Below are 71400 nucleotides of genomic sequence, written 5' to 3'. Positions count from 1 at the left end.
TACTATTAAGATATATTAGATGTAACACTCAACAAAAATAGTGTCACACCTTCACGAAATATAGAAGACTTTTTTGCTGATGATAGGAGATTCCTTGCATCACCATCCTTGTCTCACTTTCTTTGGTTTACATGATTCATAATTGATTTTGGTGAGCAAAGGAATCAAGGTGAAAATAAAAGTATGCAACAAAAACACTTATAGTGATGGTGAAAAGTACTTCTTCAAATCTTTTTTGGCTTATTTCATGTTTCCATATTATTTGAATATGAAATATATGTTGTGATGTAACATACATCTCATAGTGAAGCATGGTTTATTATGTAGTCTGGATGTTGCAAGCCTCCCACTTCATGCGGCTACGTCTACATGAACGAGACGTATTGGGCGCCTGGAGCAGCGCTCGTGGGGACTGATCCGGATTGTTTGAAGTGGAACTACAACGACCAAGAGCAGCTCTGCTATGACTGCGACTCCTGCAAGGCCGGTGTGCTTGCAAGCTTGAAGAAGAGCTGGAGGAAGGTCTCAGTGATCAACATCGTCATACTCATCATCCTCGTCATAGTGTACTGCGTCGCGTGTGCGGCCTTCAGGCACAACAAACGGATCGACAACGACGAGCCCTATGGGGAGACCCGGATGGAGAAGTCGCGGCCGAGCAGGATACACTTCTGAGAACAAGAACAGTGTGAATAACAGAGATTTTCAAGAAATTAAAACAGTGTGGGAATTTCAGTTTCTTTGTCATTGTTTAGTAGATGATGGGAAGGTTGCTTTTGCTTGGTTAGTTTTGTTTTGAAAGAAAATATCTTGTGTAATATTTTATTATCAAACTCTCTTGCGTCTTCATGATAGGGATCGGGAGAGAGTGTGCACATGGAGAAGTAGTGTATAATACATATGGGGTGTTTTTGCTACTCCAAGAAATTAAAAATGTTGGCATGTTTACGCAACTAAATTGAATTTCAGTGTTGTTTTGGTAATTAAGTTAGGTAATTATGTTGCAGAGAGAGAAAGCAATTGCATGTGCAGGAGAATGCTTCAGACATGGATCCGAGGAATCGGGAATGTGGGTGGGGCCAATTTCAACTAAATCCGTTGAATTAGGCATTAATTCAAACTGTAATAAGTTGTTGCTATTTTCCGACATCACATTCCAAGTCCGTGTGTTTCGTGAATCAATATCATGTTATCACTAAATGAGTAACTTTTTATTTATTCATCATTAAAGAATTCGTTCATCCTTAACTAAATGGTCACAACTTTAAATTCTTGGTTATCTATCTCATCGTTCGAGATACTTATAAATCAACACGAGAAATAGTCACTAGATTCGCTGATGAATACACTTGGTCTAATAAAAAACAAAAATTACTAACACATTTTCCTTTTGTAATTTTGATCTCGTTTCCAAAAGTTTTTTAATTTTCCGAATTTTGCAAATGTAAGTAATGCTACCACATATTTTTAGTTTTTCAAATTGAGGTTTCTCTGAAGTATTAAAATGAGAGATAAATAGTGTAATCTTGTTCGAAAATTCATGGGCATTCATCCGAAAATCAACAAATCGGTTATGTATCAACTATTGTAAGTTGGCATCTTACTTTTCGTTTTAGCTATCTTAAAAGGTTAGTTTGACATATGAACACTTGTATTCAATTATACGTATATTTATGTTTGATTCTATTCTCCATAGTATTTTCTTTACTGTAATATCTCATTTTCTTATCAAAGTATACTGTATTTTCTTTTTCATATTAGACTTTTCTTTGATAATAAGTTATTAGCATACTAGTACTGCAAAATTAGGTTTAGATGTGAAAATTTGAGAAAAGATTTAAAATAGAATAGAAAATTAGTACACGTCTAATTAAAATCATGAAGACAATGGGATATTTGACCAAATTTAATTTCTAGAATTTATAGCCTTAATTAATTTATATCTTAACAAATGCTTGATTTGGAACTGGAATTGGTAATTTGCCTTTAAATTTTTTAAACTTTAGTCAACTTCAAGTTTTGCATCTTGATTCAAAATTTGTTTGAAGTTGTTCAATGAAGAGACAGACACCCTGTTGGGCCTTCTTAATTCAAAAGATGAGCCCTAAATAAATTTGAAATATTGGGCCTATCTTTATAGTACAGTAGTAAATTATAAGCGAAATTAATTCAGATATTTACATTAGTCCCTTTAATGAATGTACTATTTTATCTTAACAGAACCAATATTTTTCCAATAATTTGTTTAGCTGCAATTCAAATCAAAATGAAGTTCAGTAGCCAATCATTTTTCGTCATACACAAAGTTACATAAATACAGTACATTGTTAAGATTTTTTAATGAGCTAGTAATTCACACTAATAATTAGTAAGCCCATTGGGGACTCAGTTAATTTATACAAACAATTAAAAAGATCACTAGCTGTATTCCTCATTTTTTTAACGCGTATTTCCCAACCATAACAAAAATTATCAGCATTTTTTCGTCGACATTGTTAGTATCATTCTATCAATCAACCAATAAATTGATTTAAATACTACTCCCTTTCTTGAAGAAGAATATGCATTTAAAATTAGTCTTGATGGCTAAACTAATTTCTTGGCCGCGTGGGCCCCTTAAACGAAAAAGGGGACAACTAAATTCTTACGTTGACCCCAAAAATATCGATTTGGCAGTTCTATCCTTTCATGTTTCTTAATTTCATTACTATTTTATTGCACTAATACATAATACTCATACTACTATAAGATTTAATGATTAGCAAAACCTCACATGTCAAAAGGAGCTCCCCATGGTCATTTGTTTAGAAAAATAGTACTGCCTAATAAATATCATTTGTGTACTTATGTTTCTTGATTTTTTTTTGTATTTAGCCATCTTCCACTCCTACAACATAACAATGTCCGGCCAAAGCGATGACCCCCCGCCCTCCCACGGTTGGAATCCCGAATGGTTCGGTTCACAATCGTTTCCTAGTCCGGAAACGGAATATTCAGCTCCTCCTCAAATCCAAAGTTCGGGCGTTCCGAGTGACTACCGGCCATACCCAATCGACGACCAAGGTGCCCCCGAAGGGCGATACGGGTGGACACCGGAGTCTAGGCCGACTGCCCCCTCCCAAACTCCGACTCCTCCTACTCGCGGTGTCCGTACACCGTAAACTCCGGCGGAGATGAATAAATTATTCACGGCGTACTTGGATATCTCCGAAGATCCGGTGGTTGGCACGAACCAATCCGGCGATCACTTTTGGTGGCGCATCGCTCGCCGGTACAATGAAAACCGACCGCCGGGAACAATCGAGCTCAACAAGAGTATGGTGTGCAATGCCATCTACCGAGCCAACGATGAAATTGGCAAGTTCAATGGCTATTTCCTCCAGGAAGAGCGGAATACGGGGAGCGGCCGGAGCGAGGTCGACATCATCATTGCCGCGTTGAGCACCTACCAATCCATGAACTACAAGTCGTTCAAATACCTCAACGTTTGGCAGGAGACGCGGACGCACCCGAAGTATATGAGAAGCGTAACATACTCCTCTAGCGGCTCCTCCAAAAGGTCAAGGTCGGTATCCCTATCCGACGCCGGCTCCGAAGAAGTGGCTAGCCAACTCGCCGGAGCTAACTTGGGTAGCCCCGACGCCGGCCCGAGCGGTTCCCAACGCCGACCGCAAGGAAGGAAGAAGGCGGCGGCCAACCGCCGTCGAGCCGCGGCTGCAACCGCCGATGCTCCAGTTTCCGCTCCCGTTCCCGTTCCATATGCGCCACCTCCATCCCCCACCAACTCGTTGTGGCAGCTTTTGGTCCAACTCAATATGGCCGATAGGTCCACTATGACCTCCTCACAACTTCGATCGCACGAGGCCATGATATTGGGCCTCCAAAGACAATTGGGGGTAGTGCCGCCGGATGAGTAGTCGTCCACGGGGTATTTTTAGCTTTTAATTATGTAATTTTTAATTTTTAGGAGTTTAATTATGTAATTTTTTATTTTTAGGTATTTTTAGTATTTTAATTATGTAATTTTTAATTTTTAGGATTTTAATTATGTCTTTTTTAAAAAAAATTATTTGTAATTTGTAATATTTATTGTGGTTTTTTAATGAATTTTAATTTTATGGAAATGTTTTTGTTTAATTGAATTTTAAATTAAATTGTGCTCGTCCTTGCGGAAGAGCACAACTGTGGGTGTTGTGCTCTTGCCAGAGAGCAGACAGAAAAAGTGGGGTCGGGCCCACAACCGTGCTCGCTGGCAAGAGCACGGTTGTGGGTGCTCTAAATGACATAGTTGAACACTAATGTGAAATCAGCTAGCCACAATGACAATAATTCGACGGAAATTGATAATCGTATTAAAAAATTAGAAAAACTGAAAGTCCATGTGTTCGGAGAAAAAAAAAAAATAGTTTACATGCAAAATAGAATCGAATCAAGGTTCTAGTATCTAAGCATTACTTTTATAAATAATTTCAAATTTTGGTTAGTGAATCTCATCAACACTTGGAAAATGTATTCGGACAAATGCCATGTTAATTGAGATTAATTAACAGTGTGCAATCACTGCAATGTGATAAAGTATAAATTAGTTACATAGCAGGTTTTGATGAACTATAATAGCCCTAGTTGTGGATTGGGCAAGGGTTCATGATTAAAGATGCACAATGAAATATGAATATTATTATGTCAGTTAACATGGATGGGACGTTCAGTCTATGTTCATTAAGCTTTAATCCCACTTTGGCGATGTTATGTTTCACCTGCAGTTTATAGAAACTATGATTGTTGGTCCATCAATTTAATAAAATGAGATATATTGCTGGTATGAGGCAATTATCCACAACAGAAATTGAGTTATCTTCTACTGTGGGTCCTTAATCAAGGATGATTACAAGAATCTGTTTAGTTTATAGTGAAATTTTAAGCTGTCGGCAAATGGAATAAATGATATGGGACATGCTTATAGTTCCTAGCTACACCTAATGTTGCCTAACTACATTAATATATCATTTCTCTTTAGTAAGTAAGCATCATGGCAATCGCCTCCATCTTGGTGTTTAATTTGTACTCACCACTTTTCTTCTACTTTAGGGGTACAATTGCGTCTTCACACCTATCTTAATTCAATCATTATAAATTAGGATATTGGTCTTTAAGAATAATACATTTTGGACAAAATTCTAGTATTTTCAACTAATTTTTAAATTGGTCTTAAAGCAATTTTTTCAACTCGATCCAAATAGAAATTTTTTTGCGGATTTCCATTCTTCATGGCTAGTCATGAAATGTATGTAGTTAATCTTAATACATGAAATGACATTGTTTCGACGCCCTAATTCTTAAGTTTAAACTTTGAATAATAGAGTAGTATGTTACTAATAGAACAAATAATGTCTTGTGGATCTTTATGGTTTGAAGAATGATCCCACTGTGGGAAATTGGCACTAATCTTGAAATTGGCACTAGAATTCATCCAAAAGTTTACAGTCTTTAAAACCAATATTCCGTATAAATTTCATTTCCCAAAAGTAAAGCGAGCAATGTGTGTGTCAGTGTGTAGATATGATTAAGTATTTATTTTTCTATATAGACAAGTATTATTATTAAGCCATAATACTTGTGGTATGTGTGAATGTGAGCCATTTCATCCTTCAAAGTTCAGATTTAAAGAGATGATAGAATTTGTGAATTTCCTACAGTGTATTCTATTGGTTTACAAAACCGATTATTTCCCCTTAGAAAACCGATTACTCAACTAGGCCGTTTAAAATAATTTTGACCGAGACGATTGAAAGAATTACTAATTCCTAAACCAACACTAATTTTTTGTTCATTTATCACTACTCTTCCAAAAAATAAAAAGAAATTACAGTGGAGTTCGGTTAAGTGCATTTGAATCTTGATAGGCCGTAGTTTATGTTAAGAGCCTATCTAGATATTAGTAGTAATAAAACTGAGGTAACAGCCAATCCAGATAGCAGGCCTGCAATAAATATGATTGGCCTAAAATTGAATGGTCCACTAACAACCCTAAATCTGAAAAAACATCAAATTGGAGTAATATTTTTAATTAAATAGTCAAATAAGATTTAAATTTATACATCTATTTATCACTTTATTTGATATTAAAAATAAAATTTAAAATTTTATAAATACTATAAATATTTAATAATTTTTTTTTATTTATATAAAAAATTGGTTAGATATATCTGATTTTGTTTCTATATAAATGTATACTCCGATTATTTTAGTTTTTGAGCATCCAAAATAAAATAAATATAAAATGAATACGAATACGTACTTAAAAAATTCTCATAATTAATTAAAGAATAAAACAAAATTAATTTTTAAATTAAAATCAAAACTTATTACAAATTTTAATCTAAAATAAATAAAGAATAAAAATATCTAGGTCCATGAATCTTAATGGATCCCGGCCTTAATAAAGGACAAATTTTCAAAAAACTAATTACGTCCAATTAAATTGAGTCGTATTTCTTTTAGGAATGTCCCAATTAAGTTTAATCATTTTCTCTTTAGACAAAAAAGTAAAATAACTAATCACTATTACTTTATCTATCACATATTGTAGTCTTGTCTTTATCTTTCCTACTTTATTTATCTCTCCTATTTTTCAACATATTTTTTTAATCTTTGTGTTTAAAAGTTTTAACTAAATTAGTTGGAATGGAGGAAGTACTTTATAAAATCATGACAACTTTGAAATTAGTTAAAAAAAACACATAGGTTGGATTGGTTCTCAGATATCACACAATGAAAAATTATAGTCCTCAGAGCATCCACACCGCGTCCCGCGCGCGGCTCGCGTTCCGTCTCGGAGGGACGGTTCCGCCGCGGGACGCGTTGCAACCCTCGTCCCGTCCCGTAGCCCGTCCCGTAGCCCGCATCCGCGAGACAAGGGACGCGCCCGGGCGACGTAGCGCGCCACCGATGCATGCGTGACGCCCACTCGCTGGCCCGCGAGTGGGCGTCGTCACGGATGACGCAATAATTCTTTTTTTAAAAAAAATCGATTTTTTTTAAAAAAATCGAATTTTAATAAAAAAAAATTTCAAACGGTAATGTGACATCCGTGACCCAAATCATACATCATATTGCATAATTACATATTTTATTATATATATATTAGTTATGTAAATGTGTATGTGTGCTTAATACTAAGTGTCTTGTGCATGGAAAATGTGTGCATGAGATTTAAAGTAATATGTAGTGAGAATAGGGAAAGAAAAGAAAGTAACTCATTGTATTAATTTAGCTTATGAGGTAAGCTTCATATTTAGCTTACGAGGTAAGCTTCGTATTTAGCTTACGAGGTAAGCTTCGTACTTAGCTTATGAAGTAAGCTTCGGTAAATATATATATAAAGGAGTTGAAAGAGGTTTAAAAAAAGGAGGGGGGAAGAGAGAAATCCTACACTTATGAATTTTTTAGAAGATCAAGGAACGTAGATCAAGAAACAGGGACAAGGGCACGGCTTGATTATCTGTCCTAATCAGGTGTGTATAAATCACACTTTTAATTTTATATGTTTTATTTGCTTCCTTGCTAGGTGTTAAATAAAATGAATGATTTGATTATATGATGCGATCCAATATGATTATGAACTATTTGATATAGGTGGTGGAATATGATATGGATATGTGATTGGTGTGATGTTGTAAATGAATTATATGATAAAAATATGAAATTGATGTTTTACATATGGTATTGAAAGTACATGAATCATGTGATTAAAGAGGATCTGTGACAGCCTTGTACTGGATCTGAAATTTTAGAGGGACCTACGAGTCCAAATACAGAGGGACCTTCGGGTCAAATACAGAGGGACCTATGAGTCCAAATACAGATGGACCTTCGGGTCAAATACAGAGGGATCTATGAGTCCAATTACAGAGAGACCTTCGGGTCATAGAGGAATCCCGGGCAGATACCAGGCTTGACTGTTACAGAATAATAAACTGAATAGAGTGGCATATGCATATGAACATGAAATGGTTAGTTTTTTTTATAATTATGTTACATATTGTTTTTGATTATATGTATTGATGAAAGAATATGCTTGATGTTTGTATCATGTGAGATTAAAGGTGGAAATTTATATATACTGAGTTGTGGCTCATATAAACCACTAAATTTTTCAGGAATAAGATAGCAGTAAAGTTTTGATTGACGTGGGTCATAGGAACTCCACGTGTTATCAGGTTCGGCGGCTGACGCATATTGGCAACCTTCTCCTCCTCATCATTTTGCATGTAGATAAATGTATAGTATATAGAGTGGTGTGAGGGTTCCACTACTCTACAGGATATTTTTGAAATATGTATCGGATAAGTGTTGGTTTGAACTTATATAATATGAATGTTCTATGAATTAGACACGGGTATTAATTGCTTTTATGATAAGGGATTTATTTATTATAAGAGCATACGTCAGAGGGGTTGAGGTGTGACAGTTTAGGTGGTATCAGAGCAGGGATAAGGATCCCGCTGGGACATTGCATCCATGCATTGCATATGATACGTATTAGTTATAAGTATTATTTGCATTTGTATTGTCATGAACATATCTCACTGAGGAGAGAATGGTCAGCCGCCCTGCATCATCAATTAATAGTAGAAACATTTCGTATACATGTTGCATCATATGGGGATTACCTAGGCTTTTGGAACAAAAAGTACATGGACCAATGATGGGGCACAAAGGTAGAAATTTTAGAGAACTCCGAAAAATGGAATTGTTGACTTTATGAGACTACTGATCCGGCCGAGGCTGAGATATGGTTGAAAAGGATAGAGAACATGTGTTCAATCAGATGAGTTGTATGTCAGAAGAATGTTTTGATTATACAGTGTCTCTTCTTTGAAGCAATATTTACTATTGGGCAGAAACAGTCCCACAAGCTATTATACAACCTTTGGTACTAAGTTCAGACGATTTTCCTAGAGAATTTAATGATAAATATATGCAAGAAGTGTATTGTGACGATGAAGTAAAGAGAGATTCTGTCTTTAAACCAGAACTATGTTTGTTGTTGATTATGAGCTGGCATTGTTTCAGTATACACGGTTTATCTAGACTGCGTGGTGCGAGTTAATTCAGTTGAGCTGCCAGCGAATATTGATTCCCTTGTTCATATACAAATTTGATATTATCACGGGTATAAATTGGTTGTCACTTCATCGAACTAAGTCAACTTGTCATGTTAAAGAAATGGTAAATAATCATCGAGACGAGATCGAGTGATAGTTAATGGTATCGACCAACTGCAACTTGTCTTATATTAGCTACATCGACTTTTCAATTCGGTCGAAGTGGAAATCTCTCTGGATTATCACCTGATCAAAAGACAAACTTCACTATTGAGTTACTACCAGGTACTACATTTATTTCTATTCATCATTATCAAATGTCTTGATTAGAGTTTCAAGAGTTAAATAATAGTTACAAGAGTTGTCAGACAAGAGATGTGTATGACTCAATGTTTTACTTTGGAGAGCACCAATATTATTTTTGAAGAAGAAAGACGACACACTGCGACATTATATACACTATTGGAAGTCGAATCAAGTGACTGTGAAGAATAAATATCTATTACCGAGAATAGAAGACTTATTTGATCAATTTCAAGATGAGCATGTTAATCACTTGCAGTCAGTATTACAAGTTTTGCGAGATAAACATCTTATTGCAAGGTTGGGTACATGATATTATGTTATTTACAGTAATGCACTGCAACATGGATTTGGTTTTCTTCTATTAAAAATGGAAAGTTTATTGCTTATGCGTCAAGGACAATCACGAGTACATGAAGCTTCTTATTCTATTTCTGATCTAGATTTAGCAGTGTGGTTTTCCTTCGAAGATTTGGCATTATTATTTGTATGGAGGACTTCGTTGAATTCTGGTTGATCACGAGAGTTTGAAATATTTGAAGAGTAAGAAGGAGTTGAATATGAGACTAAGACATTGGATGGAGTTTCTTAAAGAATATGATTGCACCATCGAATACCATCTTAAGAGGTGAATGTTGTTACAGATACTTTGAGTTACAAGTCTAGCAGAGTGAGCACACCTATGCGAATAACATCGTTATTAAAGTATTATTAGTGGTTGAAGATGAAGAAGAGAGTCGTAAAGTTTGTTTCAAGGTGTTGATATATCAACAGGTTAAAGCAGAACAGTGTGTACCTACAGGTTTGTTGAAGCCTTTAACTATTATAGTCTCAAAATGAGAACACATTACCATAAATTTTGGTACAGAGTCACCGATAGTACATTTCTCACCTATAAGATGGCGTTGTTCGTTATATCACTTAGCTGAAAGGTATGCGAAAGATGCAACACAATTATATGGTATTCTATCTTTTATGTCTAGAGGTCGGCAATTCACTATGTATGGAGACATGATTACATTTTAGTAATATTTTTTTCACCAACAGAAAGATGGTAAGACAGAGAGAATTATACAAATGTTAGAAAGAAATGAATTTTGCGGACAAAATTCTTAAAGAGGGAAAGATTTGTGACATCCGTGACCCAAATCATACATCATATTGCATAATTACATATTTTATTATATATATATTAGTTATGTAAATGTGTATGTGTGCTTAATACTAAGTGTCTTGTGCATGGAAAATGTGTGCATGAGATTTAAAGTAATACGTAGTGAGAATAGGGAAAGAAAAGAAAGTAACTCATTGTATTAATTTAGCTTATGAGGTAAGCTTCGTATTTAGCTTACGAGGTAAGCTTCGTATTTAGCTTACGAGGTAAGCTTCGTACTTAGCTTACGAGGTAAGCTTCGGTAAATATATATATAAAGGAGTTGAAAGAGGTTTAAAAAAAGGAGGGGGGAAGAGAGAAATCCTACACTTATGAATTTTTTAGAAGATCAAGGAACGTAGATCAAGAAACAGGGACAAGGGCACGGCTTGATTATCTGTCCTAATCAGGTGTGTATAAATCACACTTTTAATTTTACATGTTTTATTTGCTTCCTTGCTAGGTGTTAAATAAAATGAATGATTTGATTATATGATGCGATCCAATATGATTATGAATTATTTGATATAGGTGGTGGAATATGATATGGATATGTGATTGGTGTGATGTTGTAAATGAATTATATGATAAAAATATGAAATTGATGTTTTACATATGGTATTGAAAGTACATGAATCATGTGATTAAAGAGGATCTGTGACAGCCTTGTACTGGATCTGAAATTTTAGAGGGACCTACGAGTCCAAATACAGAGGGACCTTCGGGTCAAATACAGAGGGACCTATGAGTCCAAATACAGAGGGACCTTCGGGTCAAATACAGAGGGATCTATGAGTCCAAGTACAGAGAGACCTTCGGGTCATAGAGGAATCCCGGGCAGATACCAGGCTTGACTGTTACAGAATAATAAACTGAATAGAGTGGCATATGCATATGAACATGAAATGGTTTGTTTTTTTATAATTATGTTACATATTGTTTTTGATTATATGTATTGATGAAAGAATATGCTTGATGTTTGTATCATGTGAGATTAAAGGTGGAAATTTATATATACTGAGTTGTGGCTCATATAAACCACTAAATTTTTCAGGAATAAGATAGCAGTAAAGTTTTTAGTGACGTGGGTCATAGGAACTCCACGTGTTATCAGGTTCGGCGGCTGACGCATATTGGCAACCTTCTCCTCCTCATCATTTTGCATGTAGATAAATGTATAGTATATAGAGTGGTGTGAGGGTTCCACTACTCTACAGGATATTTTTGAAATATGTATCGGATAAGTGTTGGTTTGAACTTATATAATATGAATGTTCTATGAATTAGACACGGGTATTAATTGCTTTTATGATAAGGGATTTATTTATTATAAGAGCATACGTCAGAGGGGTTGAGGTGTGACAGTAATGTTACCGTTAATTTTTTATTTTATTTTATTTTATTTTATTTATTTATTTACTCTATAAATAATCCTATTTCATACTCATTTCACACACAAACACACATCTATTCCTCTCAAATCCTCTCTTTCACTCCAATTTCCATCTTAAATCAACTCAAACAAATGGATCCTTTTGAGCAAATGCGTCAATTAATGGAACAATCACTTGAAGAAGATCGACGACGAGAGGCGGAGGAAGCCGCGCCACCCCCACGACGCTCCCGGAAGTACATCAATCGGAACCGGGAGGAAGCCGCCGCACGGTTAGTACGCGACTACTTATGCGATAACCCGATTTGGGGAGATACCTACTTCCGTCGCCGTTTCCGCATGAGTAAACCGCTATTTCTCCACATAGCGAATACTTCGGCGGCCCGGGAAGAGTTCTTCCGAGAAGGGTTCGACGCGGTCGGCCGTCCCAGCCACACGACGCTGCAGAAATGTACTGCAGCCATCCGTCAGCTTGCGAGTTGCGACTGGACAAACGGCCGACATATTCGACGAATACCTCCACATCGGAGACACCACTGGGCGCATGTGCTTGCTCAACTTCTGCAGAGGCGTCCGAGCAGCCTTCAGTGACGAATTTCTCGGGAGGCCAAGCACGGACGATTGTCAGTTCCTCCTCAACCTGCACGAACAAGTGCACGGATTCCCCGGGATGCTTGGCAGTGTCGATTGCATGTACTGGCAATGGAAGAATTGCCCGGTGGCTTTGAGGGGGTCCTACACGAGCGGCCACAAAGACACCCACCCAACCGTTGTACTCGAGGCCGTTGCCGACTACCGACTTTGGATCTGGCACGCGTACTTCGGGGTCCATGGCTCGAACAACGACGTAAACGTGCTCCACCAGTCCGATCTCTTTACCGAAGTTTTGGATGGTAAAGCGCCGGCCATCAACTTCGTCGCCAACAACCGGCTGTATAAAATGGGGTACTATCTCACCGACGGCATCTACCCGAAGTGGCCGACCTTCATGAAGACGTGCGGCAGGCCTGCGAACCCAAAGCAGGCTCTTTTTGCGCAGAAGCAGGAGGCTGCGCGCAAGGATGTGGAGAGGGCGTTTGGGGTTCTCCAAGCGCGCTTCAACATCATCAAAGCCCCGGCTCGTTCCTGGTTCATGGAGAACATGGTCGACATCATTTATACGTGCATAATCTTGCACAACATGATTGTCCGAGACGAAGGACCCGATGCGGGAAATTGGTTCGACCCCGAATCTCCCGGAAGCTCAACCGCAAGTAGTCCGCCGCGAAGTGGAGCGCATCCGTCTATACAAGAACGGTTGGCTATTCGGGCAAAGACACGCGACTCTAGCGCCCACACCCAACTCCAATTAAATTATGTCATTTTTTATTTTTTTAGAATTTTAATTATGTCTTTTTTTCTTTTCTTTTTTTAAGTTTAAGTTGTAATGTTGTTTTAATTTTAATGAATTGTGTTTGTTTAAATTTAATTGGGTTGTAAAAAAAATTTAAAAATGAAATTGAATGAATAGTAATTAAGGGACGGAATAAGGGACGGTTAAGGGACGGAGCGTTGCAGGTTCCGTCCCTTAGTTAAGGGATGGAGGAAAAAAGAACAGTGTGACCCTCAAATAGTGGTCAAATAGTAATTAAGGGACGGTTTAATGGACGGTATAGAGACAGCGTTGTGGATAGTCTCAATGTTACGATTTCATATTCTTTATGAATAGACAAGATTATTCAATTCTAGTGACATCCACTTATGTTTTTTCGACTAGCCTTTAAGAACAAATAACATTGTTCAAGATTTTTCGACTACCATATCATAGTACATAATTTCTCCGAAATTTCTCTATGGTCCAAATTCATGATTATTTTGTCTAATTTAATAGTAGATGTCGAACGGATCGAAATTTAACCAAATTTATAACCTTTTCGATAATTTACCATAGAATAAGAGATGAAAACTTGTAATAATATATTTAAATTTCTAAAGACTTTAAAATATATTTAAATTTAAAAAATCTGAAAAATACAAAGTGAGGAACTGAATTTGAAATTTCCCCCATATAGTAATCGATATATTCTCAAGCTATTAACCTAATTTCCAGTTAAGAATCGTAGAATAACTATCTTGGGTCAAATAAGAGGGCTTCAAATTTAACGGCCGATTCCAAACAGCAAAGAATCGGCGATGGATTGCGCAGCCGTTCCGTCTCTCATCACCGAATTCGTGAACACATTCGTCGATTTCTCCGTCAGCGGCGGCATTTTCTTGCCTCCGGAACCGGAATCGGTTAAAAACTCCACCGGTCCGCTGCGAACCGTGTTTCCTCATGGCTAAATCGGCCCTGCGACTCGCCGGCTTGATCGGAGCGGATGACCGATGGTCTGGCGCCACCGCCACCGTTGTCCAAGTAGGCGAAATATTCGACCGCGGCGGCGACGAGATTAAGCTGCTCTATTTCTTCGAGAGATTACGGAGGGAGGCGGCCAAGGCCGGCGGCACGGTCATCACGATGAACGGGAACCACGAAATCATGAACGTCGACGCGGATTTCCGGTTCGTGGCGCGCCAGGGGGTTAAGGAGTTCGAAGATTGGGGGTTTTGGCAATGTGTTGGTAATGGTATGAAGAGAATGTGTATAGGAATTGGTAGAGATCTCGTGTTTAGGGATTTGATTGACGGCGTTCCGGATGAGATCCCGGGGATTCCGCCGGAGTATTTGAATGGATTGATCTCGAGTAGATTTCTGTCGAAGAATCAGACTGTGGTGGTGGTGGGGGACTCGGTGTTTGCTCACGGCGGCTTGTTGGAGAAGCACGTGGAGTACGGACTGGAGCGGCTGAACGAGGAGCTGAGGGATTGGATTCGTGGATTGAGCGAGAAGGTGGAGAACCGGTTGGTGAGGGGGTCGGACTCGGTTGTTTGGTTGAGGAGCTTCTCGAACAAGCTGGTTAAGGACGGGGATTATTCGATTCTGGAGCATGTGCTGGAGACTATCCCGGGGGCGAGGAGGATGATCATGGGGCACACAATTCAGGAAGACGGGATTAGCTCTGCCTGTGGCGGCCGCGCCATAAGAGTTGATGTGGGAATGTCTAAGCTGTGTGGTGATCGTTTTCCTGAGGTTTTGGAGATTGATGAGAAGTCAGAGCTCAAGGTTTTGACCTCCAATCCTTTGTATACCAAACGGCAGTATTATGCGATTCCGAAAGATGGTTTAGGTTCTTTGATCCCTGATCAAAGGCCAAGGCAGGTTGAGGTGAATGCTTGAGCATTTGTTGGTTTCTTGATTTGCTACTGCATTATGCTTGCTAGCAAATGTAGGTGATTATGACAGTTGCTGATTCAAAACCCTTCAAGAAATATAGTAGAATCCTTGAAGCTGCAGATTGTTTGACTGTACTGTTCTTGCCCAATTGCTATTAAGTAGTAAATGAATTGCTCTGAAACTTTTCATTAAATAACATGTATCTGTAGCACCTAGTTTTTGTGTTAAAATGGTAGCAGAAGACATGAATGGTGTGTTCTTGTGTTTGCATTTCACTGCTAGCTGCATTGATTCCTATCGTTCTTGTGGTATTTTGATTATACATTTTGGTAATCTGATACGGGCCTCCCATCGCCGATCCATCACCGTGCAGCCCTACATCGTCACCATCCGTCAAGCAGCCCACCTTCATCGCAAGGTTCATGCCATGAAGCGCCTGTTCGTCGAACATTATCGGAATGAATCCACAAGACCGTGCTGCAAGGTGACAAGGCCAACAAAAAATCAAGACTTTATCTAATGGATTTGGTTAGAATCATTCGTATTTTTAATTTCAGTTAAGGATATAGCGTTTAATTTCAGTTAAGGATATAGCGTTTCAGGATAAAAGCATCTCCAATGGTAATAGGCCAGCCATAGGCTAGCTACAAACTCTTCCTGTCACATCAACAACACTAAAAACTCCTCATGCCACATCATCAGGACAAGCAACTGGACAAGCAATAGGCTAGCCACAATAAACAAAATTATAAAAAACAAATAATTAACAATCACACAAAATACGGAATTAAATTTACGATACATATACGGAAAAATTCAATAATAATAGTAAAATTAAAAAAGTACATTAATTAAAAAAAATTACATTCATTTAAAAAAAACATCTTCCACACACGAGCCCTTGCCTCCGCCTCACTCCTCGTGGCTGTCGCCGTCGCCGCCGCCACTATCCGGGACCCCCAAATCTGCGGCATCTAAGCCCGCGTCTGAGCCCCCCAACTGTGCCGAGACGACATCCAAATCGACCTGCATACTCTCGAGCATTGAGTGAAGAAACCTCTTCTCCACGGGGTCAGTTGCCGCCCTCCATTAAGCTAAGATCTTGTGCATCTGAGCCCGCATTTGTTGACGCGCGAAGAAGGCAAGCTCGGTTGGCGACTTGCCAACAGGGGGGATGCCGACTGGACCTCCTAGGACCCCTGGGCGACCCCCCTCGCTACCCGTTGCGCCCGCCTTTGACCAACCGGGCGAGTGCGGCGAGTAAACGATGGAGGGGACGGGAACTCCTGAACATCATCGGGGAGGTCGTGGGAACCGCCGCTGCTGCCGCTGTAATCACCGGCATAGTTCAGTCGCTGCTTCTTCGGCCAGCCAACATCGACACCTGCCCGAAACTTCTCGGAGTCCATCAGCACCTCATAGCAGTTCCAGTAGGTGAACTCCTTATAAAGCCCGGGCACGGGAAAGGCTTTCTCCGCTATCCTCCTGCAGTCCTCGTTAGTTTGGCCACTGGTCTGCATGCGGATGGCGTTGGTGTACAAGCCCGAAAATCTGGAGACCTCAGCCCTGATTCGGTCCCACCCCTTCCGGCACTCCTCCCCGCTGTGTGGCCTCCCCTCCGAGCAAAATGCCTTGTAGGCTGCTGATATTTTAGCCCACAAGTTGACGATCCTCTGAATGTTCGAATGGAGGGGATCATCGCAAACACTCACCCAAGCCTTGGACAACGCGACGTTCTCCGCATCCGGCCACTTCCTCCTTGCCGGGCTGTCGTCATCAGCCGACTGCGACGACTCGCCGACCACCCTTTTGCCCTTCCCCTTGCCCTTCTTCTTCTTTGGTGCGCCCCGACCCCGCCCTACTCCCCCCGTTTGAACGGGAGTGTCCGCATCCTCGAAATCTATCCTCAACTCCTCTAAGGAGAAAGTCTCACACCCAGTGACCTGTGTCTCCGATGGGGTCGATGTGTGCGAAGAAGCAGTCAAAAAATCAAGACTGGGGCGATAGACATTGTCCTCCCCCGGCGTCCCTTGCATCCCGGGCTGCATCCACGGCTGCCACCCCGGCATCATCTGCATCCCGACTGCCCACCCCAGTATCATCTGCATCCCGAGTTGCATCCCCGGTACCCCCTGCCCGCCCTGCATCCCCTGCCATCCCGGCATACTACCCCCGGCTGCCATCCCGGGCATCATCTGTTGCCAAGGGTACATGTTGTAGTACCCGGTCATCGGACCCCATCCACCTCCCACGGGTACCGTGGGAGTTTGAGACCCGCTCATCACTGGAGTGGACTCGTTGTTGTTCTCCATTTTGCTTTATTGCTCTTGTACAGAAATTAAGTGAGAGAGAAAACTCGTTAAAACAAGCGGTGCGAATGAAAATGACGTGCAAATCGCGTATATATAGTGTTTCGAAAATAAAAAAAATGTGTTGGCCGATCGCCCGCTTACAATGGCGGCCAGCCGATCGGCGAGCGCATCGACCAGCGCTCAAAAATCGGTGTGCACTCGCCTAAATTCTCGCCGTTTTTCCGCTTGCTGTCTACAATGGTTCGGCTAGCAGACCGACCTGCCTCCATTGGAGATGCTCTAAATTGATAGAGTCATTATTAGTTTAATTCATTAGAGAAATAATATTTCATTATTTTTCTCCGAACCCTACTTCAGTTATGTTGCCTCTTTTCTCCCTATTCTATCAGTTCGTTGGTTTGCAGGTGTTCTTTGTGGCGCTAATATCTAGTTAGCGCCTATCATCAAAGTAAATAGCACTCTTTTGATAAACTTACGAAATACACAATCCGAATATAAGTAGAAACTAGGGAGGTCAATTAATAGATCCTACTTGGATTACGAGTTAATCGCACTGCAATTTTATCGATTAAATTTTAATCCCTAGCCCTCAACGTTCAGATTTCGGGTTAGTTTATCGGACTATTCGGACTAAAATCTATTACATTAAATTATCTTGTAGTATGCTTTAAATTCTTAAAGATTCTATATTTCTTGTAAATAGTACTACAAATCTATATTATTAACAAAATTTAAATATATTCAAAGACTATAATTAAAAATATATTTAGCACAAATTAAAAATATAATGTGGATATATGGAAAACATTAATTCATAAAAAAAATTTAAGGAATTATAATCAATCCTTAAGCATTAATTTATACTCCCTCCGTCCACAAAATATAGACATTAGGGATGACACGAGAATTAATACACGATTGGTAAAGTAAGAAAAATAGAAAGAAAAATAATTATAGTATTGTTAGTGGAAAATGATGCCCTCTTTATTAAACAGATCACGTATAGAAATTACCAAAAATAGAAGGAGATATTTTATAGCACATCCCAAAATGAATAATCATCGGGTTGGGGTTGAACTAACATCCCTATTTAATAATTTTTAGAAGTTTGAGTGGTAAAATATCAATTATGTACAAGTGATGGGGTAAAAATGAAATCTGTGAGTTGGATTAGGAAGGCGAAATATAAATCCTAAATCATAACCCTCGTTTCCACAAAAGCACCGCATTTCTGCTTCGTCACAAATCCGCACACACCCGTTTAATCAGATCGATCTAATCTCGCCGGGAGAAATGAGTGGAGCGGGGAAGAAGGTTGCCGACGTCGCCTTCAAGGCCGGGAAGGCTATCGATTGGGATGGTATGGCGAAGCTGCTGGTCTCCGAGGAGGCTCGCCGCGAATTCGGCACTCTCCGCCGCGCATTCGACGAGGTCAACACCCAGCTCCAGACCAAATTCAGCCAGGTCCATTATTTGTCTTCAATTTATTTATCAATCTGTGCTTGTGTTTACGATTCTGTTATATAGCGTTTGAGCTTCGTTTACATATATCTATTGCGGGTCAGATCTATTTTACATCTTCCTTCTGATTTCATTTTTGGCAGCATTTCTGATTTTCCTTTTTGGTTCTAGGTTTCTTTGATTTCGGTAGGGGTAAAGAATTATAAATAATGTGCATTCGTCGAGTGATTGGATTCGTTGTTGGTTGGGTTATTTCGGCTTTATCGCCGGATCGATGGTTAATGGTCCTGTAACAACTTCTATGCCAATCATCTAATCCTATGTTTTTTTTGTTATTATTTTGTTAATCCGTTCCTTTTCCAACTGCCCAATATCAAGTGCGATAGAGCTTATATTGGTCGGTTGGACTGCAAATCTTCTCATAAAACTACAATCTTCTCATAAGTAGTGTAGTATTCAATTCAGGTTATCGCATTGCTGTCTAGTTTTCTACTTTCCTGGTATATAAAATAAATTACTATTCTTCACTAACTCTGCCATCTAATTTGATGTCGCTGGAGGATGGGGGATATCTTAAAGGCATCATGTAATGGACATACTAGTATAACTCTTTTCAATGAATATGTCAACTGACATTTTGTGTCTTTCTTCAAGGTATAGGCAGAATTTCTGTGAAAAGGTTGTGTTGTGCTCATAACTTAAGAACCATTTTGGTCCACCAATAGAACATCTTGCACCCAATGGTTTATGAAACGTCAACTTCTTTTTTTTGACCCGTAAAGCAACCTCTTTTCCCCCCCTTTGGTTCTTTGTATATGTGCATTCTTTTGCTAGTTTTACTTGAAATTGCTAATTAGGTTGCAAGGTTGGCAGTAATGGTGACTGGTGTTTACAGTAAATATTGGTATCTTACTTTTGGTGTATATTATTGAGTAAAAATTTGAGAAGAAATGCTTATATTTTGGATATATCATTTATACTTTTCACTTTGTTTGAACATTTTCAATAGTTACCTAATGATCTTGTGATTTTGTCCCAAGTAGTATTTCAAACTAGAGAGCATTGATATTGATATTGTTCTGTACCTAAATTTGGGTGCAAGTTTCTTGCACCTTATTATTCATATCGATGACCTAGAAAACAAAATGTCGGGGATACATTGCAGCTATTTCCTGGTTGTAGGATATAATATGTTTATATACGCATGCAGGAACCAGAGCCTGTTGACTGGGAGTACTACAGAAAGGGGATTGGATCTCGTTTGGTCGATATGTACAAGCAAGCCTATGATGGTATGCATTCGGTTTCGCTTTTCTCTTACATTACCAATTTCTAGCACAGCACTAAATTATTGTGATGTGTTGTTGCCTGTTTCAAAGGCTTTATGTAAAAGTTCTGATGAGAAGTTTATTTTCTTGTACGAAGTATTGGAGTATCTTTTTAGTTGAGGTAATTTTATGTTGAAAAGCATGTTTAACTTGAAGCTGAAACGAAAATATATCTGTAGCTGTTGTACTATTAATTAGAGCACAATATTTTAAAGCATATTTTGGTCCATGGTGAGGGAGATGGTAATACACCAGTTTTTTTAACCTTATATAATATAAGTATTCAATGCGTAATGGCCCTTTCGAGCCTTTCAGCACAGATGCCAACAAATAACTGTGATGTTGTTCTCGTCTCTTTTGTTCTTCTTCAACTTACTGGTCTTATTTCCTTTATTGAATGCAGAAGTTCAAATTCCGAAGTATGTCGACAATGTCACACCTCAGTACAAACCTAAGTTCGATGCTCTGGTGAGAAAATCATAAATGTTTTATATACTGCTACTACTATGATATTTGTATTTCTCTGTATTATTTGTTGCCTAATAACTGGATTACATTCTGTTAAGAAGATAGCTTTCGAGTTAGAAAATTGAATTGCTACTCAAATCATGGCTTCTTTAGCATTAGCATGCTTCATTCTAAGTAGCACTTTACAATTTAAAGAAGTTAAGATACACAGATTTTCATGTAATTTGATGTTTAAATTTTAATGCATCCTAGAGAACTACATTCTGGATGTATTTGATAGATATTATGTTCCACACTAAATACAGTCCATGAACTTTCACATGATCTCCCCTGTTCTGCTCACATGTCAACTTAAAAGTTGTGTGATGCGACACTTTGTGAATACATGCAGCAAATGTAGTTTTTATTATCGACAGACACAATTGCACACATCTGATGTATACAAGTGCTAGTCAATGTTGGATACTAAGCAGTTGGAAGTCACACAGTGTCCTTTCAACAAGGATAATCTTATACTGAAATTTCTTGAGCTGCAGTTGGTAGAATTGAAAGAAGCTGAGCAGTTGTCGCTGAAGGAATCTGAAAGATTAGAAAAAGAAGTTGCAGAAGTCCAAGATTTGAAGGTGAGACTGTTTCACTCACTCAAATCATACGACGACACATGCTTGCTTACACACAAAAACTTGTATGCTTGAGTGTTTCTTATACCTTGTTTCTTTTCCTTTTGGTGAAACAGAAACGTCTTAGCACCATGACAGCGGACGAATACTTTGAAAAGCATCCCGAACTCAAGAAGAAGTTTGATGATGAGATTCGGAACGACTACTGGGGATATTAGATTTGATCGAATGTAGCATTCCCAGACCATTCTGAGGTGATCTTGTTGAGTTTTTACAGCAATTCAGAAATAAAGAAAACAATGATGTTGTCAATTCATTCTGTCGGTTTGTAATGACCATGGACATGGATCTTTATACGCTGTGAGCCTGAGGTGCTTTGTTCAGTTTCTGTTGACGATGATGAAAATGAATCATCCCATTTCTAGTTACTTGCATTCTGTGTTTATCTACCATTATGTTTTTATGTTGTATATAAAAATGCGTCGAAATCCGGATAGCTAGCTGTTCTTGCATCATCATCATCATTATCATCAATCTAGTCTTCCACCCTCCATTGCAAACTTACTGCTTTAACGCTCAATGCATACAAATTATTGACTCTTCAAATTCGGAAGTATGATCAATGTGTTTGGAATTTCAAATCATACACTAATTAAAGAGAGAGCTTTACAAGGACGCTGTTATAGGATTTAGTCCGTCCATAGTTGATAAATTGTTCCGAACATACAGATATGGGCCTTTCTAATTTGGAATAGGTTGCCTATTCTTTTTCTGAAAAGAACTTAGGCACTTGTTTCATAAAAAGGTTAGATCACTTTAGAGAAAAGAGGTAAAGAAGGATGGAAACGAACAGAAATATCAGCAGAGCTGAGTCAAAAGAATTAAAATAGTGTGTTTTTGTTTTATATCTATAACTATTGCTTGGCCAATCTTGGCAAATGAATAAGCAAACACAGGTCTGCAAGATGCTGTATGAATGGTATGTCTTGCAAAAAAGTACATGTGATAATTGTGATTTGTTGTTTTTGGGCATGTTAAGGACTGTATAAATTTGTAGGACAAACAAGTTCTATGATCCACATATCCTAGCAAAGCAGAGCTATTCCTTGAGCAATATGCTAATTGCTAAGCTTTGATTGGAACTCTTTTTGGCTTGATAAATTCTTGTTCTTCGAACGGAAATTCAGCCCCAATAATAATTTTGGAAACTTTTGTTCCAAATTGAATTATACAAATAAAAAAGGTTGAGCAACTGCTCCTAAGATACCATCAAGTTCATTCTCAGGGCTCTGCTGGATGCCATCACAACCTCACTTTGAATTTTTTTCTTTTCTTAAGGAATCTGGTTAATTTTCTATTTGCTTATTCTTTCTTTCATATTTCTACTTATTGGTTTGGTTCATCAGCTCACGTTCCACAATCTTTATGAGGGCATGGTAAGGTAGAGTAATTTGAATTTCAGTCTGCAATGGCAAAACTATTACATCTATCTGTAATTATTTAAACAAAAACACAAACCTGTTAAACCATGCCATGTTCTACAATCCGTAAGATACACAGCTATGGCCCGAAACTCAAATATAAGTAAGAAAAGATACAGCTGTAGATGGATTCAAATTTGCAAAACACAAAGTAGAGTATATTTGTATCAAGTGATTTCACTGAAACAACTAAATCACAAAGTGCAACAGCAAGGAAAGTAAAGTTGTATATTTCCAAGACCATCGCATAAAATCAAGGTAAGGAGCTCCAATTTCTTACCCAATCGGTTATAGTTGAAACATTTCTATCTATATCTTCGACGCAATCGCTCCTAAGTGCCACCACAATATCTTCTGAGTAGCTGTCTTTGGCCTCCTCCAACAGAACCTGAAATATCTCGCACTCAACGTTGTTTGACAGTTTTTTTCCTGTATAGCCCCTACCATAACCAAATTAAGAGCTTAGTATATACAAATAATGAGAGAAAAGAAGTTCACATAGACAGAGAAGCAAATCACCTCTTAGCTAGCCGGTCATACAACACGGAATTATCAGTTTGAAGTACCACTACGCGATCAAACCAACGTTCAGGAAAGAAGTCGCAACCATGGTGATCTACAATGTTTCCACCTTGTTCCATCACATCTTCAAGTTCATCGCATACCTGCCAAGGACATGTATTCCAATATCTTAAATGTGGTAACAAAAATCAATGCCTTTCGGATACAAACACTTTACCAGATGTTATTACTAGACTAGCAAACAGAATTCAATCATCAAAAAGTTTGCCATGTTTGCAAATTCTGGAATGTTAACTAAATAAAATGTAAGTAACACTAGTGCAAATACAATACATTATGTCCATAAAATCAGAAAATAAGTAACCCTATTTCCAATGAACAACACATACTGCGAAGCAACAAATATGCCAATGCTTATGAAATCAGAAAAGAACTAAGAGCATCTCCAGTGGTTGCCCGTCCCACTCGGACATCCACTAGGGCTTCCCAAAAATACCTCCTGCCACATCACTAGGACTTCTCATCCCATTGCCACGTCAGTAGGACTTCCCCTGCACAATTCGCCCTTCCCATCGCCCTTCCCACTAGGACTTCCCGCAATAAAATAAATCACAAATTCACAAATTATTATGCAATTTACGTTTACGGAAATAAAAATTTCAACACGAATACGAACGGGAAAATTTAACAACTTCATTAAAAAAAACACTTTAACAACTTCATTAAAAAAACATACATGATTTAAAGAAAACATACATCAACGTCAACCCCTCCGCGCCCAAACCTCTTCGATAATATCGTGCTGAAGTCGAACATGGGCATCTGTTTGCCGCATGTCGGCAAATGCACGCAACCGCTGAACCTCTCCATGAGGTACCCCCATATTCACATTCGCGGTGGCCACGCCGTGACTTGGACCTATACCCGTATTATCTTCATTGGTCCACTGAGTCAGTTCCTCAGCTTCGTTTTCGACAATCATGTTGTGCATTATGATACATGCGTACATGACATCGCCGATATTGGGAATATACCACTGTCGTGCAGGACCCTTCACTACCGCCCATTGACTCTGGAGCACACCAAATGCCCGCTCCACATCCTTGCGCGCTGCTTCCTGATGGCTCGCAAAGTATGTCTTCTTTTCTCCGAGCGGATGCTTGATTGACTTCACAAAGACGGGCCAGTTTGGGTATATCCCATCCGCCAAATAGTATCCCATATTGTGCTGGTTGCCGTTGGCGACGAAACTGATGGCGGGACCAACACCATTGCACTGATCGTTGAACATGGGCGACGACTGGAGGACGTTGATGTCGTTGTTCGACCCGGCGACTCCGAAATAAGCATGTCATATCCACAGCCAGTAGTCAGCTACAACTTCAAGGATCATCGTGGGATGCTTGGCTTTGAAGCCGGTAGTGTATATCCCCTTCCAGGCGGCGGGGCAGTTCTTCCACTCCCAATGCATACAATCTATGCTGCCCAACATCCCAGGGAACCCGTGCACCGACCCATGCATATCTATCATGCTCTGGCAGTCTTCGGGGCTCGGACTACGAAGATACCGCTCCCCGAATATCGCTCTCACGCCCGCGCAAAAATTATGCACACTCGATGGCTGTCGACTCGCCAATGTGGAGGTACTCGTCGAACATGTCGGCCGCGCCTCCGTACGCCAGTTGTCTGATTGCGACAGTGCACTTCTGTAAGGGCGTGAGTCCGGGTTTGCCCGCTGCATCCTCCCTGATCCTAAAATACAGGTATCTTCTCTCTAAAGCACCCACGATATGCATAAACAGCGGACGATGCATCCTAAAACGCCGCCGGAATAATGCATCCCCAAAACGCGGCTGCGGGGCAAAGTAGTCCTGATACAACCGAATATGTGCAGCAATGCGGTCACGGGGTACTGTAGTTCGACGATAGATCGAACGAGGTACCGCCGCCTGCTGTCGCCGCTGCTCCCTCTGCTGTAGCAGCCTATCTATCGCACCTTCCACAGCGACCTCGATTTCATCCTCGCTATCACTGTCACTAGCCATTCTAGATATACTTGAAAATAGAGATGTAGAGAGAGAAACTTGTTAACACAAGTGGTGCGAATGAAATGAAGTTCAACGAGCCGTATATATAGAGTTAAAAAAAAAATTCAAAAATCAAAAATACCGGACGTCCTACCCCCACCCCACAATGGCGCCCGTCCACTTGGACGTCCCTCGGATATCCGACGTCCTACCTTGATGGGCGTATCCGACCCCTTTTGCCACAATGGCGGACGTCCGGTCGCCCGTCGCCGACGTCCGAGCCGGACGTTCGCCGCTGGAGATGCTCTAACACTATTTCCATACAAAAGTAAGAACTTTGCAAAGATTTCGGGCAAAAGAACTAAACCCTAATTCAATCAAGTGATTGATGGAATTTACCACTCATCATCACGCCTACGAATATTTCGGGCAATTCGAATTGATTGATCTATTAATCAAGTGATTAATGGAATGTAATACTCAGCATCTGTAGACTTGTTTCCAAAAAGCTTCAGTCCACAGCTTGGGATGATAATTTCATAAAGAAAAGAAGTGAACTATTCCGATTTTTTAATCTAATATACCTTACCTTAGAGAATCTCTAGGAATTCTCAAATCTATAGTTTTTGTTGATGTTACGCTAATAAAATGTTAACAAACATCGATTGAGAGAAGATAAGTTGGCTTACGAGGTCTTCGTTGAGGAGATAGCATTCGAACTCGTCGTCCCAGCCGTCGTGGAGACTCTTCTCCTTGACCAAATCACCTACGTTGATGTGGCGGAGATTGGCAGCCTCCGCGAGGGCCGCCGACGTCGTCGTTTTGCCCGTCCCCGGCGTGCCAGTTATGAGTATGTTTGGGCTCTCTCGTTTCGTCCTAGCGCCGCCATTCTGGGCCATTCCTGCTTTGTGTTGGAGCTCGAGATTTAGGATTTGTTTTTACAGAAACACTGCGCTTGTTAGTACGCGTGTTCTTCTTAAATTAGCGACGCCATACTCACTAACGCTTTTTACTCTCTCTCTCTCTCTCTCTCTCTCCTGACTCCACCAAATCCTAATCCTCGATCTAATAATCCAACACTTATTAGGTCTCATCGAATTCTTATTATGTCTCATTCTATTAATTCGCGCATGTTTATGTCCAATTTTCATCTTATGGAAAAAATTGTCAGCCATGTCGTTAATGTTAGTCAATCAATATAATTTAGTTTGGCATGCATACCATGATTAATTGATCAGAATTTAAATCTAAATAATAAAAATTAAGTATAATATTTTTTAATTAACAAAATTATCAAAATAATAATTTTATTTTTTAGCCCCGCCCAACCCAAACTCGATCCAAAATCATCATGTTTTTATTGGGTCCATCCAATAAGATCCAAACCCATTAATTTCGTGTGTGTATGTACGTATTTTACCCAATTTAATAATGAATATTTTAATAGCTAAAAGATTTTAAACATTTTCATGATTTTTTAGTTTACTTGTTTACTGTCCTTTAATTTGGTCAAGTTTATGTGGCCTAATTTTTAAGTGGATTTATTTTAAGAGGATTTATTATTATTTTAACAGGGGTTTGAATATATCACTTTGAACAAAAAGAGAACTTTGATCAAATTCTCAAATTATTCAAAATACAACTTAGAGTTCCTTGCGGAAAAATCTTAAAATAGGGCGGAATGATGTATAAATTTAATGTCATCCGCATCTCTTATTCGTCTTTTAACTATCTCATCCCTTAACTATTCATGAATCTCACTGTACTTTTCACTCCATCTCTTAACTAAGAGACAGAACCTGCAACCCTTCATCTCTTATCCGTCTCTTAACCATCTCTTAATTTACTATTCATTCAATTTCATTTTTTTATTTTTATTTCCAACAAATTCATTTAATAAAAACACATTTAATTAAATAAAATAAAATTACAACATAAAATTCTTAAAAAAATAAAAAAAAATGATTAAAAATCCTAAAAAATTTAAAAATACATAATTTAATTGCTTTCGCCACTCTCTCTAAATTCAAAATCTCAAAGCGCAAAGAAGCAGAAGAAAGATCATGTGCGTCTATCGGTTGCCAAATTTTGCCCAAATGTGCTCCATTAGATCATCTTGGAGTTGGGCGTGGGCAGTAGAATCACGTGTCCTGGCCCGAATAGACAACCGATCTTGCAAAGACGGATGCACTCCACTGCGAGGCGGACTACTTGCGGTAGAGCTTCCCGGGGTTTCTGGGTCGAACCAATTTCTCGCCTCGGGTCCTTCGTCGGCGACAATCATGTTGTGCAAGATTATGCACGTATACATGATGTCGACCATACTCTCCATGAACCACGTACGAGCCAGGGCTTTGATAATGTTGAAGCGCGCTTGGAGAACTCCGAACGCCCTCTCCACATCCTTGCGAGCAGCCTCCTGCTTCTGCGCAAATAGAGCCTGTTTTTCATTTACTGGCCTGTTGAACGTCTTCACGAAGGTTGGCCACTTCGGGTAGATGTCGTCGGCAAGATAGTACCCCATTTTATACCGCCGGTTGTTAGCGATGAAGTTGATGGCAGTCGCTTTACCATCCAAAACTTCGGCGAAGAGGTCGGATTGGTTGAGCACGTTGACGTCGTTGTTCGATCCGGGGACCCCGAAGTACGCATGCCAAATCCATAGCCGGTAGTCGGCAACGGCCTCGAGTATAACGATGAGGTGGGTGTCTTTGTGGCCGCTCGTGTATGACCCCCTCCACGCCACAAGGAAATTCTTCCATTGCCAATGCATGCAATCGATGCTGCAAAGCATCCTGGGGAATCCTTGCACTTCTTGGCTTCCGGAGAAAATTCATCGGTGAAAGCTGCCCGGACGTCTTTGCAGAATTGCATCAAGCACATTATCCCAGTGCTTTCTCCAATGTAGAGGTATTCATCGAACAAATCTGCCGTTTGTCTAGTCGCAAGCTGACGGATTGCTGCAGTACATTTCTGCAGCGTCGTGTGGCTGGGACGGCCGACGGCGTCGAACCCTTCTTGGAAGAACTCTTCCCGGGCTGCCAATGTATTTGCGATGTGGAGAAATAGCGGTCGCCGCATGCGGAAACAACGACGGAAGTATGTATCTCCCCATACCGGGTTATCACAGAAGTAGTCGCGTACTAACCTTGCAGCGGCTTCCTCCCGGTTACGATGGATGTAAGTCCGGGATCGTCTTTGGGGCGGCGTGGCTTCCTCCGCCTCCCTACGTCAATCTTCTTCAAGTGATTCTTCTATTATTCGACGCATTTGCTCAAATGAATCCATGAATGGATTAACTTTGGTAGAAGAATAAAAGAGATAATTTGAGATGAAAATTGGAGAGGAAAGAGAGATGATTTGAGAAGAATAGATGTGTGTTTATGTGTGTGAAAGATGAATATTTATAGAATAAAAAAAGAAAAAAAATTAATTTATTTTAAAATTACCGTTGAACGGTCATATGACCGTTTTTAATTTTTTTTATTAAATTCGAATTTTTAAAAAAAATGATTTATTGCGTCAGCGTGACGACGCCCACTCGCGGGCAGGCGAGTGGGCGTCACGCATAGCGCCGGAGCGCGCGAGCGCGTGGCGAGATAGCTCGCGCGCCGTCTCGGTGGGACGGGCATCTCGGCGGGCTGGGGACGAGACGGGATGCTGCAACGCGTCCTGCGGCCGTCTCGTCTCGAAGGGACGAGATAAGGGACACCCGCGAGACGCGTTGCGGGTGCCCTAAGTGTTTTTGTTTTTGGTATGAAGCCTGGTAAAATAATTCATTGCTTGTCATACTGAACCTGGGGAAAATTGAATGTAACTCAGGGCAATACAAGAAAAGAACAAAAGATCAAATGTATACCTCCTCTTTCATTTATGGGACAGTTGAGGTGCATTTTTACAATGCAGCAGTAAAAATAAATACAATATCACAACTTCCTATTTGACATTTGATCCTATGTTATAACAATGAACTATACAACAGTATTAAACTGCTCATTAAAATTAAACCACTTATTAAATCCTCCTAATGGGTGAAATCAATAGTAACAGCCCCACCAAGAATCAAGGAAATTATCAAACCGCTCATTTTCTTTACCAAGTATCAAGAATGGCTTACTTAGGTGTCAGGTCGGGCAAAGGAATGTCTTCACCCTTTTTAATTGGAGAATCGTCTGGGTCCGAGTTAATTGGACATACGGAGGTGAACTTGCAGAACTTGCACTTCCAGAGCTCCTCCATAGGAGGGTAACTGGCTTCTCTCTTGCCCAGCCAAAACTCGAGACATGACTTAATTTGATCTTTGACCAAATCAGGGTCATACACGAATTCATCTTCTCCTATTAAGGAATGATCCTCCTGTAACTCATACCTGTTTAAGGAAAAACCCTCCTTGTAACGGTCTATGCGATGTGTACAGAAGTATGCATGAAGAAAATGTTGATAACAGATTTAATAGGACATGCACTATATAAGAACATGGGAAAAATTTATAATGAACTAGACTTCCACTGCCATCTCATACTTCATTTCACCTACAACTGAAATCAAGATGAACTCCAAAAAGCCGCCCAGTTAAATTGTCAATTTATTTTGATTTAAAGGACAGTATGCTAAATTAGACCAGCCCATAGACACTGCAAAAGACGAATAACTACAAAGCTAATGCAAGCTCACCTCAACAATAGCTGGTCACGAGCCATAGGCAGCGACCTACAACTATTTCCAAAATACCGTACCACATCACCCAGAGTCTGCGTGAAGAACAACAACAACATGAATGTCATGAAAAAAGCAAGAACCAATTTTTTAAGTTATAACTGTTTTGTTTTAGTTTATTTTTGTAAATTTTGCAATCAGTAAGTTATTATAATTAAGATTTTACTGTACGCCATGCCCTCTCTCTCTCGCGCGCGCGCTCAAACAACTTGACTTTCATTTTCTTCGCTCACAATCACTAGTTGATGTCTTAAGCAATCAATATATCTTGAATTGCATCCCAGCAATATAATCAGGTATGTTTCAAGTAACACCACAACTACTTATGAGAACTTTCAGCTTCTGTACTAAAGAGAAATGGGAAACCCCCAGTTCTCTTATGGTGTAATTGGAAGCTTATGCTTCATAATATCTGTTAGATTCATTGGTCAAAATTTCCATATGCAAAAAGTCAAAGTGAATGCTGTCGTCGGGAAGAAATCATTTACCTCTGACGGAAAGCCTGATTTGGTTGTGTTATCTCTAATTTCTGGAGATAAAATATGATTGGGATTCAATGAAAAGAAATCAAAGAACTTTTTGGTGGGAAATTCGTCTGCAACTAAAGTGTCCCACATATACTTGTAGCACATAAGTTGAAACCTGCCACAAAGATTTTGACTAGATGGCTCAGAGGAGGAGAAAGTAAAAGGGAGCTGTTTAATCAATTGTGAGTAGCCTCTACCTTCCATTCCTTTTTTGTGGTTCACCTGGAAGGGTCGGCCGGACACGAGTTTTGGTGTCAACTAATACTGGAAATCTCGTGGACTCGGATACAGGCATCCGAAGTTCATCAATTATCCCCACCATCCATACACCTTCTACAAAGCCTACTCTGAAAGGACATCATGTAAAAATGCACAAGATAGTCAACATAAACAACCCATACTCTCCATATATATTCAGCATTTTAAATACAGTACATTTTTGCACATTAACAAGATAAGCAAACATGTCCACATAACAATCGTCAAACCAAGTGCAAAAAGAATTAGTAATTGGTTATAAAAATACGCTACACATCACATGACAGGGGATTCGGGTAAGTAAAACTTTCTCATTTGGTAAAACTTTCTCATGATTCATGAAGGTGGCAAAGTTCTGACCAAAATGAGACAAACAACCCATGGCGAAAGACATTCATCTCCATCATTGTCTAATAGAAGAGAATACCACTTACTTAGTCACCTATGAAAGTAAGAAATATACAGAAACTTACAAAGGTAACTCGCGTGTTAATCCATCAAACAATAGTTGATTGCTACCGACAATGAAATTCATTAATTTAAGAGCCCACACATCTTCAGCACTATCAACCTGAACTTTCACCCTTTTAATTACCTGCCCACATTCAAAACAAAGGTCATATATCCTTATCCTGCCAGCAATCATACAAGAGAAGATGCATAAATACACTACTACTGTTTCGTACCTCATATATTTGCAAAGATAATTGTCAAAATTCATATTAAAATTAAGAATCAAACAAACAATCAAACAGTGGAGCATATTCACATATCCAACACAGAAAAGAAAATGCAAGATGCATACAGTTTCCATTTTGAAAAGTAGTCAAATACATTTCACATTTCACATAAATAAGTAGAGTATATGCATTTGAAACATACCTCTTCTTCAAGTACTACATGCCGCGCACTACCTGCTTTCATAGCTTTCGTCCTTTTCGGTTTACCAAAGAGTAGAATAAACTCCGTTTGTTTTTCACACCATTCCTAAATCAAACAGAGAAACAAAAATGTATAAACATGACAAATATTTGCACGTGGATGTACTCTGCTTATGATTAATATTTTGTATAGTGAACCTTAGCTACTGCAATTCACGAGGTCAGCACTCGCAAAACCCTTCACACAATCCATGAAATTTCAAAATCAATTTTTAGGCAAAAACCAGAAAATACTGCTTTTAAGGAATTTGGGAAAGCTACGATACCGTGCCGGTAAGATCGGTGACGGACAAGCCTCTGCCCTTTCGGAATCGATGCAGAAATGACTCAAGCACTACAACCCTCTTATTCTTCTGAGGACTGGACCCGCAGGCCCGGCCCGAATCCTCGATGTCGGGCGGGCTGGTAGATGTGCAAGCGGATATCCCGCGCTTGGACAAGAGAGTGATGGAGCGGAGTGATTTCGAATTTCTGTGGAGGTGAGAAGCAGGCATGGCGGTGGCGGTGGCGGCGGCGGCGGCGGCCAGGGCAGCTTCGATGAGAGCCATTTCCTCTTCGCTGATGATGTCGATGGGGATTTTCGCGGGCTCTTCGGCGGAATCGGCGGTGGTGGGAGAGGAAGAGGAGTTGGTGGTCATGGTGTATGGTGGATGACGGTTTGTGCGGGCGGGTGACCGTTGGAACACCGCCTCTGACGGCAGGGCAATTTCGTAAATATTGATGGCGTCACGTGTAAGTATTGCCTGCGACGGACTGGTGCTGAAGGGAAGTTTAGTTTGAAACTGAACGGCGTGACAGTTCCGTTACATATAGTACGATTTATTTTTATTTTGACTTTTAAAAATTTGAAACTGAACGGCGTGACAGTTCCGTTGCATCCACAATAGTGGACGAGCCGGCAGACGAGCGAGCCGCTCGTGGACGAGCTGGGCGGACGACCCCTCGTCCGTCGGGTTTGCCGCTTGTTCGTCAGCTCGTCCGCTATTGCGGGCACCCGACGGACGAGAGCATTTTTCAATTTTTTATTTTATTTTTTTACTTTTTATTTTTTAATTTCAACTCGATATATTCGGCTAGTTGCACTTCATTTCATTTGCATTTCATATCATGCACAACGATCGTCGAAAATGAAGGTCTAAAACATAAACATATCACAACGATCTAGTCAAACTTTTACTAATTAACGGTTGACTTCCGCATTTTAACTGAGCAGTCCAAACAGGATCAAACCGGGAGCGATTTTCATATGTTATGGACCCGAAAATCGGAAAATGAATATAATGGATAAAATTCGTAATTTTGACTATGTGTTTTGGACCAAAAGGGAGTTGTACTCTTAATGTTATTGTATGGTCTTTTCTATTCTTTCCTTTTACTTTTTTATGTTTACGTCTTGCATTCTCATTTTTATCTCATGAGTCATGAATATACTATGTTGAATGATAATATAAAAATGTATATACATATTAATCCATTTCACACTTCAACCCGTCCCACAATAGATGTTATACTTTCCTTTCTAATTTGTCCAATAAAAGATGTCATATTTTTTTTAGGAAAAAGATCTCTCACACATTAATATTTAAATACTATTTTCTCTCTCCAACAAATACACAAAATAACATGTCATAAAATCTCGTGTGAATTCCCAAGTGTGTCATCCATTATGGGACAGAGGGAGTATAATTATTGTAAACATAACAAATTGCAATATAGCATTTGTTTTCTTTATTGTTTGTTTGCATAGATTAAAATTTAATTTTTAAATACAAATTTATTTGTATTTTTATTTTTTGCAATAACAAACATAACTAGAAAAATACTGATACTCATGATTTGAGTAGTTGAACAAATGAACTTTATAAAATTAACTATAACTACTTAAATTTTAATGCATTTTATAAAATAATTATTTTATTATTATTAATTAATTTTTTTTAATGTCGAGTCCGACCCCACGAGCTGTAGTTTATGGATCCCTCACTACTGATACAATTCACAGTATTGTCTAAAAGATGAGTTATACTTACTTGGCACAAAAGAAATAAATTTGTATTTAAAAAATAAATTTTAATCTATGCAAACAAACAATAAAGAAAACAATTGCTATATTGCAATTTGTTAATATGCTTACAACAATTATACTCCCTCCGTTCCATAGTGGATGACACACTTGGGAATTGGCACGGGATTTTACGAGATGTTATTTTGTGTGTTAGTTGGAGAGAGTAAATAGTATATAAATATTAATGTGAGAGAGAGTTTTTTTCAAAAAGGAAAATATGACATCTTTTGTTGGACAAACTAAAAAGGAAAGTATGATATCTATTATGGGACGGAGGGAGTATGAAATAGATTAATATGTATATACATTTTTATATTATCATTCAACATAGTATATTCATGACTCATGAGATAAAGATGAGAATGCAAGACATAAATATAAAAAAGGAAAGAATAGAAAAGACCATACAATAACATTAATAGTATTCATCAAATTAAGAGGTTATTCAATTCTTCGAATAATGATGATCAATTGTTTAATTCAATTACTTGATTTTTGAATATGTAAAATTGTGAATAATAATGATTAATGTTAAAATATTCAAACAACAAAGATACTGGTCTATGGGACAATTGGTCTTCACCTGCAAGTATTTTGTGGGCATATAGGAGTTCTGTTCCTCTTTTTTTTTCTTCTTCTTCGTGGCCTCATGAGGTCAGATCAGACTGCAGCAGAGTCGGCAGAAGCCCCTAGGCCCGATTCTAGTGGCTCTTTAGTGGGGTCAGTCAACCCTGCCTGACTCCACCTATATCCGTCCCTGATTTTATAATGTTATTTTGTGTGTAAATGAAGAGAAAATAAAGTAACTTATTTTCATGATGAGAAATGAGTTACTTATTTGTATTAGGATTAAAGCAAAAATAGAAAAGAAAAGTAGATCATCTTGGAAGAGGAAATGTATCAACTCAACAGTCCATATTTCAGTCATGGCGTGTGGAATGCGGTACTATTGTTTGAATGTGTGATCACGGCGCTACAATATCATAGCTTGCTCTATATTCAGCTTTGGAAACTAACTGTCTCAGGAACTATGGATGTTGAATCACAAAACAAAAATTGATCTATAAGAAACACTTCAAGCAACAACAAAAGAACAACTCTCTGATGATCCCTTGTAAATTACCTCTATGAATATGATACCTTTGGCTTCCTATGATTTTCGACTGTTTATAAGTACCTGTGTAAATATATACCAATCTAAATATATAGGTGTTCTCTTTTGGGGATTCTTGCGCTTTTACAACAATGGTTCCTTCTCATTACCTTGTTTTGATAGAAATTAGTAAAAAAGGTTTCCAAGAGCATAAAAAAACTCGTGTATCATAAAAAGCCTTCAGAAAGCAAGATAAAAAGGAAGGAAAATAAGTTCAAATTGTTAAGAGAGTCTCCATCTCAAGCTCTAAAACACTAGTAGCAATCTCGCCAAACCAACAGAAAGTAAAACTGAAAAATTGCAAAATTTGAAACCTCAGGGAAGTAACCAAAATTAAGGTTGAAATGGTCGTCAACCTTTTCACTTTGCTCCCTTCTTGACAGCAGCCTTGGTAACCTTGGCACCAGTTGGGTCCTTCTTCTCAACGCTCTTGATGACACCAACAGCAACAGTCTGTCGCATGTCACGGACAGCAAATCGTCCAAGAGGAGGGTACGCAGAGAAGGTTTCCACCACCATGGGTTTGGTCGGAACCATCTTAATCATACCAGCATCACCATTCTTCAGGAACTTGGGCTCCTTCTCCAGTTCCTTACCAGATCGCCTGTCAATCTTGGTCAAGATCTCAGCAAACTTCACTGCAATGTGAGAGGTGTGGCAATCGAGCACTGGGGCATATCCATTTCCAATCTGTCCCGGGTGGTTCATGATGATGACCTGGGAAGTGAAGTTGGCAGCTTCCTTGGCGGGATCATCCTTGGAGTTGGAGGCAACATACCCACGCTTCAAGTCCTTGACTGCAACGTTCTTCACGTTGAACCCCACATTGTCACCAGGAAGAGCCTCTTGCAAGGCCTCGTGGTGCATCTCAACTGACTTGACTTCAGTTGTCAAACCAGATGGGGCAAAGGTGACAACCATACCAGGCTTGATAACACCAGTCTCAACACGACCCACAGGCACGGTACCAATACCACCAATCTTGTAAACATCCTGAAGTGGGAGACGGAGAGGCTTGTCTGATGGTCTCTTGGGCTCCAATATCTGGTCAAGTGCCTCAAGAAGGGTTGGGCCCTTGTACCAGTCAAGGTTGGTGGACCTCTCAATCATGTTATCTCCCTCAAACCCAGAAATAGGAACGAATGGGATTTTCTCGGGATTATATCCAACCTTCTTGAGGTAGGAGGCAACTTCCTTAATAATTTCATCAAACCTAGCCTTGGAGTATTTAGGTGTGGTGGCATCCATCTGCATGATAATGGTAGCAATAAGTCAAGCTGTGTACAGATAAAATGTTAGATGCTACAAAAATATACAAGTTAATTAAATAGATTTTACCTTGTTACAGCAGCAAATCATTTGTTTCACTCCAAGAGTGAAAGCAAGCAGCGCGTGCTCACGGGTCTGCCCATCCTTGGAGATACCTGCCTCAAAACCACCAGTGGTGGAGTCAATAATGAGGACAGCACAGTCAGCCTGTGAGGTACCCGTAATCATGTTCTTGATAAAGTCACGATGTCCGGGAGCATCAATGACGGTGCAGTAGTACTTGGTGGTCTCAAACTTCCACAAGGCAATATCAATGGTGATACCACGTTCACGCTCAGCCTTGAGTTTGTCGAGCACCCAAGCATACTTGAATGACCTCTTGTTCATCTCAGCAGCCTCCTTCTCGAACCTCTCAATCACACGCTTGTCAATACCACCAAGCTTGTAGATCAAGTGACCAGTGGTGGTCGACTTTCCAGAGTCGACGTGGCCAATGACCACAATGTTAATGTGAGTCTTCTCTTTACCCATGATTTCTCAGCAAATAATACTGCAACAACAAACATTATTATTACGATAAAACCAAACAGCTTAAACTATTGGTCTAATTACTAATAAATAATTGAAAACTCCAAAACAAGCAAGCAAATAATAACATCCATCCCTTAATAATCGTCTAATATTTTCTACTGAAAGTTCAACTATTCAGGATTACAAAACGACACCTAGTAACATGCGGAAAACACAAGTTCAGATCTGTAGCTCGATACATCAAAGAACTCAATCCACATAGGCATAGAAGCACGTGTATTAAAAGACATCAAATTAAGCATGCAAGCTTAAATTCATAACGGAAATGAATCGGTATACGCAATTCCATAAGATAATTGAATGAAAAGAAGTAAGTAATTCATTAAACGAGCAGATAAAATTTAAAGCATACGATAAACCAACAAATAACTACACATCCATAAATAAACAGAATTATCGGATTTCAAATATTTAAAAGTTGAAATGATACACATTTTGCAGATTTATACATATACAACGCACAAACGCTGAGATAAAGTGAAATTGCGTACCTTAGAGTTGGAGAAGTAGCTCAGAGTCCGCCGTGAGGTTTTTGAAAATGAGAGAGTAGTATTGTGAGAGGGCTCGCAAATTTATACTACCTGAATTGTCTGATTAAAAGTGGTGGGATTAGGTCTATCATGGCCGTAGGATCAATTGGGATCTGACGGGTGAAAATAGGCGGATTTTTTAAAGAGCTGCGGCGTCTTTTACTCTGCTTTGCCTGCCCTAGCCGCGTTAGCACAACGCAACGTCTATATACCATTGCGCAATTACCTCCTCGTCCTCAGGTTTTTGGTCAAATTACCACCTATATTAATTTATCTTTTCCAAATAAATAACAGGGTTATTATAATAATAAATTTTAACATTATGAAATTACAATTAATAGCGAATTTTGCACAATCAATTTTCCTCTAAACTGAGTTCGACGTGTCCCATCTAATTACGTGGGTAAACAAATCGATCAATAAAAGAAATGATGTCGCTTTGAATGCGTGTAACTGGTGGTGATACTTGAGTTTAAAAATTATTCCTAAATTTTGATGGAATTCTATATTGTTGTGATAAAAATTTGAGTACATTAAAAATACTTAAATTTTGATTAAAGTTTGTAATTTTAGGATTAATAGGCTAATAGCTCATAAATAAATCCACTGTAGCACTCCTACATAAATGTTGTTTCCATGGTTTTTTTTAGGGAATGTTACTTCAACGTTATTTGCACGTTATTTACATGAGATGAGCTTGATTTGTGCTGTACAGATTATCTTCAAGATAAAATTTGAGAAACTTTTAAAATATGAGATGAACTTGATTTGTGTTTTACAGATTATTTTCAAGATAAAATGTAAGAAACTTTTGCAACATCAGATGAGCTTGATTCGTGCTTTATAAATTATCTTCAAAATAAAAAGTAGAAGAAGAAACTATTGCAACATGATATGAGTTTGATTTGCATTGTTCAAATTATCTTCAAAATAAAAGTAAGAAACTGAATTTCAGTATTTGACATATTTGTTTTCAAAAATCAAGGTCACATTATTCGTACATTTATTCTTAGAGTGAACTTCAAAATTGGTATATGATATTTCAGTTTCGCATAAAATTTGTCCTTGATATCTTTTATAGTAGCATCTTTGGTACCTGAAAATTACATTTTTGGTATCTGACACTGATTTTCACTCCAACATACCCTCAAAAAAATACATTTTTCACATTATTGCCATATAGGATATTTTCGAGCTTACACGAAAATGACCTAAAATGATAGTATTATAAAAATCTCATCTCTCTCTCTCTAACATGGAACGGATGGAGTACTATGTAAATGAAATGCCCTCTATGGCCCAAAAATCATATGTTTGTTATCTAAGATTATTTTCATCACGAAATACCAAAAATGCTATAAAAAAAGTTAGTTACTTTTTTTGAAAAATTGAAAGATCAAAACTTTTATTTTTATTATGTACTCCAACAGTGTACATGATTACAAAAACATTTTATTCGTAACAAGCTTTGTTGCTAATATACTTCAAACCCTACTCTTTGGAATTTAGCTAATATACTTCAAATTTTATGAGCATCTCTAATCAAGGGTGTAGCTTTCACTTTAGGAGGAGCAAAAATATACTCTTATGTCTCATAACAATTCTATAAAAATAGAGTTTTTTTCAATTTTAGTACTATGTCGTATAAAAATAGCTAATTTCTATTTTTAGTAATTTATTTATCTTTAATTAGGCGAGTCTCATTCTCTATATAAATACTTCAATTATCTTTTCTTTATTATTTTTTCACTTGACCAATTAAACATTAAAACTCGTGTCGTCTCAAATATTACTATTTTTATGGGACGAAGAGAATAGTGTGATGGAAAATTTTACATATATATATATAGGGTTTTGATCTATGAAAATTAGATTTAAATATAGAAACGCAGAACAATATCATACGTAGGGCACTTTTAGGTCATAGTTAGTTAATTTTTAGGTCATGCTAACAAAGCATGACCTAAAATGATCTTAGCATGACATTAAACCCAAATATTATAATGACTTAAAATTGCTTAATTATGACCTTACGTGTTTTTGGTTAATTATTGACCATTAGATCATCTAATCCTAAGGCCAAGATTTGGGCTGCATTTCTGGATTTAAATGTATTTTTATTTTATCATATCCCTATATATATATATATATATATATATATATATATATATATATATATATAGAGAGAGAGAGAGAGAGAGAGAGAGAGAGAGAGAGAATTGTGATCAATGTAGAACCAATTTTAAAGACCGAACTAGAGACCAAATCTGGGCCATTAGATATAGTTTTTTATGAGATGTGTTGTTGTGTAAATTTTTCGGTCTTCATTACAAGCCCATTTTACTTCATTGTATAGGTTTATTATTTCATTCCGTACGTAATACCTTGAAACTACAACATGTTTTTACTTTCTTCCAGTAGATTTTGAAATGATTCAACATATGTTTCATTTGAATTCATTGACCTGAGTTTTTACTTTATTTACATTAAAAATGTAATTTATTCAAGTGCGTTTATTACTTCATTCAGAAACGTTATTACTTCATTGGATAAAGTCTTTACTTCATTCCAGTAGGACTTCAAATGCTTCTACACATACTTCATTCCAATAATTTATTACATCATTCCATGTGTTTATTACACCATATCAGCGTTGTGGCGGTGGTGATAGATATTGTAGAGAGAAAGAACGGCACGCGACGGCGAAACCGCATTTACGTATTGGAATGAAGTAATAATCCTACTGGAATGAAGTAAAAACCTACTGGAATGAAGTAAAAACCTACTGGAATGAAGTTAAATCTTCGTAACATGTTAGTATGACTTATTTACCTTCGGATGAATTAAAATAGACTCGTGATGAAGGCGAAAATAATTGATAAATTTGTGCCTCTCATCCATAAAAAACTAGATCTAAAAACCCTAATTTGGTATGGTTCGGTGGTTCGGTCTTTAAGAGTGGATTTGTGAATAATGAGACTCTCTATATATATATATATGATAGGAGGCATTTAGTGTAGTTTATAGATATACTCCTTCCGTCTCTGAAAATTTGTCACATTTCATTTTCTGCACTCGTTTAAAAAAATGATAATAAATAGCTAAAGTGGAGAGAGGGTAAAATAAGAGAGAGAATAACGTATATGAGAGTATTCTTTATATTATTCTCTCTTTTATTTTACCATCTCTTCACTTTAGTTATTTATTATTATTATTTTTCTAAAACAAGTGTAGAAAATAAAATGTGATAAATTTTTAGAGACGGGGGAATAATATAATTAAAATCTATGTACTATATATATGCATTGGTGAAGTAGGGACGAGGGGCATTTGCCCCTGGGGTTGATAGGCTGGATCTGCCCTTGTCTCTAAAGGAGGAAATAAGTGTCATATTTATCACTTCTTTGTTAAAAACTCATTATTCAATAGAAAATGATATTTGAAAATGTATTACAACTTCTTCATTTTTAAAGATATATATTTACTTCATTTCCATACAAAGATAAATATGATAATTAATTTTGGATATCTTTATCAAATTATCTTATTTCTTTGGAGTGCACTACTTTTTTTAGAAGGTATATTTACATGTTTATAAAGATAAATAAGAAATATATCTTCTCAATTTTTCTTTTTTTTTCCCTTAAAGATAATGCTTTAAATGCTACACCCTAAATCGTAATGAACTTTCCCTTCCCACCTCTAAAATAAAAATAATGTTCTCTAAGTACGGATTGGTGTTTCGTTAGTGGTTCCAAACTTCGAGTAGTAAGTACTACTATTACTATAATACTCTGTGGCGGATCCAGAACTTTGTATTCAGGGTACAGTTATACCCCCTTGTTCTATGTTGGATACTTGGATATGCCACTTATAATACTTTACATATGTCAAAGAAAGACAAACATGCAAAACTTAACTACAAAAATAAATAAAGAAGAATACAAAAGATCTCAGTTCGAATTATCCATAGCGCGACCTTTAAACTTGGATTCATTTAGTCATAAACATGAGTGTAATACTATCTAGCTTATTGACAAAATATATGATTAAGTATTTGAATAATAAATTGTCGAACAAGTTCAAAATAAATCAATTCATCAAACATATACTACATCATATTCCCTCCGTCAATGTCCTAACAAAGTTGAATCATTTCTTTTTTTGATAAAAAACAAAATATCGAATCACTCTTATTTTATTTCATTACCTACTTTATTCTCTGTTTATCTTTCCTACTTTATTCCTCTCTCATACTTTTTAACACAATTTCTTAACCTCCGTGTCCAAAAGTTTTATATCAACTTAATTGGGACGGGGGAGTATATGTGTACTTAACTTGATTATTTTAATCAGTTCATCATACATTCAAAGTAAACGCTCCGATATTAAAATGCATATTTTAACCTTGAAGTTGGTCATGGACTAAATGATGTAGTTGGCAAGTTTTTGTGGTATTGAGTCTGAGTTGGAGTTCCTCTATCTGTATAGTCACAATCTTGAGGTGTATTTGTTATTGCATCGTATATGTTCACAACCTAGGAGATGCGTTCGTTTTCAATAGAAAACTTCTTAACGGATTCTAAAACTCTCTAAAACAAGTAGATAGAATACACAGATGAATAAACAAGTATTTACATTTGAGGATTTTTTTTACTTTCACAAAAGTTGTTTTTTATGAAGCCTTGGCTGTCTTTTCTACTGTAGGAATTAGGATGCAATATTAAACGTGAACACCAACCGTAGAATGTTTACTGTAAGAGACTCTAATCCGGATATAGAAATTAGAACGTGATCACCTCTGCGGGCAGAACAGATGCAGGATCCATGAGTCTATATTCTTTCTTTTAAGCAGATTTCTCAATCACCTCTGCGGTGTTGGTGCCACCAACCAATAAACAATGAATTTAACAAAATAAAGTCGAGAGCTCTAAACCTCTGTTTTCTGGAAACACTAAATTAACATGGATTTGACACACTAAATAAATACAAATAAATGAGTGAAATGCCAATTCAAATCAAACATTCGAATTACAACACCGTCAATTCATCCCGAGGCATATAATTTGGTCTCGACTAAAACAGTAAAGAGATTGAACTACTTAGCAGCGAACTTGTAGGAAGCATAAGAAAGCGTCCCGTGCGTCCAGCTATGGTGGATGAGCTGCCCCGTGGTGTTCTCCCCGGCGGCGCCCATGGCCACGTGCAGCGGGTAGAAATGGTCCGGCCACGGATGCGCCATTTTAGCATTGGGAGCCTTCTCCTCGTACTTATTCAGGTCCTCGTACCTCCCCTCCGCCAGCGCGTCCTTCACCCAGCTATCGAATTCCTCCGCCCACTTATCCACCGTCTTCCTCCCGTCGCGGTTCATATTCCTCAGATTGTGCGTGGCGGCGCCGGATCCCACGATCATGACGCCGTCGTCCTTGAGCGGCCGCAGCGCCTGCCCCATGCGGTAGTGGTGCGCGCCGTCCTTGTTGGTCTGGACCGACAGCTGGACCACCGGGATGTCGGCTTCCGGGTACATCAGCATGAGCGGGACCCACGCGCCGTGGTCCAGCCCCCGCTTCTTGTCCACGTGGACAGTCTCGAAACCGGATTTGAGCAATAGGCCCTTGACCCGGTTGGCCAGATCGGGCGAACCGGGGGCCGGGTACTTGAGCCGGTACATCTGCTCGGGGAAGTTGTAAAAGTCGTAGATCGTGTCGCTCGGCCCGGAGAAGGCGTTGACCGCGGGCTCCGAGGTCTCCCAATGGCCCGAGATTATCAGGATCGCCTTGGGTTTGGGGGAAAAGCATTTCTGTTGGAAGGATTTCAGGAAATGGCGGGCCGGGAGGGAGTCGTCGATTGAGAGAGTCGGGGAGCCATGGGAGATGTAGAAAGTTTCTGGAATCGCTGCCGCCATCGTCGTCGTGTTGGGGGAGAATAATCGGTGATCGATTTGGATTGTGTTTGAGTAAATGAGGGAGATGATTGTGCAGAAGAAGAGGGATCCGATTGCGTATATAAAGAAGATATTTTTTGCGTGCATTCCGTGGGATTGATTACAATTTTAAACCTACCCTTCTCACCAACACATCGGAATTCCTTTTCTTAACAATCCTGGTTAGCTGGTGCTTACGTATGCAATGATTCACCATTTTTTAAGGAAATCTATTCCCATTCAATTTTTAAATTTTAAATGTTTATTTAATTTTGGCTAAAGTCCAATTTTGATTCTTTACATTTGCCTTAAAAAAAATTTAGTTCCATTTAATAAGTTTATGATTTTTTGGTCTCTAACGTATTATTTTGATTTTGTTTGATCTAAAATAACTATTTTCTGTTAACAGTCACAATGTTTGATAAATTTAATAATTTAATTATAATTTACGACTAAAGTCCAATTTTGGTGTCGTACATTTTGCATAAAATTCTTTTCGGGTTCGATACATCAAGTTTGGGACTTTGTTTGGGACCAAAATGTACTAAAATAATATATTTATGGACTAAACGGTCACAAACTTATTATATGAGACCAAAAAGAATTTTAGGGTAAATGTAGGAGACCAAAATTAGACTTTAAGAGCATCCACAACGATTGAGCGCAGCCGTCAGTCCGTGCCAGCTGCGCGGCACCCGCTGCTCGCCGCTGCGCTCTTGCCGTTGGCACGGCGCTGCTCGATGCATCGAGAATGTCCGTGCCAGCGAGCAGCCCACGTGTCAGCCGTCCATTGCCGTTGGCAATCTAATTTTTTTTAAAAAAATCAGATTTTAATTAAAAAATCCGATTAAAAATAAAAAAAATATTTTCCCACTTCCCAACGAGAGTATGGTGCGCAATGCCATATACAGAGCCAACGAAGAAATCCAAAAGTTCCAGGGGTATTACCTCCAGGAAGAGCGGTCGGCGGGGAGCGGCCGGAGCGAGCTTGACGTCATCAGTTCCGCCTTAGCAACCTATCAATCCATGAACTACAAGCCGTTCAAGTAGCTCAACATTTGGCAGGAGACGCGGGCACATCCGAAGTATAGGGGAGGCGTATCATCCTCCTCTAGCTCCTCCTCCAAACGGTCGAGGTCGGTATCCCTATCCGACGCCGGCTCCGAGGATGTGGCTAGCCAACTTGCCGGAGCTAACTTGGGTAGCCCCGACGCCGGCCAGAGCAGTTCCCAACGCCAGCCGCAAGGAAGGAAGAAGGCGGCGGCCAACTGCCGTCGCGCCGCGACTCCATCCGCCCCCGCTCCCGCTCCTTATGTGCCACCTCAACCCCCCACCAACTCGTTGTGGGGGATTTTGGCCTAACTCAATTTGGGCGATAGGTCAACTATGACCCCCGAGCAACTTCGATCACATGTGGCAATGATACGGGGTCTCCAAAGAACATTGGGGTAGAGTTGGATGAATAGTCATCCACGGGGGTAATTTTTATTTTTTAGGTGTTTAATTATGTAATTTTTAATTTTAGGATTTTAATTATGTAATTTTTAATTTTTATTATTTTTATTATGCAAATTTTAATTTTTTTGTAATTTGTAATATTATTCCGGGTATTTTTAATGCATTTTAATTTTGTGGAAATGTTTTTATTTAAATCGAATAATAGAATGGTGGGACCCTTGAGCTTGTCCTTGCGGAAGAGCACGGATGTGGGTGTTGTGCTCTTGCCTAAGAGCATGGAGTAAAAGTGGGACCGGGCCCATATCCGTGCTCGTTGGCCAGAGCACGGATGTGGATGCTCTAATCTTTAATTTCTAACAAAATAGGAAGTGTAATTATGATTACGAAAACAAGAAAAATAATACTAGTAGTACAAGTTCATAGGATTCTGATTGTTCAATGTTTAAAAAGTTTATTTTTCTTAGATTTAGATTTATTTATTTAAGTATTTAAAACCATAATTTCTAGGAGTATTATTTTATACAATTAATAGTATTTGATATTAATATTGTTGTTAATATTATTAAATTATTAAATAATATATAAAATTATAAATCATAGTACCTCATTATAATTATAATTAACTAGTAATAATAATATTCTATTATATCATTTATTATTGTTATTTCTGTTTGGAAACATAATCCTCAATAACAACTTTCTTGATAAACAAACGAGTTATTATATTTATATTAACATTTTTTAAATTATTTTCCATATTAAAAATCTCAACTTCCATTTTTATTTAATAGCCTTAAACTGTCAATCATTTCTATAAAATATCTTGCTATATGATACGAGGTCGCTTTATATATACATAAAACTGGAGAAGAATAAAATAATAATTGCAGATTAATGATATACTACTAACGCTTTCATCCCACTAATGCAACAAATAATCCACTTAAAATAATCGAACTTAGGAATCATTGTTGTCACCATAGTCACGTATTTTGTTGTTGTATTGTATTTAGTAAGGGAAAACTGTTAATAGGTTTTATATTTGTTAGCTAAAATAATATTGTTTCATATATAGTGAGTTAAACAACGATAAAATGAATAAATATTACTATCGCCAAAATTTACGTAATAAGATAATTTATACAAGAAATTAAAAATTGGTGGACTTGTATCGAAAATAAAAATTAATACACATTTTAGGAAACAAAAATAACATTTTTCGTTAATTTAGCGTCACATCAACTTTGATTTGTGTGGAAATTGAATTCAGGAAATATTATAAATGATCAAAGTTTGTGTTTTTTATCGATCATTATACAACATACTACTTTGGTCATACTATAATGAACACTTATATTAACATTTTTTGTTAACGTTATTATTCACATCAAATCTGAGAGTCTAATAGCCTATGTTTTAGTTTGTAGTACAACTTATAGAAAAATGCAGTTTGCAATTGGTTATACCTCATATTTAATACTAATATAGAGAAAATCCTCATTTATATTATTCTCTGGCAGTACTTTATTTTTTTATCCGCTTATTATTTAGTATTATTTTTTAAAAATGACCCTGAAAAAGGGTGTGCCAATTAGCATAGTACGGAGGCAATACTTAACGGTGGTGCTCGGTTTGCAAGATAAAATAATACCAAGATACAATTTAGGATTGAGTTGTGCAATTATTTTAGTCATATGGGGTTAGCTATGACTAATTATCCCATGATTATCCATCTAGGATTGAGTTGTGGGGTTGAAGCTCATGAACTAAACACACTACAAATTTAATCCCGAATACAATCTTGCAAACTGAACACACCCAAACATGTACTATCTATGAGTTCAGCCAGATATAGAAGTCATTTAAACCGATGAGCTATCAATTTTGAAGTCTCATTTTATAGCTCACTAATAAGGTACTAATAATTTGTACGCCGTACTTAAATTGAAATATATATTCATATTTTTATATTCTATTTATACTTTTGGTGTGAGATCTCAAAATCCACACTATCCTATTCCTATCAAGATTTGAAGAGATACGATCTTAATATCATGGATGTTAACTTTTACTTCGTGAATTTATGCTCAACATATTATGTCTTGAATTATTGTTGGAGCAATTTTTTTCTTCGCTAATCTTATAATTATGCTTGTTTCTTCGAACCACACACGAAAAAGGTAATATCAGTGTTCTGAATTCATAACGATTGGAACGGCTAATATGATTGCAATCCCATCTTCACTACATGGTTTTCCTTTTCTCTCTCCCTTTATTTCTCCTACCTTCTCACTAATTCTCATTTCTTCTCTTCCCTTCTCTCACTTGAAGTTAAGAGTTTTAGAAGATAATTGTGTGTTTCGGCCATTCAGCAAAAGCTTGAAAATGGTGTCATGGTGTGATCAATTTATTATTGCGTAAAAGAGAGAATAATATAGAACAGAACTTCCCCTGCATTATTCTCTCCACCTTAATTATTTATTATTGTTTTCTCTAAATACATGCTAAAAAGCAGTCAATCACTTGAGTTAGGATAGATGGAGTATAAACAATGTTATATGTATATTTTGTTAGGAAATTGACATGATAAAAAAAATTATACTTAATAACATGAATCGAGATCCATATGTAACTAATGTGAAGAGCTAATAATCACACAACAATTATGATAGGTTATTTGTTGCATAATAAGCTTCCAATGCTTCCATAAATTCATTATCTCAACGTTTTTGCATTGATACAAGTATATAATTTACAACGGCTAGAAAATCTCTAATTGAAGTAGGAGTACTAACTATATTATTGTTTCCTATATGGCAAAAGACATGTAGATATCTATTTTCGAGAAATTAATGTTGGCCTGATATCATTTGTCTTGTTAATTAATCAACACTCGAACTATTAATTAGTTGACAAATTTCATCAATAATGTTTTTGTTAATGATTTTTCTCAATAAATTGTTCTTTGTAAGTATTCTTTTACCAAAACACAAAAGGAGGAATTTTGACCAAACAAATCCTAGAATAAAAAGAAAATTAGTGACAGAGCATAAATTTAACTTCCGGAACTGCCCCTACAGCCGGCACCATCTATATATAGAAATTTTAAATTTATGAAAATTCCTCGAAAACGGTTAATACAGACTGATAAATCTTCGACATAGCATCTACAATGGTGCGGAATTCCCGGCGGAATTTTCAAAAACACCTCCTGCCACGTCATAAGGAATTCTCACTGCACAGTAGCGGAATTCCCACAATTAAAAAAATCACAAATTCACAAATTCACAAATTAGACAATTTTCGGAAGTAAACAATTTACGGAATTAAAATTTCGACGCGAATACGGAGAAAATGCAACCACTTTATTTTAAAAAAACATACTTCATTAAAAAAAAGTACATAATTACTAAAAAAAGTACATAAAATAAAAACTGGCTTCTCACTCCTCAGATTCCTCGTCGCCAGTCCTCTCGCCTTCCCCCGCCACCCCTCTCGCATCATCATTCGACATCCCGTCAAGCCCCAAATCGCGGCGCATACTATCGAGGAGGGGCTTAAGCTTCCGCTTGTAATGGGGGTCGGTCGCTTGGCGCCATTCCACCATCGCACGTAACAAGGTTTCATGTGCGGCGATGCGGGCGAATGAGGGGTTCTCGGGATCGTTTAGGGGGGTGCTGCCGATTGGGCCTCGGCGGATCCGCTGGTGCTTACCCTCGACATCCGCGCCGCAGATTTTTGCCCAATCGGGCGACGGCGGCGCGCCTCCGATGTGGGTGTGGGGAACTCTGACTCGGGAGGGGGAAGTTCCGCAGAACCAGCACTGCTACTGTACTCTCCGGAGGCGCTGATCTTCGTCCGCTTCGGCCAGTCGGATTCAACACCCACAGTGAACTTGTGCGAAGACTGCACTACAAGAAACACTGGCCAATACTTGAATTCCCCGAAGCCCTTCTCAGCGTCGGGGAACTGCTGATGAGCCAACAGCTTCACATCCTCGGCAGACATGCCGCTGGTTGCCGAGCGGAGGTTGTTTGTGTAAATGCCAGCAAATCGGCTGAGCTGCCTCTTCAACTGCTCCCACTGTTTCTGGCATTGCTCCGAGTTGTGCGCCTTCCCCCATTGCGGTTTGAACTGGAGGTAGCTTTGGCTAATTCTCCACCACATCCGGTCGATGTGCTGGTTTGCCCCGACGTATGGATCCTCCACTACACTGATCCACGCCTTCGCCAGCGTGACGCACTCGTCCATGCTCCAGACGGTCCTCTTGCTCCCGCTGGATCCCTCCCCCACCTCACCTCCGTACACTGGGACGCCCCGTCCCTTGCCCAGTCCTCGCCCGGTCCTCCCTGCCCTCCCCATCGCCGGTGGTGCGCTGGCGGGAGTATCCCGGACCGGAGAAAGCCCCAACTCCTCAAACGAGAACGTGTCGACGCCAGCGAAATGAGTCTCAAGAGGAGAACTCGGCGGGTTGTCCGTCGTCAGTTGTCACGACCGCCCTTACTAAGGATAGTAAAGACGGAGAAATCGCGACTAGGGGAGGGACTAAGAAGCGGGGAAGAAAATGGGGAACAATAAAAGACGACATTTAACACAAAGCTCGACTAAACTTCAAGAGAAATTATTTTAAGGTATTGCATGGTTAAGCAGCGGATTAATGTCTCAAGGTAATTAATGTCATAACATAGTAAGGAAAAAAAACGGAAGACTTTTAGAAAGAAAGCAATTTCAAACAAGGCAGCGGAAATCAAGTATATAGAGAGAGTCATAGGATGACGCCCATGTATGAAGACACGACGCATACGGGAAATCTTAAGGCTCGACTCAACATCCGCCGCAACATCATCGCTCAACCTACACATAGGGAAAACATAAGAAGGGCTGAGTACTTATTATACTCAATGGGCTCATGCCAGAAACATTTGATAAAAGTTATGTCATTTATACCATAGTGAACTCGAGTTTTACATTTAGAAGAGAAGTAGCATCGAGTATCACAAAAACAGTTTCATAGTCTGGCCAGACAAAACAATCTCCCCACTTTCTCAACAATCAATCATTCACATCCTCATACCATAGTGCGATGAAAGTGTGGCCACACTATTCACCCACGAGACCGGCCGACTAGCAAGGACGGCTAACGATCTCACCAGTGTACACAGCCTGATAGGGTTTGCGCCCTACTCAGACCCAAATTCGTTTAACACAGCCCTATAGCCTAACGGAGCAAGCTCAAACGAACTAGGCATCAGACAACAATCTCAACATCAAAACAATCATGGCATGACATAACACTTTAAACCACCCTTATAACACTGTATCATACTTTCGAAACGTAAAAGAGTTTTAGTAAAAGAAACCCCACCTCGCTTGCTTATACAACACAATTCATAACTTTAATGCAACCCTTGCTCTTTGTACCCACGTACGCACAACAACCCTTGTCAACACCATAACACAAGCAGTTTTTCCATCAACACATTTATCATGCATGCCCTATTCACTTCCCCAAGGACATCCCGAAGGAGTTCCCATAATTAAAAAAATTCATAAATTCACAAATTAAACAATTTTCGAAAGTAAGAAATTTATGAAATTAAATAGTCGACACGAATACGGAGAAAATGCAACCACTTTATTTAAAAAAACATACTTCATTATAAAAAATACATAATTACTAAAAAAATGACATTATTAAAATAAAAACCGGCTTCTCACTCCTCGGATCCCCGCCGCCACCCCAGCCGCTACCACCCCCCTCGCCGTCACCGTCCGACATATCTCCGAACCCCAAATTGCGCCGCATACTGTTGATGAGGGGTTTAAGCGACCGCTTGTAATGGGGGTCGGTCGATTGGCTCCATTCAACCATTGCACGTAACAAGGTTTCATGTGTCGCGATGCGGGCGAATGAGGGGTTCTCGGGATCGTTTTGGGCGGGTGCTGCCGATTGGGCCTCGGCGGATCCGCTGGTGCTTCCCCTCGCCATCCGCACCGCGGACTTTTGCCCAACTGGGCGACGGCGGCGAGCCGACGATGTGGGTGTCAGGAACTCTGCCTCGGCGGGGGGAGTTCCACGGAACCGACACTGCTACTGTACTCTCCGGAGTCGCTGATCTTCGTCCGCTTCGGCCAGCCAGATTCAACACCCGCAGTGAACTTCGGGACGTATTTATAGAAATTTTAAAAAAATATTTAATGTAATAAACGAGAATTCCGCGCGGACATCCGTGGGAGTCAACGCAATGGAGGACGTCCTCGCGGCACCGCGACGGAATTTCGCGTAAACGCCGCGGAACAGCGGTGTCCTCGGCGAAATTCCGTATCCGTGCCTACCATGCACAATGGCGGACGTCCGCCGCGGAATTCCGGCACGCCGGTCGGAATTCCGCTGGGTCGGGCGCCATTGCTGATGCTCTAATGGGGAAAAAGTGGATGATGATAGATTCTGTTAGAGTTTATATACTAAAAATCACCTTTCGAGTGATTGAATACTATAAAACTCTATATTTTATTTTTCAATGGATGCAACATATTATTTTGTCATAATGTTGTTATGTTTTACATTTAATGAATGTTTATTGCATATTTAAATGTATAAGCAACGTAATAAAGTCTAAGTCTTTGTTTTAGTAGACTGATTGTGGGAATCGTCCAATTTAAGGTAACACGGTCAGTTCTGAATAAAGAAAAATAAAAATTTCACAACCTAGATAGGCCTAGACTACCTATCGTGTAAGGTTGCAATGTCAGTCCGCATATTTCTAAGCCTTACTGAAATAAGATGACATTGGTGTGGTATAGCACTGAATTGGATCTAACAGCGAGACAAATCTTTATGCTATCTGCTGAAAGACGAGGTCTTGATAATTAATTTCTTAATCAATGTACGTTAGCATTGAGCATACGGTATTGATTATGCACTACTTTGACTTACCAAATGGTGCGGGTTTTTCGCAACCCTAGAATCATGGTATATTGGGTAGTGGTGATTAATATCTAGCGGTGCTAGGATTGATATTATATTGAATCGTGCGCGAGGTGAGTCTCGTTTGATAACGTCCACAAGAGGAGCTCGAAACAATATTTTATTATTCGGAACCTAGCTAGTTGGAGTTTGATTACTCTATGAATAATATATAAGTGGTTCTTGCTAAGTCCACTATTGGAGTTAATAATATGTTAATTAATTAAGTTCATAATAGACATTAATTAATTAATGGACGTTTCTATCTTAAGCACGGGAAATGAACGACAAACAAATGGAAACCCGAAATACTTGTAATTTCGGATTTGGATGGACAGTGCAATATTACTTCTGTAGTGGTTGCTCGTAATATTCCAATATAAGCTTATATTAAATTTTGGGTTCAATTTAATTAGTAAAAAGCTAATTGGGGGAGGCCATATCCAAATTCTTTCATAGATCCATGACTGGGCCCAATATGTGACTTAATATAAATAGGAGAATAAAGGAGACAGAAAATAGACTTAATTATCATCATAATTTTCGTCCCCCTCTCTTTCTTCAAGAGGGACGATTTTTCCAGCTCTCCTCTATGAGGGAATTCTGTCTTCTTTATTTAAGTGCTAGTACTCTGGTGAGATCAGCTCACACTGATATCAGTGTACAGTCCGGGAACCAGCCAGAAGATTCGTGGTTTAGTATTCAAGATCTTCACGTGGAGAAGGCGCTAGCCAACTTCGATTCTTTGGAGAATCAACGAGTTAAATTGACTAATTTCGTAGTAAGCGTGTTTTAGGTTTCAATTACGCTAAAACATGATTAAATTCAAGTTATGAACATGATACATATGAAAATTACGCGAATAGATTTTGTCTAAATAATCTGCTAAATAGATCAGAATTATTATGCACGCTTCCGCTGCCAACCCCTTCAAATTCATGATGTACTACAACAAATCAACACCTAATTGAAGTAATTCAACAATTCACTATTGAACTATACCCATTCCTAATTGAAGGCTATACCCACAAGCAATTCAACAATTATAGGCATATTTCACACCTCAAGCACCCTACTTCTCAAATTCAACTCACATATTCCATAATCTTCAAACCCATCTCAATGTCTAGCCATTACTCCATGAACTAGGAGGGTGGACAAGAGAAAACATACCTTGAGTGTTGAGAAGGAGAAAATTGTAGAAATTCTTGTGTTCTTCGTGTTATTGACCAAAATCCACAAATTAAACGGTGAAACACTTTCAAATCACAAGTTTAAGGGTTGGGTGGAGGAAATTGTGGGTGGTATTGAGAGAGTAGTGAACAACTTTTAAGCAATTTGTGTGGTGAGAAAGGGGGGAGCCGTTGGGTTATGAAGAAGGAAGGGAAAAAGGAAAAAAAATTCGTACCTGATGTAGATCTAGGGTTCACGCAGACGGACCCGGCCGGGTCGGATTATTAAACTGAAATTTAACCCGGCCGGGTTGCACTTTGAGAAAACTTCCTGACGCGTCCCTCCTACCCGGCCGGGTTGAATTTTTGAACTGAATATTGACCCGGCCGGGTTGCAATTTTTGACCACTTCCTGACTTCGAATGGCTTGCAAACGGACCCGGCAGGTTGTAATTTTTGAACTAAATAATAACCCGGCCGGGTTTCACTTTCTGGGTGGTTTCTGCCGCCTAATGCATCTTTTCCTTTCCAAGCCCTGCACCAAACTCAAATACCACAAATCCCAATTCTAAAATTCCAAGAGGGAGCCACTAGAGTGAGAATTAGAAAGATATAACACTAGATGGAGGAAACAAACTCACCAAAGAGAAAGGAATAAAAAGAAACAAACCAAAAACAATAAACCACAACCACACACAAAAGCAATAAAAATACCTATTAGGGGTTGCCTCCCCTATAGCGCAACTTTTTAACGTCGCATGCTCGACGTTTTGCAAGCTCATTGGGCGTGTTCCAAGGTAAGCACGAACACCTCCTCCTTTTGCTCATAACTATGGAACTTCTTCAGGTTTTGGACATTGGCCGTGAAAACTCTTCCATCATCTCCTTGAAGCTCTATGGCTCCATTCTTCATCACCGTTTTCACCTTGAACGGTCCGGACCACTTGGACTTGAGTTTTCCGGGAAAGAGCTTCATTCGTGCATTGAAGAGTAGCACGGAATCCCCCGGGAAGAACTCCCTCTTCTCGATCATCTTGTCATGATAGTTTTTGAGACGCTCCTTATAGATGGAAGAGTTCTCAAATGCCTCATTTCTAAACTCGTCGAGAAGGTTAAGGTGGAGTTGTCTCTCCTTCCCCGCCTTGTAGTAGTCGGCATTGAATTGCTTCACCGCCCAATAAGACTTATGTTCTAGCTCCACGGGAAGATGGCAAGATTTGCCAAACACCAATTGATATGGTGACATGCCAATCGGCGTCTTGTACGCCGTTCTATATGCCCAAAGAGCATCATCGAGCTTCATAGACCAATCTTTCCTATTAGCATTCACCGTCTTCTCAAGTATCCCCTTTATCTCTCTATTAGCTAGCTCCGTTTGACCATTTGCTTGAGGATGATAGGGGGTAGTAATTCGATGCTTGACACCAAATTTTTGCAACACGAGCTCGAGCCACCTATTCTTGAAGTGGGTCCCCCCATCACTAATCAAAGCTCTTGGAGCCCCGAATCTTGTGAATATGTTCTTTTGCACAAAGCTAATCACGACCTTGGAGGAATTGGCGTGGGTGGGGATAGCCTCTACCCACCTTGAGACATAGTCAATCGCCAAGAGTATGTATTGATGCCCGGATGAAGGTGGAAAGGGACCCATAAAGTCGATCCCCCATACATCAAAAAGCTCCACCTCCACAATAGTAGTCATAGGCATCTCTTTCTTCTTTGACACTCCCCCGGTCCTTTGACATTCATTGCAATGAAGCACAAATGTTTGACAATCTCCATAGATACTCGGCCAATAAAGACCGCATTGAAGCACTTTCATCGCCGTTCGGTTGGCTCCAAAATGTCCTCCACTAGGACTAGAGTGGCATTTCCTCATCACAAGTTCCCATTCATCTTCGGGAATGCATCTTCTTATCACCATGTCGGCACACCGCCTAAACAAGAACGGCTCGTCCCAAAAGTAGAACTTGACGTCGTGGAAGAACTTCTTTTTTTGATATGCCTTGTACTCTTCGGGGATGACTCGCGCCACCAAAAAGTTCACAATATCGGCGTACCACGGAGATGAGCCTTGAGCAAAGAAAAGATGCTCATCGGGGAATTCTTCATTGATGGGCACCTTCATATTTTCACCTTCAAAACAGTGCTCCAATCTTGATAAGTGGTCAGCCACCACATTCTCGCATCCCTTCCGGTCCCGGATCTCTAAATCAAATTCTTGCAGTAGAAGGACCCATCTTATCAACCTTGGCTTGGCATCCACCTTGGCAAAGAGGTGGCAAATGGCGGCATGGTCTGTGAACACAATAGTCTTCGCCCCGATGAGGTAGGGACGGAACTTGTCGAACGAGTATACAACCGCCAACATCTCCTTTTCTGTAGTAGTATAATTTGCCTGTGCCGGATCCAGTGTTCGGCTTGCATAGTAGATCACCCTGAATACCTTGTCTCTTTTCTGCCCCAGAGCCGATCCCACGGCTATGTCACTTGCATCACACATTATCTCGAACGGCTGTGACCAATCCGGTGAGATGAGCACGGGCGCACTCACAAGCGCCTTCTTCAATGTCTCGAATGCCTGCACACATTCAAGAGAAAATTCAAACTTTGCATCCTTGGCAAGTAAATGACATAAAGGCCTTGCTATCTTAGAGAAATCCTTAATAAAACGCCTGTAAAACCCGGCGTGTCCAAGGAAACTCCTCACAGCCTTCTCATTGGATGGTGGTGGCAACTGCTCAATCGCCACGATCTTGGCCCTGTCCACCTCGAGTCCTCCTGCAGAGATCTTGTGCCCAAGCACAATACCGTCTCTCACCATAAAATGGCACTTCTCCCAGTTGAGCACCAAGTTTGTTTCTTCACACCTCTGCAAAACACGGGTTAGATTTTCTAAACAATGATCAAAGTAGCTACCATAGACGGAGAAGTCGTCCATAAATACTTCCATAATGTCTTCCACCATGTCGTGAAAGATGGACATCATACACCTCTGAAAGGTGGCTGGGGCATTGCAAAGGCCAAATGACATTCTCCTGAAAGCATAAACACCATAAGGACAAATAAAAGCAGATTTATACTGATCCTCTGGGGCAATCAAGATCTGATTATATCCGGAGTAGCCATCTAGAAAGCAATAATACTCATACCCTGCCAACCTATCTAACATCTGGTCAATGAATGGGAGGGGAAAATGGTCTTTCCTAGTCGCAGCATTGAGGGCTCTATAATCTATGCATACTCTCCACCCGGTCACCAACCTAGTGGCTATCATTTCATCATCTCCCCCTTTTACTACTGTCATTCCCCCCTTCTTAGCTACCACTTGGGTAGGACTTACCCAATCACTGTCCGATATTGCATAGACAATCCCGGCATCTAACCACTTCAACACCTCCTTTCTAACAACATCTTGCATTATGGGGTTAAGTCTCCTTTGGTTTTGAGCTTTGGGTTTAGACCCCTCTTCTAAGAGAATTCTATGCATACAAACAGTAGGACTTATCCCCTTAAGGTCCGAGATAGACCACCCAATTGCACCCCTATGCTTCCTAAGCACTCTCAGCAATTTATCAAGTTCATTAGTATTGAGTGAGGATGATACAATTACCGGATAAGTAGCATTCTCCCCGAGAAATGCATACTTAAGGTGTGAAGGCAACGGCTTCAGCTCTTCTTTCTTCTCTTCTTTCTTCTCCTCCTCATTCGGATCCCTTAATGGCTGGAATTTCTGTCGAAACTTTGGGACTTCCTCAGCCGAGTTAAGAGCCCCTACAAAATTCAATAAATCATCATTAGGCTCAATAACATCAGTATAATAAGGAGAAAAGATAGATTGCGATAGGCATCGCTCTAATTGATCTTGTGGGGAGATGGCTCGGGCCATCCCTCTCACACAGTCATCGACCACTTCAACCATGTTGCAGTGCTCCACTCTCCTTGTATCCTCGTCATCATATCTTTGCATCGCATTGTAGATAGAGAATGTGACGCTTTCATCATTAAGTCGGAGTGTGAGCTCTCCCTTCTGCACATCAATCATTGCCTTCCCTGTAGCGAGGAAAGGTCTTCCTAGGATAAGAGGAACATTCCGGTCTTCCTCCATATCAAGCACCACGAAATCCACGGGAAATATGAAGTCATTGACTTTGACGAGTATATCTTCAACAATCCCCCTAGGATACGACACAGATCGGTCGGCCATCTGGAGTGTGATGGTAGTGGGCCTCAGTGTCCCAATCTTCAACTTCTGAAAGAATGAGAACGACATAAGATTAATGCTCGCTCCCAAATCACATAGAGCCTTGCCCACTTGGCTATCCCCCACGATGCATGATATAGTGAAGCTTCCAGGGTCTTTCATCTTAGCGGGCAGCTTCTTCTGGATAATCGCACTGCAGCTCTCTGTCAGGTTGACGGTCTCGTGCTCCACCCACCGCCGCTTCTTGGAGATCACTTCCTTCAAAAATTTTGCGTAGCTAGGCATTTGCTGTAACGCCTCTACCAACGGAATGTTGATGTGCACCTTCCTGAATATGTCAAGAAACCTAGAGAAGTGATCATCTAGTTTCTTCTTCTGCACGCGCTGTGGGAAGGGAATCTTAACCTCAACAGGGGGTGCAGGTATCACGGTACTCGCCTTAGGAGGCGGCACCTCTTCCACTGCTTCATCTTCTTCAACCACCTCTTCTACAACTGTCTCTTCTCTAGAGATCTCCTCCTTCTCTGTAGGCATGGCTGGGCCTTCATAGCTCTTTCCACTCCTAAGATTGATGGCCTTGCAATCCTTAAAGTCTTTAGGATTTACAACTGTTTGTGACGGAAATTGGCCCGGTTGATGCTGAATACCCACGGCCTGTGAAATCTGGCTCATCTGGTTATCGATGCTCTTCATGTGAATATTCAGGTCATTCACATTAGCTTCAACCTGCACTAGCCATTTGTTGGAGTCCTTCATGCACTCTCCCGTTTGCTTCATAAAGGCCATTAGCACATCTTTCAGCTCATCCTTCTTCGATTCTACGATTTGGCCGTTTGATACCTGGAATCCGGGTGGTGGTTGCAGGGCATTATTCGGGTTCCCGTAAGACAAGTTAGGATGCACCTTGTTCCCATAGTGGTTGTAATTGCCTCCTCCTTGGTTGGGGCGGTAATTGTTGAAATTTCTGTTGTTGCCACCTTGATGAACGTAGTTCACATCTTCGACTTGCATCTCAGTCCCAACTTGACTCGTTCCCATATACCCAAGCTTGTCAGTTATGAATTCCAGCTGCTTGGATATTGCATCCATCCTATCATTATCGGAGGTGGATGCCACCCTATAAGATTTGCCTCTGTCATTTCTCCATCCATCATCATTTGAAGCCACCCTCTCAATCACTTCAAGTGCTTCAGCTTCTCCCAATTTCAAGAGAGATCCTCCGGCGCTCATGTTTAGTTCACGCATTGCTTCCAGCGTGCCTCCCCTATAGAAGGTTAAGATCTGTTGTCCCGGAGTTAGCCCGTGATTGAGGCATCTTCTCATCAGCTGCTTGAACCTTTTCCAAGCCTCCATGATATTCTCCTGAGGGTGCATCTTGTATTGAATGATCTCAGCTTGGCGTTTGAGTGCTTCACTAGGTGGATAGTATTTCTCCAAGAACAGCTCCACCATTGCATCCCATGTGGGCACGGAGTTAGGACTCATGCTGTCATACCAGTCCCTTGCATCATCTTTCAGAGAGAATGGGAATAATCTGAGGCGGACTTGCTCATCTGTGACCCCGTTCGCCTTCACTGTATTGCTGATTTGTATAAACTTGGTGAGGTGCTTGTTGGCATCTTCTGAGCCTGTCCCACCAAATGCATTTGCTTCTGCCCTGTCTATCAACCCCGCCCTCAATTCAAAGCTGTTGGCTGCTATCCCCGCATTGTTGACTGGTGGATTAGCAACCTGTCTGTAGGCAAATTGATTTTGCACGGGCACTGGCCTCACATTCTGTTCATCCAATTGCCTCTGCATGGCAACCAGCTGTAGACGGAGTTGGCGGATGACAGGATCCTCATTGTTGTTCTCCTCCCCGTTATCCATTTGAATTGGAGAATGAGGCTCGTACTGTATAGGTGACGGAGGTGGAGATGGAGTGGGTGATGGAGTTCTCTGGATAGGAGAGGGTGGACGCCTATGAGCGGGTGAAGAAACCCGAATCCTTTGGTTTAACCTTCTCTGCGCGTTCCTCCTTCTGTTGGATGCTTCGATCTCGGGATCGATAAGCTCTAGAGGTGGACCTTTAGAACGTGTGTGCATACAACCTGAACAAGGAAACACATCTATTAGAGAACTTAAAATAAAAAGTAAAAATAAAGCAAGTAAAATCTAGATTAGTAATCTCAATTATTATCACGATATTAAGCTATAGCGACACACAATTGTCCCCGGCAACGGCGCCAAAAACTTGACTCGACTTATTTTAACACAAGTAATACCCGCAAGTGTACGGGGCTAGTGTAGCAATTAGTAAGCAAGAGTATCGTATCCCACAGAGATAATTTTCGTATCAACTTAACTACCACGAACAAAAATCAACTACTATCTAGACAATCAAGAGAAGATTGGTTTGTTCTAACAACTAATAAAAGCATATAATAAGCAAATAACAATTAAGAACAAGAAAACACGGTGCGATAATGATATGAAAGATAATATGGAGAAATTGTAGAACTCAAGGATCCGATGCACAATTCCAAGTTCTTATCCAATTGATTCGCCTTACCTTTTGGTGTCTCTAGAGTTACTAAGTCGACCACGATTGTAGATTAAACCCCCTCCCGAGGTGAGAAACCTGTAGATTAGATGCTAGGATTGAAGTCCCCTTCTAATCCTAAAACCTCTAACTCCCAATAGCTCGATTAGATCAATGACCCCACTCAAAACCTCAACTCTCCCGAGTTCTATTGTATTAAGGTGTGAATTATTCTTCTTTCCGGATTAACTATTTCATCTCCCGATTAATCTAATTAATCCTACACAATCAAGTGGTGATCAAGCAATTGAAAGGAATAAACCAAGAATAATCAAATAACTACAAGAGCAAGGCAAGAACAAAATCAATCGGATAAAAACTATGAAATTAGTGCATCATCACCAAGAATTCTACAATAGATGTTTAGCTACTCATGTTTATGAAGAAAACCATGTTTAACACAAAGAAATCCAACAAATACATGAAAGATAGATACTAAAAACTCCTGTGGAACGAATCTATGGGATGAAGTCTTCAATCTTCCGACCTAGAGTCTTCAATCTTCAATTCTCTCTCTCAAAGGTGTTCTTTGGGTGTGTGGTAGGTGTGGTAGGCGGTAGCTAGAATGTGTCTCGAACCCTAGGCATTTTCTCTATTTCATCCACTTCAAAAATCGCGTTTTCAGCTTTCAGACGCGTCAAGCTACAGTACCCGGCCGGGTTGAATTATTGTACTGGAAATTAACCCGGCCGGGTCTCCTTTTCAGACTCCTTGCTGGCCTCAGGCTCTACCCGGCCGGGTTTAATTATTGTACTGGAAATTAACCCGGCCGGGTCTCTCTTTTCGTGCCTCTCCTGCCTTGAACGCTTTTTGCCCCATTTTCTCCTCTTTTCAGCTATCCTTCCTAGAACACTCAACAAAACACATAAAACTCCAGAAGATAGAATAATCGGTTAGATGAAGACAATTTCGAGTGATAGAATTGACATTTAGCACTTCAACATACCAATTACACCTATGAAAATATGAGTTTGTCACCCTCGCAATTAAGAAAACAATGTTGGGCATGACCGATATACTTAGGGTGTCCATAATAAGAAGACAATGCCCAAGCTCAAGCTACAAAAACTTGTCCAGAGCCATAAAAAAACTTGTCCACCCTAATAGTGGACAAGCCACAGCCACAAATCTAATTATTTTATCAATTGTTGGTATATTTTAATTTAATTAGAATAAAAATTATAGGAATAGGTATATTTATAGGAAATAAATAAGAAAATTTTAAAAAAAAGTTGGGCAAAGCCGCGGCTCTCCATGTCCTCGGCTATTGGGAGCCGCGGCCGGGCCAAGCCCCTGTCCGGGAGCCGCGACTCTTAGTACTAGTTATTATAGTTTCATGCAGGCGAGTTGCATCCTATGGGCATTTAAGAAGAAATTCAAATAAATATAGAAAGGGCCACCAAAGGGCATGTGGCTCCGCCCTTGAGCTCACCCTAGACTATGCTGATAACATATATATAATGTGTATAACAAAAACAATGGACTAGTGACATTAATTTTTTTTAGTGCAATGGGAACATGAACTTTGATAGCACTGTTCTCCAACATTGCTTAAAATTTCAACTTAACAAAAAAAAAGAGATCGGCCGTGTTTTGGATTTACAATCTAAGATAAGTACTCCCTATTATGGAAAAAAGATAGTACTACTAGTCTTGGCATCTACCAATTGATAACATAGGGAAATCAATCCATATTTATCAAAGACAAGCTAGATATATTATTGTAACATAGGGAAAAGTAATCCATATTTATCAAAAAAGCTAGTACTATTATTTCAAAATATAAAAGTGGATATATTATTACATCACCAAAACTTATTAATCTTCACAAAAACAACATAAAATTAAGAAAAGAAAGGACACGTGGCGGTGAGCAGAGGGAGGTTGATGCGAAGGAGAGGATCAGGATCCGGTTTTGAAGCGATAAAACTTGCCGATGACGTGGAGGGCGGTGACGAATCCGATGAAGCAGAGACTCATGATCAGAACTACGGTGGGCCCGATCTTCAGCCCAGGCGAGTCGTCCGTGTAGAACCGGAGCATGTTTCCGCCGCCGCCCACCCCGTTAGAGCTGGAGTTGTTGGAACCGCCGCCTCCGAGCCTCCGGCGACGCATCCCGGCGGTGGCGGCGGCCGAGCCGCGTGGGGCCACGGTTCCAGGGCGGGAGGTGGTAGAGGAGGCGGAGGCGGTAGCTTGCGATTGGGAAGAGCCCCGAGCCATGCTTGATTCACTCAAAGGTTGTTAAAGATGAAAATTGATTAGTGAGAGAATTCCAGAGTTTAATCAACAGTGAAAATGATATCCAAGACCAAGATGGGGATCTTGAGGTTTTATCTCTGTCTTTTTCTTTTTCTTTTTCTTTTTCTTTTTTTTAACAATAAATACAATTGACTTCTGGTAGTATTATTTTGTAGTTATTTTTTTCAAATTCTTTTAGTACTACTGATTTTTAGTCTTTTAAATTCTTTTAGTCCTAAAAGTATGTCATTTAGGCAAGACATTATTGTTTTACGAAAAAAAATATATTACTAATCATTATAACTGCAATGTTTCAAAATTATAGCTATACCTATGATAAAAACTTGTGCACTTTAGCATCCAACTATTTGTAACAATATGATTATTTCAATTTACTGAATACTGGAGTAAAATTTAGAGCTTACTACATTTTTGTATAATGGGCCCCAGCGGCCCAGTCGCAGTTATTCACATAAAAATAATAGACAAAAGAAAATGAAGCGGCCCACACCAATGTTTGTACGAAACATACCCTAAGGAAAATGGTATCTTAATAATACATTTTCAAAATATGTTCTAATCAATTTAACTTAATACCACTATGAACTATCTCATACTTCATACTTGGATCATTATATATCCAGGGCTCATGATGGTAGCTTAGAGCATCCACAGTGGGACCCGCTCTATGCACCGCCACGTCAGCATTTTATCCTCCTCCCCTTCCACCTGCAGTGGGGCGCCCTAAGCATTTTACTATTATTTTGTTAATTAATTTAAATGTTTTCAAATATATAAATGCAAATTTAGAAAAAACACAACGATTAACTAAGAACGGTAAAAAATTCATTAATTATAGAAAAAAAATTACACGGGTTAGAAATAAAAAAATTGACTATCCTACAAAAGCCCCAACTTCTGGCTCAACTCATCGATCAACCTCTGGAGGAATTCGGCTCTGGCCGGATCCGTACAGTTCATAAGGGCGTTGTGCGTATCCAACAACGTCCGTGCCATCGAGGTCGTTACCAAATCCGCGAAGGCAAGTGTCGCCGGGGTCGGGATCGGCGATGGGGGGGCGGCGGCCGAGGAGGATGTCGCATTCGCCTTCCCCTTGTTTTTCGCAGCCTTGACGCTTATGGGACACCGCCGTGAGCAGCGGCGGATGTAGGTGGGGTAGCGTGGGGTCGGCCGACCCCACCGCCGGCTCCGGCGACCAGCCATAAAATACCCTCCAGTAGCCTCCGACCCCACGGCAACCTAACCCCTACCCCGTCTCCTTCTCTCCGCCGCTGGTTCTTCTGATTTTCGCTGCTTATTTCTAAGCCGTAAAAACTTTCGCTCCGGCTTATTATTTGATTCTTTTTAAGTTAATTTGGTGGGGGTGGGTAAGAAATGGGCCTTTTTACTTAACTTAAAATACTTTTGATCAGTTTCGGAGATGAAGCCTGTCTCTGAAGAATTCAGGGAGAGCAAGGATTCGGTCGGGAAGGAAGAGATGAAGTTGCGGAGGTTAGCCAAAACGGAGACTCACCGGCGGCGGCGACTACTAAAACGTGAGTACAAAAAATTGGGTTTAATTTTCTTGGGGGAATGATTTTCTCATCATCTGCCCTAACTTTGGTTTTTTTGAATTTAGCAATTCTACGGCAATGGAGTTGGAGAATGGGAAGGAAGAGAAATTTGAAATAGATCTGATGGTGAGCGAAGAAACGACTTTTTTGAAGTCCAATTTCTTGTGTTTTTGAGTCCGGTCCAGTCCATGGATGTACCCTATTTTAAAAAAATTGTCAGCATTTGTTCCATTATTTCAATTCCGAACTAAGTTAATGCAATTGCGAAAAATCAAAATTTAAAAATTATTATTTTCTCAAATTTTAAATTTCATAAGATCGTAATTCAATTTGTCCTAATTTAAATAGATATGATAATTGTCTGTTTTTTTATTTTAGGTTTAAGTGATTTTAATTTCAATGTATTCACTTTTAGTTTAATGGAAAAAAAACCCAAAAAGATATGAGTTTCTACTAGTTCTTTTAATGTTGAATAAGAACCACAATAATTGGAAAATCATGTGGTATTTGATAACAATCCGACAACATTGAAATTGGGGAAAGAGAAATTAAGGCCGATCCTGAAGTACAAAAGTCTATTAATAGTTAAAATATTAATACGAAATAATTTTGAATCATTTTCAGAATATGGATACTCATAGAAAGACAACCACCTCGCACAACATAAGATATTGATATTTATATTTTATACTCTCTCCGTCCCATAAAAATATGGGCAATGGGTATGACACATGAATTAAGACAAAATTGTTAAAGTAAGAGAGAAGAAGGAGAATGGTATGGTAAAGTAAGAGAGATGATGAGAATAGTAGTTAAAGTAGTATTAGTGGATAGTAGAACCTATATTATTAAATTGATATAACTTTTCAAAAAATGGAATGCACATATTTTTATGGGACGGACGAAAATGGAAAGTGCACATAGTTTTATGGGACGGAATGAGTATATTTTTGTTAAAATAATTATTTAAATATTATATTTATTGTCTTGTTCAATTCGACCCCAGGATTATGAATTTCTGGATCCTCCATTGGCCGTGAGGACATTGGTGTGCCGGAAGTCTCTTCCTCCGTGCATGTCTGGTTGAGGTCCACCGGACAAGTTCCGCTTTCGCTGGTCGTGTAACCACCAGTGTCGGTGGTCTTCGTCCTCTTCGCCACACAGGTGTGCAGAATCCCTCCTTGGAACTTCTGCTTGTCCCTCAAGAGCGCCAGATGTTGAAATGCTTGAAGTCGCCGAACATGGACTGGTACAACAACAGCGCTCTATCGCGCATGTCGCTCAAGCTCTCGCCGCTTCCCTGATCCCTCGAGCACTTCTCGTACTACGGCGCGACGAGAAGCGGCGGCAGGGCAAGTTGGAGACGACTCCATGTCGGAGAGACCGTACGAATCCGTACTGAACTCCGGATCGTACTGCGTGTTGGCGTCGAACGACCGATATTCGCCAGGTTGTGTACCCGGCCACCATGCGCCATCTCCAAACATCGGGCTACTAGGACTTGAGTATCCACCGGAATCCATTTTATAACGTAATTTGAGAGTTTGAAAGTTAATCGAAAAGTTACAAATGAATGGTGAAGCTGGGGTATATATATAAACAAATTTTTTGAATTTTAAAAATTAAAAAAAAAACTAAAACGAGTTGCATCGTCCGCGGCGCCCACAGTGGGCGGACGATGGCGCGGACGATGCCCTATTATCCGCGCTTCGTCCGCGTACTAAGCGTAGGGCGTGTATACTATTACTATTACTATTACTAGGAAGTCCTTAAATCTCATGTATACTATTACTAGCTGTCTTATCAAAAGAAAACTCATTTGGCGTGACACTGATATCGATCTCGTGTTGGTAATCGCGTTGGTGCTGATCAATGTAGGCCGCTCGAGGCGGGGAGGGCGAGGAGGCCTCGGGCTCGGTGTCGCTGTGCTCTCCGTAGTAGTAATTGGGGTTTGCTGCGGACATTTGGGGGCTGTCCGTTTCGCTGGGGTGGTAGCGGAGGAGGTGGACTGGCGATAGCCCGTGCGACGGGGTCACGGGCTGGCTCAACGTCGGCGTCCCCGCGCGCGAATGCTTGTTTTGCTTCACGTGTTTCTTCGCCGTGTGGTGCCAGTTTCGTATGGCCGTTGCTACTCTGTCGTTGAATATTGTTGGCTTCATACTTGTTCCCATCTAGTACTCGTTCACCATTAATTAATTACTCTCCTTCATATTTTAATACTAATATTTATATATAAATATTCTACTCCATATTTTACCTGGGTCACAAGAGCGTAGAGAGGGAGTGTGACATAGCTGCAGAGGATCTGTATGAGAATCCTGATGATATAAGAAAGTTATCATAAGTTTAAAATTTATTTTACATGCATTAAAGTGAAATAAATATATTGTGTAAACACATCGCTGAATTTAAATACGGCTCACCCCATTGCCATTCTGATGATGATATCCTCTACATGTTCATGGAAACATGTTCTCATCCCGAATTCATACTGACGGAGGAAATATTTTGTCAGAGTTTATTGAATTGCATGAAATAATAAGGCAAACATTAAATAAATTTATCTTTATTAATTGCGATATGAAGTCATGATCTTTAATTAGTCCTTTTTCTTTTTTTACATATTTTAATTTGGAATGACATTAGCAATGACTTTCAATTTATGCATAAGACGGAATTATAAATTTTATCTTTATATAACCTTATTAATTTAAAATTTTTATTAGATATAAATAAATAGAAGGCTTATATATAAACGGATGGAGTATAAGCATTACCCAGCTCCATGCGAAGAAGGCAAGCTGAAACGCATTCTGCAATGTGAAACCAAAATTAGTTCGAGTTAAATACTTAACAAGACATATACAATAATACAAAGTCATTGACTCCTTAAAAAAAATACTCCAAGTCTTTGATCTGTATTAGATAACTCTACAAGACTAATTGATACAACTGAATATTGATAATTAATTAAGTAGCACCTTGTATTAATTAGATCATATACAATATATAGTTAATATTTTAGCATGATTTTCTTCAAAATTTAAAGTTGGCAGTTATGAATTATTAGGAGTATTATATATACCTGAAAAAGCACAAAATTAATAAGATAAAGAAGTAGATGGGGACGATTGAACCAAAAAAAGGTCATCTCCTGGTTGAACTACTGGAACACCCTTCACCACTTCGCCGCGTTCTTGAATTCTAAGCCCCATTTTTGTAATTATCACTTGTAATTTCGTCCCCACCAACAATATTATCTGCAATTTTTCAAATTTCTTAAATTATTTTACCCTTCATATTAATTATATACTCATACTATTAATGATAACTGAAAATATAGACGTATCAACAGCTTAATTAATTTGAAGGTGGACTTTTGCTTGTGATAGAATATTGAGTACTTACGAATAAGGGTAGGAATGGCAGCCAAAGATAAGAATACCAGCCTGTCCACAATAAATAAAACAAAATAAAAAATTGTACTAGTAAAGTTTTATTGCAAATAATAGCACGCCAATTCTTAATGTTTCAGTTGCGGTATTTGTTGGTTAACCTTAAAGATTAATTTGTGCAAAATTACTCAACAATTGATTTACAATTGGATTTTTTTTCCTATGTATTTATTTAGTTATTTACTTACTTACCATGGGTATTGAAAAGTAAGAATAGGACTGCCAGAAACCAAATGGGTGGACTGAGAATAAAAATACATATGAGTTAGGGGAGATCATACACATGCACAATAAATTAATATGAATTAATTTACAAGTTTACATATTTAGAAATCTGAACAAATGACCAAATTAAAGTATTAAATAAATAAATCAAGCACATCTTGAAGATGGTTATCGAGAGAGGCCGGGATTAGATGGCTAAACATATTGAAGCTAAAGGAATAGACAAGTGTGTTGTATTCTTTTCGGATGATTAGAATGATTTACAGCTCCTCTTTATATAGGGAGAGATATTATGTACATATGGAAACAAGATAATTCTTATTCTAAGAATTATCAATTAAATCAATTACTGCTCCCCTGATTTGGGTGATTTATTTGTTTCCTTATGCATATTTTGACACTCCCCCTCAAGTTGAGCAACGGTATCTCCGATATTTAACTTGCTCAGAACATCCTTAAAGCTTCTTGGATTCACAGCCTTGGTCAAAATGTCGGCCCACTGTTCCTCAGATCGAACAAACGGGAATTCTATAATCCCTGCCTCAAGATTCTCTTTGATGAAGTGACGATCAACTTCCACATGCTTTGTTCTGTCATGTTGAACGGGATTCTCTGAGATGCTGATTGCTGCCTTATTATCACAAAATAGTCGACTTTTTTGTGTAGGTGGAAAGCCAATCTCTTTTAGAAGCCTTCGTAACCATAAGATCTCTGTTAGGCCACTTCTGATTCCACGGAACTCGGCTTCTGCACTTGACAATGCTACTACTTTCTGCTTTTTACTTCTCCATGTGACTAAGTTTCCTCCCACAAAGGTGAAGTATCCAGCCGTTGATTTTCTGTCAACTGGATTACTTGCCCAATCAGCGTCAGTGTATTCCTCGACTTCCAGGTCTTCCTTCTTTTCTAGAAAAACTCCGTATCCTACAGTTCCCTTCAAATATCTCACAATCCTCAACGCCGCATCCATGTGATCCTCTTGAGGTCGATGCATGAATTGGCTCACAATGCCCACTGCGTATGTGATATCAGGTCTAGTATGTGTGAGATAGATCAACTTCCCAACTAGCCGTTGATATTGTTCTCGATTTGCCAAATTTGCTCCTTCCGCGATTTTAAGTCCGTGATTCGGGACCATAGGAGTTTCTGCGGGCTTACAGTCCAGCAATCCCATTTCAGCCAATAAGTCTAGAATGTATTTCCTTTGCCTCAAGAAAATTCCGTGTCTAGATCTCAGTACCTCAATTCCCAAGAAGTATTTTAGTGCTCCAAGGTCCTTCATCTCGAACTCTTTGAACAAGTTTATCTTCCATTTCTCAATCTCCTCAGCATCATCTCCAGTAATGATCATGTCATCCACGTATATAATCAAACATGTTACCTTGTCACCTCTTCTCTTCAAGAACAATGTATGGTCAGAGTGACTCTGCTTGAAGCCATGCTTAACCATTGCTTGACAGAACCTCCCGAACCAGATTCTAGGGGACTGCTTCAATCCATATAGAGTCTTTCTTAGTCTGCAAACTTGTCCTTCACCGAATTCTTCCGAGCACCCAGGGGGAATCTCCATATACACTTCTTTGTCTTTCTCCAGTTCTCCATGTAAGAAGGCGTTAGTAACATCAAACTGATGTAGAGGCCATTCTTTACAAGCAGCTACAGATAGTAGAGTTCTTACGGTGTTCAACTTGGCAACTGGGGAGAAGGTTTCCGCGTAGTCCACTCCGTATACCTGAGTATAGCCTTTAGCCACTAATCTTGCCTTATATCTCTCGATCGAACCATCGGCTCTCCTTTTAATGGTGAAGACCCACCGACACCCAACTGGTTTCTTCCCTTTTGGTAAGGTACACTTCTCCCATGTTCCATTTTTTATCAAGGAATCTATCTCTTTTTTTATAGCTTCCCTCCAGTGCTTGTGCTTCATTGCTTCCTCAAATGACCAAGGAATTTCCTCTTCTTCGTATAGGGCAGCCTCGAAAGCACGCGCCATTTCTGTGAGCTGTCCTTGAGCCTTATTCGCCACGGAGTACTTGGATTTTCGCCCTTTCCACTCAGGAGAATATCTCTTTGGTGGAATGCCTCTAGTGTTTCTGTGTGGCAATTCATATTGTCCTGTGTCTTCATCCACTCTAACTACTTCTCTGTTATTGTTAGTATCATCAAAAATAGACTCATTTACCTCAGGATTTGAAGACGAGGCGGATGGTGAGGCCATGTCACTGAACTCCACGTTCTGTATATTGGAATCGATTGACTGCCCGGCGGTGCCGCTAACCTCCTCTGATGGACCAACTTCCAGAACACGATCTGATTCGGCATGATCGGGATCGGGTGGTGTAGGTGGAGTAGGTGGTGTAGGTGGAGTAGGTGGTGTAGGTGGTGTAGGTGGAATGGGTGGTGCAGTAGGTGGAGTATGAGTGGTGGTCCAGTCTAGTAAGTCACTTTTTGGTGTATTTGGTTGATTCTCCCCCTGACTGTTAGGCTGGCTATAGTAGAATTCCCCCTCAACAAAATCACAGTTCATAGTGGTGTACATTTGGCGTGTTTTGGGGTTGTAGCACCGATATCCTTTTTGATTTTTACCGTATCCCAAGAAGACACATTTGACTGCACAAGGGGAAAATTTTGTTCTTTCGTGTTTAGGGATGTGGACAAAGACAGAGCATCCAAACACCTTAGGGTCGAGGCTTAGTGAGGAAGGTACTTGGCAATGGGTGGAAAAGATGTCTAAGGGTGTTTTAAAGTTTAGGATATTTGTAGGAAGTCGGTTTATAAGATAGGCTGAAGTAGCTATGGCTTCTGGCCAGAAGGATTTTGGAACTTGTGACTCGATGAGTAGTGCTCGAGTTATTTCCAGGAGATACCTATTCTTCCTTTCGGCTACCCCGTTTTGTTCTGGTGTATATGCACAAGTTGTTTGGTGGACGAGACCATTATCAGTAAAGAATTTTTGCATTTTCGAGTTGACATATTCACCCCCATTTTCAGATCTAAGAATTTGGATGGTTTGATTAAATTGGGTTTTCACAAGGGTGTAAAACTGGGTAAAAGTCTCAAAAACCTCAGATTTTGATTTTAGAAAGTACACCCAAGTCATTCGAGAATAGTCATCAACAAAAAGCAAGAAATAGCGAAGACCTTGACCACCAATAACAGGAGCAGGACCCCAGATATCCGAGTGAATTAAAGCAAAAGGAGTCTTCATTCTAGTATTGTTTAATTGAAACGAATGTCTGTGGCTTTTGGCCAAAAAACAAGTATCACACTGCATAGAAAAAGAAGTAGCTATCTCGGGAAAAAGTAAACGCATATATCCCAAGGAAGGGTGCCCTAACCGACGATGCCAAAGCCAGATCTGCCTTTCTGTCAGTCCGTGAGTAAGCAACGCAGCACTCTGTTGGGTTGTCTCGTCCAAATAATACAGTCCATGTCGTTCAGTGCCACGCCCAACTATCGTTCCCGTCTTCGTATCCTGTAACATGCAAAAATCGGGCTGCATTAGTACCTTGCAATGGAGCTCTTTAGTCACATGACTAACAGATAAGAGTTTGTGAGACAATGATGGGACAAATAGACAATTGGAAAGGCGTAAAGTAGGTGAGATAATAATAGTGCCCGCCCCTTGGACTGGTGCTAAATCCCCACTGGCTGTTTGGACATAGGATTTTTTTGACTGGGTAATGGCTAAAAAATCAGAGGAGTCAAAGGACATGGTATCGGTTGCCCCACAATCGAAAATCCAATGACTATCTTTCTTTCCTACAATGGAGGTCGAGGAATTGGCTAGAGCTTCAAAAGTGTTTTTACACTCGATTGTGGGTTTTTTCGGCTAGATTTTTGCATTTTTGGTCAATGGGGATGGGATTATCTGATTTTGAGGGACCAAAATAGACATGGGTCGTTTGTGAGGGGCCTGTTTGGTATATATAGTGAGACTGGGGTTCAAGTTGGGTGCTTGAGGTATATATGGGGTCTGTTTCGAAAATAGGACAAGATGGGGGGTAGGTTTTAGAGTCTGGAGAATGGATGGGGTATTTTATGTTATTTGGGGTAATTACGGTAATCCCCCCTAAAACCTCTGCCGCCTCTCTTCCTCCCCAAATTCTAGCACTCTCCGCCGCC

The 71400-nt window shown here is 39.6% G+C and overlaps 7 protein-coding genes and 1 pseudogene across 7 annotated transcripts in view; 3 read left to right on the top strand and 5 right to left on the bottom strand.

The window, feature by feature from the left end:
• Positions 1-958, top strand: part of LOC121743719 (tetraspanin-3-like) — a 2812-nt gene extending 1854 nt beyond the window's left edge. Inside the window, exon 2 of the mRNA XM_042137065.1 lies at positions 328-958. Within this exon, the coding sequence (XP_041992999.1) occupies positions 328-675 (348 nt within the window). The 3' untranslated portion in view covers positions 676-958. The remainder of the gene's footprint in view (positions 1-327) is intronic.
• A 13105-nt stretch (positions 959-14063) lies between these two features.
• Positions 14064-15463, top strand: LOC121743466 (annotated as a pseudogene).
• A 3256-nt stretch (positions 15464-18719) lies between these two features.
• Positions 18720-21826, top strand: LOC121743862 (ATP synthase subunit d, mitochondrial). Its single transcript, XM_042137244.1, has 5 exons — positions 18720-18985; positions 20193-20274; positions 20714-20778; positions 21315-21401; positions 21515-21826. Exons 1-5 carry the CDS (start codon positions 18815-18817, stop codon positions 21614-21616), a joined length of 507 nt encoding a protein of 168 aa, XP_041993178.1. The 5' UTR covers positions 18720-18814; the 3' UTR covers positions 21617-21826.
• A 1153-nt stretch (positions 21827-22979) lies between these two features.
• Positions 22980-26458, bottom strand: LOC121746216 (adenylate kinase isoenzyme 6 homolog). Its single transcript, XM_042140152.1, has 3 exons — positions 26118-26458; positions 23399-23544; positions 22980-23319 (listed from the first exon to the last, which is right to left on the bottom strand). Exons 1-3 carry the CDS (start codon positions 26325-26327, stop codon positions 23133-23135), a joined length of 543 nt encoding a protein of 180 aa, XP_041996086.1. The 5' UTR covers positions 26328-26458; the 3' UTR covers positions 22980-23132.
• A 2806-nt stretch (positions 26459-29264) lies between these two features.
• On the bottom strand, positions 29265-32669 carry LOC121743166 (exonuclease V, chloroplastic-like). The gene is made up of 7 exons (XM_042136391.1): positions 32137-32669; positions 31812-31916; positions 31403-31524; positions 30869-31018; positions 30633-30786; positions 30103-30179; positions 29265-29797 (listed from the first exon to the last, which is right to left on the bottom strand). Exons 1-7 carry the CDS (start codon positions 32506-32508, stop codon positions 29542-29544), a joined length of 1236 nt encoding a protein of 411 aa, XP_041992325.1. The 5' UTR covers positions 32509-32669; the 3' UTR covers positions 29265-29541.
• Positions 32670-35239: 2570 nt separating this feature from the next.
• Positions 35240-37579, bottom strand: LOC121744754 (elongation factor 1-alpha-like). The gene is made up of 3 exons (XM_042138377.1): positions 37440-37579; positions 36427-36907; positions 35240-36336 (listed from the first exon to the last, which is right to left on the bottom strand). Exons 2-3 carry the CDS (start codon positions 36886-36888, stop codon positions 35449-35451), a joined length of 1350 nt encoding a protein of 449 aa, XP_041994311.1. The 5' UTR covers positions 36889-36907; positions 37440-37579; the 3' UTR covers positions 35240-35448.
• A 4882-nt stretch (positions 37580-42461) lies between these two features.
• Positions 42462-43532, bottom strand: LOC121745197 (4,5-DOPA dioxygenase extradiol-like). Its single transcript, XM_042139005.1, has one exon. The coding sequence runs from the start codon at positions 43507-43509 to the stop codon at positions 42577-42579; it is 933 nt and encodes a 310-aa protein (XP_041994939.1). The 5' UTR covers positions 43510-43532; the 3' UTR covers positions 42462-42576.
• A 21793-nt stretch (positions 43533-65325) lies between these two features.
• LOC121743293 (MLO-like protein 12) lies at positions 65326-67044 on the bottom strand. Its single transcript, XM_042136552.1, has 6 exons — positions 67004-67044; positions 66681-66855; positions 66373-66408; positions 66019-66086; positions 65853-65913; positions 65326-65766 (listed from the first exon to the last, which is right to left on the bottom strand). Exons 2-6 carry the CDS (start codon positions 66744-66746, stop codon positions 65365-65367), a joined length of 633 nt encoding a protein of 210 aa, XP_041992486.1. The 5' UTR covers positions 66747-66855; positions 67004-67044; the 3' UTR covers positions 65326-65364.
• Positions 67045-71400: the final 4356 nt, after the last annotated feature.

The sequence above is a fragment of the Salvia splendens genome, chromosome 8 (assembly GCF_004379255.2).
Source record: "Salvia splendens isolate huo1 chromosome 8, SspV2, whole genome shotgun sequence".
Classification (NCBI taxonomy): Eukaryota; Viridiplantae; Streptophyta; class Magnoliopsida; order Lamiales; family Lamiaceae; genus Salvia; species Salvia splendens.
The sequence above is the reverse complement of the archived record's forward strand: the minus strand, read 5'-3'. Positions and strand labels throughout refer to the sequence as shown.

Bases quoted from the DNA above. Each gene is read 5' to 3' on its own strand.
- LOC121743862 (XM_042137244.1), top strand. From the start codon at position 18,815: ATGAGTGGAGCGGGGAAGAAGGTTGCCGACGTCGCCTTCAAGGCCGGG. The intron at 18,986-20,192 runs GTCCATTATTTG...ATACGCATGCAG, and splicing joins TCCAGACCAAATTCAGCCAG to GAACCAGAGCCTGTTGACTG. The intron at 20,779-21,314 runs GTGAGAAAATCA...CTTGAGCTGCAG, and splicing joins AACCTAAGTTCGATGCTCTG to TTGGTAGAATTGAAAGAAGC.
- LOC121746216 (XM_042140152.1), bottom strand. From the start codon at position 26,327: ATGGCCCAGAATGGCGGCGCTAGGACGAAACGAGAGAGCCCAAACATA. The intron at 23,545-26,117 runs GTAAGCCAACTT...TGTCCTTGGCAG, and splicing joins ATCTCCTCAACGAAGACCTC to GTATGCGATGAACTTGAAGA. The intron at 23,320-23,398 runs GTGATTTGCTTC...TGGTTATGGTAG, and splicing joins TATGACCGGCTAGCTAAGAG to GGGCTATACAGGAAAAAAAC.
- LOC121743166 (XM_042136391.1), bottom strand. From the start codon at position 32,508: ATGACCACCAACTCCTCTTCCTCTCCCACCACCGCCGATTCCGCCGAA. The intron at 30,787-30,868 runs GTAGAGGCTACT...TCTTTGTGGCAG, and splicing joins CCACAAAAAAGGAATGGAAG to GTTTCAACTTATGTGCTACA. The intron at 30,180-30,632 runs GTAAATGATTTC...TTCTTCACGCAG, and splicing joins AATCAGGCTTTCCGTCAGAG to ACTCTGGGTGATGTGGTACG.
- LOC121744754 (XM_042138377.1), bottom strand. From the start codon at position 36,888: ATGGGTAAAGAGAAGACTCACATTAACATTGTGGTCATTGGCCACGTC. The intron at 36,337-36,426 runs GTAAAATCTATT...ATTATCATGCAG, and splicing joins TGATTTGCTGCTGTAACAAG to ATGGATGCCACCACACCTAA.
- LOC121745197 (XM_042139005.1), bottom strand. From the start codon at position 43,509: ATGCACGCAAAAAATATCTTCTTTATATACGCAATCGGATCCCTCTTC.
- LOC121743293 (XM_042136552.1), bottom strand. From the start codon at position 66,746: ATGACCTTTTTTTGGTTCAATCGTCCCCATCTACTTCTTTATCTTATT. The intron at 66,409-66,680 runs GTATATATAATA...TTCACATTGCAG, and splicing joins TTAATTTTGTGCTTTTTCAG to AATGCGTTTCAGCTTGCCTT. The intron at 65,767-65,852 runs GTAAAATATGGA...AACGAGTACTAG, and splicing joins TCTACGCTCTTGTGACCCAG to ATGGGAACAAGTATGAAGCC.